At 52.8% G+C, this 56059-nt stretch overlaps 6 protein-coding genes across 9 annotated transcripts; all 6 read right to left on the bottom strand.

Annotated features, from left to right (window-relative positions):
• Positions 1–4818: 4818 nt before the first annotated feature.
• Positions 4819–7065, bottom strand: HOXA4 (homeobox A4). Its single transcript, XM_081080235.1, has 2 exons — positions 6429–7065; positions 4819–5881 (listed from the first exon to the last, which is right to left on the bottom strand). Exons 1-2 carry the CDS (start codon positions 7054–7056, stop codon positions 5535–5537), a joined length of 975 nt encoding a protein of 324 aa, XP_080936361.1. The 5' UTR covers positions 7057–7065; the 3' UTR covers positions 4819–5534.
• A 9378-nt stretch (positions 7066–16443) lies between these two features.
• On the bottom strand, positions 16444–22155 carry HOXA5 (homeobox A5). Of its 2 annotated transcripts, XR_013995389.1 has the most exons (3): positions 19457–20543; positions 18162–18473; positions 16444–16545 (listed from the first exon to the last, which is right to left on the bottom strand). XR_013995389.1 is itself a non-coding variant. In XM_081080233.1 (2 exons), exons 1-2 carry the CDS (start codon positions 20349–20351, stop codon positions 18223–18225), a joined length of 1146 nt encoding a protein of 381 aa, XP_080936359.1. In that variant the 5' UTR covers positions 20352–22155; the 3' UTR covers positions 17190–18222. The 2 variants fall into 2 exon arrangements, 1 of the variants encoding a protein (XP_080936359.1); XM_081080233.1 differs by lacking the exon at positions 16444–16545 and having other exon boundaries at positions 17190–18473; positions 19457–22155.
• Positions 21919–26575, bottom strand: HOXA6 (homeobox A6). The gene is made up of 2 exons (XM_081080234.1): positions 23741–26575; positions 21919–22341 (listed from the first exon to the last, which is right to left on the bottom strand). The coding sequence occupies exons 1-2, from the start codon at positions 24180–24182 to the stop codon at positions 22082–22084; spliced, it is 702 nt and encodes a 233-aa protein (XP_080936360.1). The 5' UTR covers positions 24183–26575; the 3' UTR covers positions 21919–22081.
• A 3682-nt stretch (positions 26576–30257) lies between these two features.
• HOXA7 (homeobox A7) lies at positions 30258–34577 on the bottom strand. Its single transcript, XM_081079763.1, has 4 exons — positions 34384–34577; positions 33662–33800; positions 32716–33303; positions 30258–31729 (listed from the first exon to the last, which is right to left on the bottom strand). Exons 3-4 carry the CDS (start codon positions 33092–33094, stop codon positions 31410–31412), a joined length of 699 nt encoding a protein of 232 aa, XP_080935889.1. The 5' UTR covers positions 33095–33303; positions 33662–33800; positions 34384–34577; the 3' UTR covers positions 30258–31409.
• A 4320-nt stretch (positions 34578–38897) lies between these two features.
• On the bottom strand, positions 38898–46806 carry HOXA9 (homeobox A9). 3 transcript variants are annotated; one of them, XM_081080127.1, is made up of 5 exons: positions 46728–46806; positions 46145–46228; positions 45770–45985; positions 41335–43048; positions 38898–40302 (listed from the first exon to the last, which is right to left on the bottom strand). In XM_081080127.1, exons 4-5 carry the CDS (start codon positions 41912–41914, stop codon positions 40064–40066), a joined length of 819 nt encoding a protein of 272 aa, XP_080936253.1. In that variant the 5' UTR covers positions 41915–43048; positions 45770–45985; positions 46145–46228; positions 46728–46806; the 3' UTR covers positions 38898–40063. The 3 variants fall into 3 exon arrangements, with proteins under 3 accessions (XP_080936253.1, XP_080936254.1, XP_080936252.1); XM_081080128.1 differs by lacking the exon at positions 46728–46806 and having other exon boundaries at positions 45770–45824; positions 45945–45985; positions 46145–46459; XM_081080126.1 differs by lacking the exon at positions 46728–46806 and having other exon boundaries at positions 46145–46465.
• Positions 46807–47042: 236 nt separating this feature from the next.
• HOXA10 (homeobox A10) lies at positions 47043–50841 on the bottom strand. Its single transcript, XM_081080125.1, has 2 exons — positions 49824–50841; positions 47043–48633 (listed from the first exon to the last, which is right to left on the bottom strand). The coding sequence occupies exons 1-2, from the start codon at positions 50788–50790 to the stop codon at positions 48359–48361; spliced, it is 1242 nt and encodes a 413-aa protein (XP_080936251.1). The 5' UTR covers positions 50791–50841; the 3' UTR covers positions 47043–48358.
• Between the last annotated feature and the right edge of the window lie 5218 nt (positions 50842–56059).

The following is a 56059-nucleotide window of genomic DNA, read 5'->3' as shown; positions in this document are numbered from 1 at the left end:
CTACCAAATAGCTGACAAGTCCCCTGACCCTCAGGCTTCAGGGCCCCCGGCACATTGAACAAGTGGCCGCAAACCAGCAGCTAGCTGCCCTCCGCCACCACCTCGACCTGCAGCCCCCACCCTCCATCAGGCGCTTGGGACTCAGAATCCATGCTGGTCCCCGTTCTCTTGTTCAAACTCGCCCTCTCTGTCCCCAAGTATGAGTGCCCCCTGGCCTTGGGGCTCCTGGCTGTGACCCTGAGCAAGGTGGGGCTTAGCTACTCTGCACGTTGCCACTCAACTTCGCCCCAAAAAGATCTGCTATGCCACCATCCGCCACGCCCCCCCCCGCGATGCTTAGGAATATTATAATTATTATGGTTATTATTATTGCTGTATTTCCTTATCCCCAAGTCAAATATTCACGGATGCTATTCCCCATAAATCGCTCAGAATCATGAGTCACAAAGAGATGTTGCCCAGGTTTCTCCCTCTGCAATGGCCGCTGCCTCCAAAGTGGCCTCTCTCTCCGCGTTTTTGGCGCTCGCTTGCTCCCTCGCTCGCCCGGCGCGGGTGATTTATGAACACCGGGAAAATTGAACAAAGCCGCGCTCCCGTCCTGTGGTATCTCCGCAGCCTTCCCCAGTGTGAATCAGGACATTATCAACTGTCTGCGCGTCCGTCCCACTTCATCACCACAGCCAGGATGTGACCGCAGAAATCCCGAGCCCCAACTCACGTTTCCCCGGACGCTGCGCGCTCCCCGGACTCGCAGAGCTCCCCGGACTCGCAGAAGCCCTGCACGTGGGCCCGCCAGCTCGGTGCCTCCCCGCTCCAGGGCTCTTTTCAACCCTCCTGAAGGAGTTAAAAGCTTTCGGAGATAAATCTGAGGGTGTGTGTTTTTAAAAATCAAATAGGAAGTTGGGGTCTCACTTCTGAGAGATTCATTCCTAGTGAGGCCCTGACGACTCCGATCCATTCCTGATGATCCGCATTAATTATTTAATGAGTCACGTGGCCTCAAAGATTACAATTTCAATATCTCCCTCCAACAGGCGCTACACCTTTATCTGCTGCAACCAGGGCCCTTGGTTGGCTTTTTTAGTTCCCAGGCCTCCTGAACGCAGACGTCCTTGCCCTACTCTGGGGCAAGCGAACGCCATTGAAATCCCAGGGTGAGAATAGTAGAATTAGTCATTCTGGGACAATGACAGTTGTCGACGGTGGGGTGTCCACTGCTCTCCCAGGCACCTTGACGCCTGTCCCCTCCTGAGCCCAGAGGTCAGCCTACCTATCTCAGCACCCAGGCTAAGGAGGTTTAGTTACATATTCTCCCTTGGTGCTTTGATGGTTCATCAGGCAAGAACCCACCCTTCTAACCTGGCCAAGCACACCTGTGGCCATCCACATCAAGTGTAAATCCAGAGTTAGTCCACTGCAGGCAGAAAAGCCTTCCACCGAGGAAAGATGCCTGTGCACTTACCCCTATCCACCGTGAGACTAAAGGTTCTGTTCAATCTACACACTCATTAACATAAAGAACATGGAGGGGGGAGCATTCAGCTGCCTCAGTTTCCTCATTGGTAAACTGAGAAGACTGAACTAAAATGGCCTCCAAATCTCTCTCACCTAGGACATTCTTTCAATCAGGGGATCTCTTTTAGCCCCAGGAATGAATTCCAGAGAGACTGGGGCTGGCTTGAAAGGGGGTGGAGGTTATTCCATGGGCTTGGGGCCTTGAGAAGACATGACAGAGTTCCAAGACAAAAGTTTCAGAACAGAATATTTCACAACAGCCCCCGCAGCCTCCTTGATTCTATCAAACAGAGCACACGTCTCTTCTTCCTCCTATTTTCCCCAGCCCATATTCTTTGAGAGAAGAAGCAGAGTTATTCTTGGGTTCCTATGTAACATAGAGAAGGGCAACCGGAGCAGCCGTTAGGAAGGGTGAGCCTGTGTTCTTCAATACAGGACTTCAGCTAGCGATGCAGAGACCAAGGGAATGCAAAGAACAGCCTATTGCCTGCACAGAACCCATGCACTCACACGGGAAGACCAGGGTTTCTGTTTGCTACATTGATTCTTTGGGTTTCTTTCTTTCTTTTCATTCTAAAGAGTCGTTGATCTGTTTGATGTTGAAACTGCTGGAAGGGCAGCAGTGGTGAGAAGAGCAGCACAGTTTGGAAGCTTAGGAGAGCAGGAGGACAGAAGAGAGATGGTGATACCTACCCCATGGAGAGGAGGCTTCGAGGTGAGAGGAATGAGGGCACCCTGGGACAGCTGACTATAAAGTCAGAGACACTGTGCAGAGGGCCAACTCCCCATATAGCTAGTAATCTTCCCATGAGCTCCATCTTGGGTATTAAGTACTCTACTATGCCTGTCACAGTTGAATTCCTGCTGTAATAAAACACCGGGTATATCGTAGATTTCAGCAAAACTAGGAAAGAGAGCCTGCAAAGTGCCATTTTTCTTCAGGGGGGAGAGTGTTAAGTACTTAATTCAAACTGTGACCATTAAAGTGTCTCCTATCCGATTTAGGTTGATTTCAGATGTTGACAAAACTTTTATCTCCGGAGTCATGCACAGCTTGGCTCTGTGACTAAAGCAGATGAGTGTGTATTAGAGAGAAGAGGGAGAAAGAAAGAAGAGGAGAGCATGTATAACGGTCATTTTGGTAGGAGAATTATAGAGCTTACACAAAATACTGTCTTTAAAGGTCAAGGGTTTGAGGGGCCAGTAGGATTTGCTTTAAAAAAAAAACAATTAATGAGATAGAAAATTTGTCCTCTGGATGAACTCTAATGGTTGCCCTAGCAAAGGGCAGACAATGCATGATTTTGAAGCACAAAGTGGGACATTCTAAGCTGTTATAACAAGCTTCCTTAAAGACCAAATCTGAAACCGGCAAAACACTGAAGAAATGACACAATCATTTGGATTGGATCATTTTGGACCATTTTGACTTGGTAACGCTTACCAGCAATTTAATAATAAAGACAGTTTGGGTAAAAATGCCATTTTGTCCTGGAATATTAGAAAAACAATCTCGATCCTCTCTTCCTTTCCTGGATAGACTATAAGAGTAAGTGAAAGAAACTTACCCTTTTTACCCCCATATAGCTGCCTCCAGTATGAAGCTAATGACTGCCCCATCCCCCTCCTTCCCTACAAAGGAGAAATATAAGAATTTACCTTAAATGATGATAATCTGCCATTTGAGGTTTTGCAGCTCGACACTCAGTTTCCACCAAGAGTCTAGGCATTTTTTGAGCAGACAGCCAAGATGCTGCATCTTTGCCCGGGACCACATTATTTGCAAGAAGATCCCTCGCTTCTCCACAGACTTTTCCCAGAGAATGCCTTTCAGAATTGCTGTTGAATTACAAAGAAGTATTTATTGTATGAGGTGATTAATGATTCCTGGGAAAATTGCTATTTTCAGCGTGATTTAATTTCGTTTTACAAGTGCATGTAGTAGGGGGAGGGTTAATAAGTTTCAGCAGCAGTTTCAATGCCTCCAGAAATCCCTGGCTCCCGTCCACACCTTATAAAATGCACTTTATGCCAGGTTTGGCCTGACTTGAGAAGGCGGGTACTTGTTTCACCCCTAATTTTCTTCGGGAGAGGTGGAGGCCCCTCTGAGACTGGTGTCCACCACTTTCCTCTCAGATCTGGTTTGTTCACAGTTAGAGAGCTGCTGCCCCTTGTATCACACACAGGGCAGCAGAGGTGGAAGCAGTAACAGCACTGACCACTGGCTAAGGGTTCGCCACTGATGGAAAAATGTGTTTAAAACAATTCTCTTATTGCAGAGGTAGGTGAGTTCCCCCTCCCATCTCTGCTAAAATCATTACATGAACTAAAAATTGCCCTCATTCAAGGCCAAGTGACAGTCCTAATATTCTGGGGCTAGTGTGTATTGTTTTCTGTATCTTGTTGTCCCTTCACTGACAACCAAGTTTAAGTTCTCTTAATTGATTTGTAAATCAGTAAATAAATACTAGGGTTATGGAGATTAAGAAGTGGGTTTTGATTTTCAACCTTTTGAATCTAGGTTTCTAGGTTGGGCAGAAAGATCCAGGAGCATTTGACAGAAGTGATCCTAGTTCAGATTTTGGCTTTCTTCCAGCACTGAATACTGCCAGGACTATCCTGCTCGGGGTGCATTTTGGGGTATCATTAAACTTTTCTTTCCTCAGGAGAAAATTGGGAGGGTGTACTGGGAAACTTCAGTTTATTTTGAAAGGTCTTGCTTCCAAAAAATAAAGACAGACAGAAAGAAGGAAACAAGCAAATAAACAAAAATTCCTAAGCTGTAGTTAGTGAAGAGAACCTTAAAAACAGCCAAGAAACAAAAAGCAATCTCAACCCTTTGCACAAACTATTTTTTATCTCCAGGGAAACAGGCAGATTAAGTGTGAAGGTGCAATAAATACCAAAGGGACCACTTCTTTCCAAGTGTGCTCAGAGTTCAGCATGTAGAACAGCTGCAGAAACTCCTGGGCCCGCAGCACTGCTCGGTTTCACCTTTCATTGCAGGGAAGGACACGTTTCTATGCCTTACAGAGACTCGAAGCCTGAAAGCCTGGCCAAGTTTGGGAAGAAGAGGAGCCCTCTCAGAGCTCAAGAGCCTTCATGCTCTTTGGAACTTTTCCCACAGTGGGTCAAACTTGACATGAGTTCATCTCAAGTTGAACACACTCACACAAATTATGTGAGCATTCAGTATGCAAGTGAACACAACTCATGCCATCTACAAAATTATCACATGCAAGGTCAAGCATCTCAATCCAGTTAACTTTTGTTTTTTTAATTAAAAGTAGGAAACACACAAATGTGTCTTAGAACTTTAATTTTTTTTAACACAGTTTATTCTTAGCACATGGCTTTCTATATAGCCACACCACACTTTGTACAGTTGCACATGGGTCTAAATGTACTCCCCTCTCCCCCAAGATTTTGCCTCAGAATAAGACAACAATATCTCTACAACAATATTTTAAATAAATGCAAGGAAGGGAAACTATTATGTGTCACATCTACCATCAAAGTCTATACATTTTGAGAATTAAATAATCTTGTGAGGTCCACAATGTCTACTCATTTATTCAGTTCAAGACAAGCTTGTATGAGCTGCCTTAATGAGGGAGGGGAGGTAAGGAAGGTGGGAAAGCGGTCTGTTTTCTTCTGCTTGCAACGCATAGACATGGACATGTCCTCAATCAGCATGGGGGGGGGGTCCAGCTGAATTTAGCCATCTCAAAAGTATTTCATGCCAAGTGGTCCTTCTCAGGTACCCAAACCTGGCAGCCTTGTTCAGACCAGCAGGTTGTTCCACAAGCCAACATCCTGGCCATTGTCCTCTCTTGGGTGGCAACCAGCACAAGCTCTTACCGGGATAATGTCCTCTTCCTTTTTATTATCCTTTTCACCAAGTTGAGTTTTGTTTGGGGGTCTGTTATGGTCCAGACGGATAGATGTTGATGGGGGAAGGAGCAGAAGAGAGAAGAAAAGCAGGTGAGGGAAATAAACTGGTCTAGACCCCTAAAAGGTTATATGGAAGAAGGAATGGGTGTGGAGGCGCCCTGGTGGGGGCGGAGATGCGGGTGCGGGCTCTGAGTTTGTGCTTTCCCTGGAGGGCCTGCTGGGGCTGAGGCCGAGTTGGAGGATCGCATCTTAGTGTTGGGCAGTTTGTGATCTTTCTTCCACTTCATCCTCCGGTTCTGAAACCAGATCTTGACCTGGCGCTCGGACAAGCAGAGCGTGTGGGCGATCTCAATGCGGCGCCGCCGGGTCAGGTAGCGGTTAAAGTGGAATTCCTTCTCCAGCTCCAAGACCTGCTGCCGGGTGTAGGCGGTTCGAGAGCGCTTGGGTTCCCCTCCGTTATAACTGGGGTTGACTGAAAGCCCATAACCCCAAGGAGGAAGCCAAAGAGGAGGGAGTGAAGAGAGGGAAAAGAGGAGGAGAGAGAAGGTGGGGTGGGGAAGAGCAATTGGACATCATCATTATATAATAACCTGACACCAAGTTCACGCAAGATACATAAAAAGGCAAAGAAAATGTTTCACAGGCTATTGACAACGGGAAACACCCGAGAGCCATAAAGAATGGTGCTGGGCATCGGGGCTGAAGAAAAGCTTCAAAGACACATGGCCTGAAGCCTCTGCCAGGGCAATTAAATTTATGGGGGCTATAATTACTGCCCTAACAGTTTGGCGTCTCGTAAATCTCCCGATAAAGGGACCCTGGGTACAAAAGGGTTCTCACATTGGGATCAGGCGGCTGGCTGGCGCGTACACACCCCATCCCACTGTAGCTTGGGCCAGATGGGGGCTCCCCTCCCGAGGCCCCCTTCCCCTCGGCCTTTCCTCCTGACCCCCGCCCCGACCCGCAAACCCGGGCCGGGCCAGCTCACCCTCCCGCGTCTCCCCATCGGCGCCACGTACCGGCGCTGACATGGATCTTCTTCATCCAGGGGTACACCACAGGCTCCTTGCCCTTCAGGCCTGGCGGGCTCTTGTCGGCCAGGAGAAGCGGGCACGCGGGGGCGCTGCCCCCTGTCGGGACGCCCGGGGTAGCAGGAGCCGCCTCGCAGCGCCGCGGGGGCGCCGGGGGCGCCGCGCGATGCTGCGGGGGAGGCGGTGGCGGGGGCTGCCGCCCGGGTGGCAGGACATGGCTCGCGTGCAGGCCGTGCGCGGGACCCTTGGAGTGCGCTGGGGGCTGCTCGCGCTGCGGTGGCCGCCCGGGGCTGGCACCGCCGCCGTAGCCATAGGGGTAGGCGGCGTCGGCGGCACCGTGCGCCGGGTAGAGCGCGGCCGCGGGATAGGAGGGCTCGCGGGCGGCCCGCGGCGCATAGTAGGAGGCGGGGGGTTCGCGGCTGCCGCCCGGGTGGGGGAGCTGGGGCTGCAGCGGCGGCAGGTGCTGGGCCGTGGGCGCTGGGGGCTGCTGGTAGCTGGGGCCCCCGCCCGGGCCGCCGTCTCCGCCGCCCGGGCCGCTGTGCTGCGCGTACTCCTCGAAGGGAGGGAACTTGGGCTCGATGTAGTTGGAGTTTATCAAAAACGAGCTCATGGTCATTAATTTGTGAAGTGCAAAAATACTAATTTTTCTCGCGTTGTCGTTTTTCTGGGCTCGCCGAGGCCCCTCCCCCTCCTGCCTCGCTTCCCATCCCCCCCCTTTCCTCCGCTCCCTTCCCTTCCCCCGCTGTCAAGCGCCCACCCCTCCCCCTCCCGCCGCCGCCAATGCCACCAAAGTTCGCGCCGCTCTTTCCCCGCCCGCGCCCGCGCGCGGGCGCTTTCCGTCTCGGCCTCGCGCGTGCCCCGCCCCGTACCCCCACGTGACCCACAACCGCCAATGGGCTTGCCGCGCGCGCGGACCCGGATCAGGAAGCGCGCGGGAGATGATGGATACTGCTGTCCAGCCCCAGGCGGAAGGAGGGAGCTAGCTCTTTGGCCCCCAACCCCCCAACTTTGGATCCCGCTGGGAATTCCTGGCCCGTCAGGCGTCAGGTCCTCTCGGATGCCCTAGCCGTGCCCTGTGCGTGCCCTGCTCTTGGCCTAGGCCTCAGGGCAGCCGGGAGTCCGCGGCCCAGCGCTGACCTCCGGCCCAGTCTAGCTGGGCATGGCGTCCTCCAAGATTCGAGGCCGGCTGGGGGAAGGAATGGTGTCAGGGCCAAGGGGGGATCTTGGTTTTAATTCTGGCCCCGGAGTAAAACGAATGAGGCCGACAGACCCATTTTCTCACCAGCTGATCCCCTTCCCCACAACGTGCTCGCCGCGTCCGCCCCGAGATCCCCGGCTTTGGAAGCGGGTCGGGAGCTGCCGAGGGCGGTGGGGTGAGCAGCCGGGGGATGTAAAGCGAGGCGATTCCAGTACAACTAGATGGACACTTTTCATTTTTTCTTACTTTTAGAGACATTATCTATTTGGGGTGTTTTTCCCTAAGAAAAATCTGAACCTTACAATAGCATCTCATTGGATGAAGGTGTCGATGTGAGAGTTAAACATGCTCGCCATTTACTGTGTGCGATTGTGAGAGAGAAGGTGGGCCAAGGGTGGGAATGAATGGAAGCGACGCCTCCACAAAATCAAGCTTTGAGACCAACAACTTCGTATTTCAGAACAATTCCCAAACAAAAACAAGCCAAGGATATAATAGGCACTGTGCCCAGTATGATCGCTGACGGGTCTTTTCGCGCTAAGAATTTTTTGGTTTGTCTTTTGAATGCTGCTCTATCGGGCGAAATCTGAAGCTAAAGTTGTATTTACAGGACAGTCTATAATTTTTGAATTGCTGAATATTAGCATATTAACGATAATAGTAGCTCTGGAAAGGGGGAGAGCGGACTGTTACCTGCCATTTGGTAATTGAAATTTGATGGGTAAACTAATTACACTATTATTAGCAAATAAATTACTTATTAATTCTACCCCGTGTTGATCCTTGAAGTACATACTGATGCCTTACTTGAATTGTGTACTTTTCTGAGTAACACACACCTAGATCCTCTAGTTTTCAGCCTAGATTAAAGCAGTGCAAACTAGCATAGTCACCATTCTAAAAATACATTCATATTGGCATGCAAAGCAAGGATTTTTCAGCTGGTGCACCTTATTTGATTTTTCAAAGAACAGTATAAACAGCCTTCTCACAACTGAGTCTGGAAAGCAGACAAGGAAAGTTATAGCCTAAGCCTGGAGACACTTCAAAAGGAATGTCAATTCTATCTTCATTTATATCGGTTACTCATATGAGTTACTAAATACTGGAATATCCATTTGATGGATAGTCATTTAATGCTTAGCCACATAATGCCTATTATATGGGACTAATCTTTAAACTAATTTAGGAAAAGAGGTTAAAAAAGGGATCATGTTAGCTTTCTAACTGGAATCACCCTGAAGTGGTACAAAGAGGTTTTCTACATTGGTTGTGTGTCTGTGAAGAGTGCTGTCCATCGACGTGGAGCACCCTGAAAAAATTTTTTTAATGAAATCTGAGCCACAGACAAAAACCAACGCTGAGTGTAATCTTTAGACATCCTCTGTAGACTCGGGGGAAATCTGGCTTGTGATACAGCTGCCTAAACCAATATCTCTCTACAGCAAGAAAAAATAATATATACATACATATACTGAATATATATAATATGAATAATACACATACACAATGTAATTTACAAAACTGGGCTCTCTGACCTTCAGGGGGAGAAAAAAAACATGACAAGGAAATTTTGCCGTTCTCATGCCATGAATACTAGGGTCTTAACCATGTCTGCTTAATATTATTTACAGACACTAAAACACAAAATTCATGTTGTTTAGCCTCAGACTCTTCTACTGGGTTTCTATTTTAAAGTATTAACAAGGCATGGACACTGTTTTGTATATGGTTAACCTAAACGCGTTAACTGTGCCTGTGTTTCATGTGGTTCTATTACTTTAGGAAGATGGGCTTACACAGAATCCCCCAAGGCCTGTAACTTGTCTTTGTGGTTCCTATCATAAACACAAACGGAGCCAGGACCACCAAGTGTTATCTCACACACGGACATTTTGACATTTTACTGCAAGATTTATGGCTGTAATAAACAATCTCAGTACCTTTTCTGATCCTTCCACAATCTCTCTGTGCAAACCATAGCATCATTCCATTGAATCAAATAATATTTTGGAAAGAAAACATTAAAAAAAAACAACCTCTTGCCTTTACATAAGATCCAAGACACCAAAGTAAAGCCAGGAAGAAACTAACTCAATTAATAAATAAACTGAAGTTTACCAGCAGCATTTCGCCCAAGAAAAAGATGGGATGCTCTGAAATGGAGCAGAGAGGGAGCATGCTAATCTTCACACACCAACTGGCTCTAGTCCCAAGCAGGGTGAAAGCGTTATCCTTTTCTTGGGAAACTGGTAAGCGCATTTGCTCATTTCCACGTGCAGTGATAACGTATATTCCCAACAAAAGCTTTCTTAAAATCCCATTAAGTAAAATAACTTTTCATCATGTCCTCGAATCCCAGATGAAGAAGGAGAGCGAAGAGAGTCCAAGGGAGAGGGAGGGCGAGAGGAAGGCAGTGTTTGCAGTCTAGTTTGAATCTGATTTGAATCATTTTGAATATATTTGGAACAGCCTTTCCTCTTGAATGCAACCCTGTCCCAAGTTTCAAAGTGACCGAACAGTGACACCGTGTGCATTTTGTTTCTTATTAATCTTACACATTGACAGTCTTTGTTAAATCACAAGGCGCGCCCTTCACCAGCCGACATTTTCATATTTGTTAGACGCGCTGACCTGAAGTTCACCTCGGCCTTGGACTTTGCGCTTCTAAAAGGTCTATACAGTGTCTTTTAGAGAGCAGGGTGCTTTGCCCAGGTCACTCCTTCTCAGGGAAAACCAACTTGGGGAAAGCAAAGGAAATGTAAACGTTATGGAATGTATTGACTGTATTTGTCCTTTGTTCTTTAGAGTGAGAGTCCCCCAGACTGATTGTTCTCTATCTGAAACACATCTCTGGAGCGCACACGGGAATGGCTGAATTTCAAAATGCCTGATAATGGTATTTGATGGCTTCTCCCCACCTATACTAGGCGTATGATTTTAGAGAAGCAATATTTTATCAGCCATTTGACCAATTAATTGTTTGGGGGTAATTTCCTTGTAGTAGTTTATAATTATGTACAGGACCCAGGCATAAGGATTGAAATTTATATTCGGATTACACGTGAATTTTAACTAGGCTTGTATGAGAGGCCTAAAGATCAAAATCTTCCAAATAAAAAAGTAAGTACTAAAAGTAGTAACTTCTGCAGGTACCTTTTACTGTAAACACTAGCTAAGAGGTGTCTGTGATTTTTGAAGCTAACATGTTTCTAAGGCGTGGAACATTTTTAACCAATAATACAATAACAAATTTTTCTCTGAGAGAGAGACACATAATTGTCTTGGTAAGCAATAGAGGGGGTTTCAGTTTTCTTCATTTTGCTAGCCCAGATGTGGTGAAGTGTTCACTGCTGTAACTGTAATCAACACAGTTGTTCCCTTTCTTCTATTTTCATCTGGCACACCCCCATTTGGCTTCAAGCTCTTGGCCAGAGTGAAAACTTTACACATCGCACAGTGGAAGCAATCTGATTACTTCCATGAAGGCAGTGTTTAGGAAATATTTACCACTGAACGGACCTGGCACCAGCAAATCCAATCAACCAGAATATATTGGGATGATCTTAAATATCCCTGCAAGAGTCAACATTCTGAGTAGTTGAATTAGCTTATCTCTGAAGTTAAACAGAAAAACCTAGAAACAAGTTTTCATCTTTCTCTTCTCTGCTTTCCTACAATGATTACTTAAAGATCAATACATAGAAAAGGGAACTGTGTTCTCCAGAAAATAGATTCTAATGGCACCAACACTTAACAGCTAATTATACACACACACACACACACACACACACACACACTCACACGCTCTCCAGTTGCAACTCACACAGGAGGCATGGTTCCAGTCGGCTTCCTTAACATACTGTTTCCTTTCTTTTCTACTCTCCCACCCTTCCTCCTTAGCTTGCTTCCCCTTTCCTTAGCTTTTATTCCAAATATATTTTTAAATAATACTTTCTGGAGAATAGAAATCTGTCACAGTGGTCTGGCATTTGTGGATTCCACCTTCCTAGTCAAATGGCATATTCTTTCCAGTTTATTCACTTATAGATTATAGCATTTCTCTTACATTCAGTGTAGGGTTAACAATTAACATAATGAAAAATTTCCAACTTCAGGAAATTTTCAGGGTACCAAAAAGCATTTTCTCACTGGTGGAGAGGTGGAAGAATCCTGTCCCTTGGAGGGGGGCAGGTTTCCACTTCCTCCTTCCCCTTCCCAGCTCTAAAAACTCTGGATGTAAGTGGATGGCAATTTCAGAAAAAAACATTCTGTGTTTGAAAATTGCAAAGAATACATTTTGCAAGAAGTGCCTGTGTTTACCCTTGTTCTAACATACTTTAGAGATTATTATATGTACTAAAAAGAAAACAACTGGCCAATTAAAATCACCATTTTCAAATAAAGGAAGTTTCCTACCCATGCTCTTGCCTTTGAAGGGATGACAAACATTGGAAACTTGCTACATTATTTCTTAAAGGTCAACTGATGAGTTTTGAGCTTTTTAATTTTGTGACAAACCCACTGACTCCTGGTTCTCCAACATCTAAGGGGCTGGTGTTTCCGTAATCTATGCCTATTTACCTGCTGCTATTCCCTCAGAGCGGGAGCGATAATTCAAGATGAAATACAACATGTATTACTCTTGAAAAGAGGAATTTTCTATCCTTTTCTCCGTAATTGAGGTCATTCAACCACTAGGGTTCACCTGGAGTCCATACCGTGATACACGCGTCACTCCGAGCCATTTTATCTTTTGTGCTGATAGTCAAGATCGCAGCTCTAACATTGACATCAAACTCTGTCTGGGCAGATGACTAAGAGTGCTGCACAACGTAAACTTTTGACCCTCAACTTTTTGACCTGCAGTTGCAACTCACTAACCACAAAGATATACAAAGCTCTGCCTCTTCTTTCAGGGGAAGGGCCCCCTCACAGGATTTCAGGGACACCCTACTTCTGCCATTGCCTTTTGGAATAAGAGTGTGCATTAGATATTTTTGCGTGTTCGTGACTATTTCCTGTCAAATCAGCCTCCTACCTCTTTTTGTCAACACTTAAATTAGGAATAAGATTATTTTGAAATAACTCGTCATTACATTTACAAGGAAAATGTGGCGTAGTATGGGGAACCTCACAAAAAGTGAAAGAAAGAAGAAGATGGGGAGAAAGGAGGTAACGGAAGTTGGAGACATTTTTTTCTTTATTTAAAAATAAAGACGCAGCCCTAATTGTGGGGCAAGCTGGCCCAGGCAGGCGGGTTGACTGTGAACTTGTACTAAAGCGTGCTCTGCTGGCGATTCCTAGGGTGTGCAGATTTATCTTCTCTGCATTTACTTAACCCGGCAGTGAACTGCGCGGGCGTCATTTGTTAGGCGATGACAGACTTCACCTCCAGCAAGGGCTGCTTCACAAAATCGCAATAATTACCCAATAACCTTCATAACAAATATTATTATTGAAAAGACTGGTTTGTGGGGAGGGGACCTGGTAGGAGAAGGACAGCTTTCTTTGTGAAAAACACCAAACAAAACAAACCGAGGCAGATCTTCCAGTTCTGGGGTTTAGAATGGAAAGGACTGTGGTTCCCCACTCCTATATAGGCGGGAGCCTAGGTTGACCCCCTTAGCCCTGTCTGGAAGCCCCATTTATAGTTTTGTCATTGACTAGAAAGAAATTCAGCCTTAGAAGCCAGAGGGATGGAGCCCACACTGGTCTGCACTCTCCATGGTGGGCAAACCTCGGACAGACTCTCAAGCTTCAGCAGGGGAGAGGCTTTGAAGGGCATCTTTTAAGTTAAAAGGATTGTTTTCCTCTGTAATAGCCCATCTTTCAGGATGTAATTTGCTCTCCCCCTACTAATTGTTTGGGTATAATACTCTTCACGTCTCAACAAATGAACGTGACTCTGTTTCTGGTAGAAAATTCTGTCTTGCTCTCCCAGAGCCGCCAACAATGAAGCAGGGGAAAGAGCAGGAGAAAAGGAATCTTGGCATAATGTTGTGAAATTAGACCATGGAAACCCTAACAAACCCCTAAGTGAGTGTGACCAGAAGCTTCCTATTATATTTATAGTTCAGGAAATATTGTCTCTTCAGCTTGTAGAAACAAACCGGGCCCTGCACATTTCGGACACCTTCTCCTTTTACAAGCCGAGGAGCACAGACAGACACTACTGCCACCGGCTGAGGCTGGATGTCTTCATAAAGCCCTCAATGACAGAGATTTTTTTTCTAAGTAAGTTCCTCTGCATAAACAACCCAAAAGAACGCAGGAGAAGAAATAACTTACCTACAATATGAGCAGAGAACCAGTCATGCTCTTGACTACGCTTCCTATGAAAATAGGAACCAAGAAAAAAATCCCTCCAATAATTCTCACATAGGTCTGACTGAATGCTGTATTTTTTTTAAAGTCATTTAACTCCATGTGAGTTGGCCTACTCTTTAAACTCTAAAGTTTTATGAAGATTACAAGAGCCAGAAATAAGCAAGCTGACAATATTTATAGACTTTAGTTCTCCTAAATCATGGGAAGGATTCTCTATATTGTGATGCTGGATATGGGTCCAACAGCCTTTCTGTTCATTTCCACACCCCAGGGTGGGATGTGGCCACCGAGCTAGGATGGCTGCTTCTTCCAGGCAAGTTACTCAAGTGAACCTGCTAGCAGCCCAATCACTCTTTTTTCTGCTACTAATGTTAGTCACCAAGAGATCACTCAAGCAAGATCACCAAATGAGCAACTAAAACAAAATCCTTCACCCAGTACTTTCCAATAAAGAACTCAAAACTCTTAGCAGCAAAACAAAGACTCCAAGGTTTCTCACAGACGCATAAAATCATAAAAGAGCACCCAAAGAGAGTTCCTATTCTGGCTCCCACTAAAATACAGACACATTCTCCTGAGTGTTGAAGTAGCAATGCTCACTTTAACAGGTTACACAAAATGAGTTCGGGGATTCGCCTTGCCACTCATTATTCAAGAGAAGTGGGACTTGTGGGAGGGTTTCGATTTTTCAAAAACTTCCCAGGTTTTGCTTTTTGGACCTCTGACTTTGGGGACATCTGTTGGACTTATGTTGAGTGGAAGTGGTCGCTGCACAATACAGTTGGTTGAAATTCCAAATTAATACTTTAAAGTTTTTCAATTTAAGCAGTTAAGTATATATCTTAACCAATTAGCACTTGCAGACAACTACCCAATTCCTAAGGAGAAAAAACATTGAGACCCAAGATCCCATTTTTTTGTTTCATTTCTGAGTTGGAGAATCCAACTTAATTCCTCAGATGGGATAGGGGGAACTCTGGTGGGTCCCTTGTGGATGCCCATCCAGAGAAAGACCCCAGGAAAGGCTACAGCATTCCCAGCCACAGCTTTGCCACTGAAGAACGTGGGGGGTTGGGGCCAGAGGGGGTGACTGAGGCCAAGCTGGAATTGCACCCAGGAAAAATTCATTTCACCTTACCTCACCCGCTGGTGCAATATTGGGGACTGTTTTGGAAATCATAGATTATGTAAATTTCCTGGGATCAAACAGAAAGAGCAGCTAACAAAAGATAGGCGGAAATCTCCTAATGACAAACGACCGATTTCTTCCCTAAACTACCCTTTATGACGTGTCAGGGAAAACAATCTAATGGCTCTGGGGACTTTTAAGTTGGGCATTGAAGACACCTCGATTTCCCCCCAAACTTTAGGGCACGGTTTGGAAGAATTTCCCCTGCATGTTAAGGGGAAGTAAAATTCTCTCATCTTTAGTGTTATCTAGGGGGATGTCTGTGTTGCCTTTTGAGGGTCCTGTAGGTAGATGGTTTAATTCTACAAAGGAGGAGAGGAAAAGGAAAGAAGAGAGGGAGAAGAAAGGCAAGGCGGAAGAAAAGAAAGCGCTTTAACTCCTTTCATTTAGCCTGGGGATTCAAACACTAAAGTTAAATCCGGCCATAAAGTTTATTGCTTCAGACTCACAGGCGGGTGAGAACAGTCCCATCGAAATAAAACGAACGTGCAGGCCTGCAAGGTTCAGGGCCTGGTCCCGGGTGCGGGGGAGGGGGTGGTGAACCCTACCCCCAGGTGGGGACCCGAGGTCCCCAGCGTCCTTTGGGCGCTAGCGTCCTGGCCTCGGCCTAGCAACCTAGGGGCCCAGCCTGGAGGTGCGGCCCACGCCTCGCGGGCCTCTGCCACCCTCAAGTTCTCACCAGCCAGCCTGAAACCCTGCCCCGAAGGCAGCCGCCTCAATTCAGTGCTGCCAAAAGACCTAGGCCTGCGAAGACATATTGCCACAGCCCCGTAAGGAATCCCGCCAGAGTCCGCCTCGGCCCTGCCCGGGCCTTTCTTTCAAACTCCAAGCACTCCCAAACGCTGCGCGGTCCTCGGCGCCCGCGCCCCCGCGCCCCACCGTCTCCCAGCCCCCACCCCAGGGCTCCGCGACCCCGGAAGACCCGGGACCCGCCAGCCCGGGAATGGGAGGCGGCCCTGCCAAGTTTCCACACACTGCCTCATTCGCACACAAAATCATCTATTTGCACGCCGGCGAGAGCAGCGGAAGTCATTAACATCCGCGGTGGTGCAACAATTAAAGTTAGGCCTGGGGATGCAGCGCGGTTGCAGGCGCCGTTCCCCGTGAGGTCTCGGCAGAGAAGTCTCCTGGCCCTGATCAGGGAGGCAGAGGAAAAGTTTGCTCTCCCCTTTTGAATGCAGAGGCAACCTCTGAGGTACTGCACCAGAGAAATAGAAAAAGAAAGATGGAGGAAGAAAGTTCCCAGAGTACAAATAAACTTGCAAGCGCTCAGGAGGTGAACTTACCTTAACTCGAAGGGAGCCATTTTTCAGAGTTTTGAGAACTTGTGGTTTGGACACTTCTGGACCTAAAACTGACAATTTGAATGACCAGGCGGCACACGTAGCCTGCAAAAGAGTCAAATGGAGTCCAGCGTCAGTGAGATTATATGTTATGTGGTATATAATGTTGGATGTCAACTCCCCAAAACCATAAAACTTACTTTAATGGCCCCACGTGACTTTTATAGCCAGTGAGCCGATCTGTCTGTGCTATGGATGATTTTACGATCTAATTCATAGACAAAACCCTATTCATTTGGCACCCAAATGTCATATAGCCGGAACTGGGGCTTATAAAGTTTACTGGTTTATAACTTTTAAAAGGAAAGACGGCATCAGTGTAAGCAGTCGGTAAATGTGCAAATCTCTAGTTGCGCTTTAGCTGCTCTGAGGAGTTTCCCAATCGAGCTAAGATGGGGTAAGTACCTTCCATTTGTAGCAAATTAATTGTAGCAAAAGAAGCCAACTGGGTTCAGGGTGAGGAGTGGGAAGGGGTGCCTGTGTCGGTTGGGGAAGAAGGTTTGGGGACCACAACTTGGCATAGCAACCTCTTCAAGTGGAGGCCCAGGATGGCCTTAGGAGAGAGGCAGCATCTGTGTGGGCCCTGAGGGCCGCTAACAAAGCCCTGGGCTTTTCTTTCTTTCTCTCTCTTCCTTTTCTTTCTTTCTTTCTTTTCCTTTCTTTTTTTCTTTTTTTTTTTTTTTGTACCTAGCAAGTTAACTTGGTTTCCTCAGGGATGGGCAGGTTGGACGCAGGCTTTGGAACCACCTAGATAGCTTTTCCACCTTCTGCACTGAACTTTCTGATGGGTCAGAGGTAGTTAGGGAGGCGGTGGGTCAGAGTGTTGGTCTGAGGTCTCCTTGCACAGGCAGGCTGCTCAGGTGGCCTCAGACTCACCCACTCCCAGGACTGGACAAACAGACAGAAGAGCAGAAAGAGCAGCGCACTATTGGGCACAAACCAGACTAAGAGAACTTACAATAGAAAGTTTATTTTTTGTTTCCAGTCAGTATTTTTTTCCTTAAAAACAAATACAAAAAAAAAAAAGCTGATCACAGTTTGCTTAAACAGCCAGACTTGGACAATATTTGTAACTTTGTTCACAAAAACATACATCACTGAAGCTGCGCTTATAAGAGCCACTTCCAGAGTTCGTGCAAAGGGTCCTACAAAGGCACGCAGGGACACACCGCTCGGAGTCACAGTTTTCGTCACAGAGTCACTAGTCACTACACGTCAAACAAGTTGTGTCTCATCAAGTCACCTCTACAACAGCATTAATTACACAAGGAATATAGGTAGTTTGAATAAAAATATCTTTAACAGCTTGGAGCTATTGAGACAGGAACACTTCCACTCACATGCAGTTAAACAACTGGAGTGCAACACACAACATTGGCACTAAACGAGGTCGAAGGGGGACTTTTTTGTGTGTTTTTTTCTCTTTTCTTTTTTGTTATAGTTACTTCAAGTAACACAGCTTGCTTCATATAAATAAGTTAAAACATCTATTTTTTTTTTTTCAAGACAAAGCCATTCAGGACAAAGAGATGAACAGAAAGCAGACCTACTGATACAGGCGCTATAATGGCAATAAACAGGCTCATGATTAAAAGATGAATTAGGGCAACGAGAACAGGGCTTCTTCACAGAAGGAACACAAGGGAGTTTCAGAAAGTCACCTTAGTACTGACACTACGCGGGATCCGCTAATACTGCTCAGTACTTTAAACGCTCAAATACTCAGGGGCGGAAGGCCCCTCCCGCCGCCGCCATGCTCATGCTTTTCAGCTTATTATCTTTTTTCCACTTCATTCTCCGGTTTTGGAACCAGATTTTAATTTGTCTTTCGGAGAGGCAAAGAGCATGTGCTATTTCAATCCTTCTTCGGCGGGTCAGGTAGCGGTTGAAGTGGAATTCCTTCTCCAGCTCCAGGGTCTGGTAGCGCGTGTAGGCCGTCCGGGCCCTTTTGCCTTCTGGGCCACCTATGTTGTCTGCAACAGAAAAGTCAGCGGTTTAGCCACCAACTCCTCAACCCCTGAATACCAAAAGTCCGCCAGCTGGACGAGCCAGGGTCCTGAGCAAGGAAGAGGGGAGAGAAGCTCAACAAGTCGTCCCTCCTCGCCTGCCCACCCCTCCCGAATTTCCTTCCCTCTTCCTTTCTAGAGAGAAAACAATACGATTTGGACTCTGGGAACAATCGGCCCATCCGAGGCTGGAGCCGCGTCCCGGAGAATCGCCTGGTTTTCCCTCACCCTTCTCTTGCCCTCTGGCCCTGCCCTAGGCTCCCCGAGGCGGGGTGCACAGCCCCCCGAGGCTGCCTACCGCTCAGAAACCCACCACAGCAAGGCCCTTTTCTGAGCGTCCCAGTGGCCTCCAGGTCACCCTCCCTTAAAGTTCCAGCCTTGCGAGCCGCCTCCTGTTCCAGCCTGCACGCTTGGGGCGCCTGCTTTCTTTTTCTTCCCTTTCCTTTCCTGCTTTCCCTCCTGCCCCAAACTTCAGGATCCCGCCGGCTGTCGCCTGGATTATTCCCCCCCAAGCCCCTTTTTGGGGACTCTAATTAGTAACGCTGTTTCCCCAGCGTAGCCCTCCTCATAAATTATCCGCCCTGACAAGCCCGATTCACGGCCCCTACTGCCATCCTCTACCTCTCTGCGCCCTGCTCGGCTGGCCTGACCCGGGAGCGCGTTCCGAGGCGCTGGGGTTCGACATGTTTTGTTTTGTTTTTTCCTTTTCCCCCCTTTCAACGTCTAAACTTGCCTGGCTATCTGCCCTTTCCCCCCACCCCCACTTGCGAGCGCTGGGCGCCGCAGAGAAGAGAAGGAGGAAGGAGGAAGGCAGGGAAGGAGACCCGCGGGGAGAGGCTCCAGAGGGCTGGAAGAGGCGAGGCCAGGAGGGAGAGAGGGCGGTAAAGGAGAGCGGGGGACCGAGAGCCGCGCCCCGCGGCCGCGTGGGTTTAGGGAAAGGCTGGCGTTACCATGACTTATGTGCAGCTTGCGCATCCAAGGGTAGATCTGGGGCTGAGCGGGCGGCGCCGGGCTCGGCTCGCTCTGCGCGCTCGCCTGCTCGCTGCTGGCGGGGGCGTCCTCCTCGGCTCCGGACGCTGTGCCAACCCCCTCTCTGCTGTTGATGTGGGTGCTGCCGGCGTTGGCCGAGGCGCCGCTGGAGTTGCCCAGGGAGTTTTTCCCGCCGTGGTGGCTGTCGCTGCCGGGCGAGGGGGCCACCGCGGAGCAGGGCAGCGGGTCAGGCGGAGGCGAGTGCGTGGACGTGGCCGGCTGGCTGTACCTGGGCTCGGCGGGCGCCGTGCTGGCGCCGGCCGCGTAGCTGCGGGCGCGCTCCCCGGAGCCAAAGTGGCCGGAGCCCGAGCGGCCGACGCTGAGATCCATGCCATTGTAGCCGTAGCCGTACCTGCCGGAGTGCATGCTCGCCGAGTCCCTGAATTGCTCGCTCACGGAACTATGATCTCCATAATTATGCAACTGGTAGTCCGGGCCATTTGGATAGCGACCGCAAAATGAGTTTACAAAATAAGAGCTCATTTGTTTTTTGATATGTGTGCTTGATTTGTGGCTCGCGGTCGTTTGTGCGTCTATAGCACCCTTGCACAATTTATGATGAATTATGGAAATGACTGGGACATGTACTTGGTTCCCTCCTACGTAGGCACCCAAATATGGGGTACGACTTCGAATCACGTGCTTTTGTTGTCCAGTCGTAAATCCTGCCTGATGACCTCTAGAGGTAAACTCGTGCACTAATGGGGGAGTTGGGTGGAGGCAAGAGGGGTGGCGCGCGCGCCCCCGGCGCGTGCCCGCCGCCCGCCGCCGCCGTTCAGTCGGACTCGAGCGCCACCCGCTGGAGGCAGGGCGCATCGCTCCGCTTCCGACCCGGGGCTGCAAGGGCCGGGGTCGAATTGAGGTTACAGCCCATTATGGCAAAATTATTGCATTTCCCTCGCAGTTCCATTAGGATGTACCAATTGTGAGGCCGTCAGCTGCCGATCGCGTGCCCGGCGAGGATGCAGAGGACTGGGGGGAGATGGTGACTTGGATTTTATTTACAACAACTTTATTTCCCCGCTGTGTAGCCCCTCTTATTTTTGTGTCGAGTTTGGGGTCGGTTCTGCCCGTGGTGCCGGCAGCTCTGAAATTTGAAAATACAGATATCACCTTCGGGGAAGAAGGGGGGAGGCCATTTAGCCAATTGGAGAAATAAATCCTGCCCACAGCAGCAGCTACAATTATGGCTCTGTTTTTGCGAGCGCATGAGGGGCAGTGTCCCTGCCGCTCTTAAATGACAGGCGTCTATTAAAGATAGCTTTTGTGTAGTGCTTCTCCGAGGCGAGGTCAAATTCCATACACTTTTATAACCAGGTTCGATTTTTCTTTCGTGTAAATATGGTTCTCATGTCGTTAGTTTGCTATTTGATTTGTTTTAAGTATCCAGCCTGGAGAATCTTCACCACTGGGTCCTTTTCCTCTGGCCACCCGGGCCCCAAGTCGGAGGGTTCTCTGTGAACCCAGCGAGTGGGCCAGGCTCCCTGCAGCCACAGAAGCCGCTTGGGGGCTGGGGATCCGTGGGCCGAGTTATTAGGGTCTTGCTTAAACCTCCAGGAGTAAAATGAGGGCGCTAATGGAAGCATTGCGTGGCAGTGCCTAGTATCTCCGTAGTTATTTTCCTGGGATCTGAAAGACGAAAGTAAACCACGAATATAGCCGAAAGGCATGGGGAGATCTTCTCGCTGGAGGCCCAGCGTCGCAGGCGCCCCTGGCACGTTTGGAAACCAGAACTCTTGCCGCTCCCATGGCCCTGGTCCCCTCCTGAGGTCCTGAAAGCTGCTGTGGTGGCAGCACCGGCACTGTCGGAGGCAAGGAGCGGGGATCCGGAGCCCGGATCCTTCGGGAGCCCAGTCGCTCCCGGGGATGTAAACTTCCACCCGCGCCCAGGTTGGCTGGGCTCGGCTGAGGCTGCTTCTCTTCCACGGACGGTTGCGCGCAGGGCCGAAAGACTTAAGGCTCTCTCAGGGCCCCCTTTGTTCCTCGCGCTTCTTCCTGTCTGGGGGCTGCCTCGGAGGCCAGCGCAGTGCTGGGGCCCCAGCCTTTAGGCCCCCTCTTTGCAGTGGCCGCAGTCGATTCGGTGGTGCCCTCCGGGACTTGATGGCTAGGAACCGAGGCCAAAACGCCCAGGCACCAAAAGGGGCTCGGTCCCGGGGCTCTTTCCTCTTCAGCAACCCCGCGGCCCGAACTCAGGGGCGCGTAGAGGCGCTTGTACAAGAGGCGGAGACGAATTTGGGGCGCGCCTTGGGATCCGGAGAGGGCTTGGGCAGCCTTGGAGAGCGGGACTGTGGATGCAGTGCGACTTGCTCCACCGCTGGGATTGGCTGTGTGTGTGGTTTTTTTCTTTCTTTTCTTTTTTTCTTTCTTTCATTTTTTTTTTTTTGGTAAGAAATAAATGCTCAGGCGTTTGCAAAGCTCCGGGCTCCCCTGAAGCTGCGTGGGCCCCACGGAGGGGAGCAAGTGGGGAGAAAAGTTGGGGAGCAGGCAAAGGCAAGGGGGCGAAGCCAAGGGGGGTTGCAGCGCTGGCCTGGTCCCTGCCCAGGCGTCTACTCGCCCGCCTTTGCCTCGGCTTCCTCCCCGCTGGGCTGTGTGGAATTGATGAGTTTATTTTCCTTTTTCCACTTCATGCGGCGGTTCTGGAACCAGATCTTGATCTGGCGCTCGGTGAGGCAGAGCGCATTGGCGATCTCGATGCGGCGGCGCCGGGTCAGGTAGCGGTTGAAGTGGAATTCCTTCTCCAGCTCCAGCGTCTGGTAGCGCGTGTAGGTCTGGCGGCCTCGGCGCCCGTGACTCCCGTACACAGCACCTGCGGGCAGAAATGGCCAGGCGCCAGTCCACCAGGATCGGGTAGCCGAACCAGTCAGCCCCGCACCCAGCGCCCCGGGGCCTCTGGACTGGAAACAACCCGCCTCCACTCCATCCTCTCCCACTACGTCTTGGGCCAAAAGTCGGCTGGATGGGAGAAGATGATTTCATACCACGCGAGATGTTTTCCACCTAAAACAACTTGGGGTGGGAAGTTACTGTTTTTGAAAAATCTGCTCTGTGAGAAAGCATTCCAAGCAAAAGAATATAATAAGCATTCTTAATTCGGGGTTCTTAGGTCGTGTTTTTGTGGGAGTGTAGTGTGTGTGTGTGTGTGTGTGTGTGTGGGAGTGGTGGGTGTGGGACACTGTGTGAGCAGGCTAGACACTTTGAATTCACACACAGATCTCTGGGAAGATACCACTGTGGCCAGCCAGTCAAGGCTCAACAACACGCTTTTTGGAAAATTAAAATGGTCAGCCTTCTCAAATCTTTGTAAATCCCCCCCAATTGTATGGCCCTTTTGAGAAACGCAGAGCTCCCTTGAAAAAACAAGTGGATTTTAAAGCAAAATACAATAAGTTTTAAAATCCGAATTAGGTTCTGTCCTGCTCCAAGGAGTCCCTGTGGAGGTTTTTGAAACGGGAGGCAAAGAGATGGAGCTATGGGCCATATGGGGTTCCTGGAAATGTAGGATGGTGATGGGCTATCTGCTTTGGTGCCAAAGGGGCCCATGGGTGGGGGGATCCCCCAAGCTAGGTGTATGAGACTCAGGCAGGGCCTCAGAAGGAGGCAGAAGTTGGCTGTAGGTGAGCAGTTGAGTGGAAGGGGGAGGAGGGGTGGGAGAAAAGAGAAAAAATACCGAGCCTTAGGATGTGGCCCTCCAAGGCTTTCGAGAGACCCTGGAAGAGGTCATGTGAGGGCCTCTATCTATGGGGGTCTCTGAAGGGCAGAAAGGAGAAGGGGTTGCAGGTGAAGGGGTGTTATCAGTGATGGGTGAGAAAGCCATCTCCGCTTGGGAACCTGAGCAGGGTGTTACCAGGGAGCAGTGTGGGCAGGTGCTCTGTCCCCATCCATCCTAGCTCTCTCTTCAGGTTGCCCCTGTCACGGGGTCTCACATAGTATGGCAGTGACCCCCACACACTCCCCTAAGGTGTCACCTTACATGGACACTAGTGGCATGCCTTCACTCTGCCACAGCTTGATTGCCCCATTGGGAATGGGTTGGGTTTTTTATTTTTTTAAATATCTCTTTTAAAAGCCAAACAAACTTTGTTCATTATTTCCTCCTGTGTTCCTATTTCCTCTGTCGACTTTCTCTGTCTCCTCCTTCCTTCTTTCCCTGCCTCCTTCCCCCTCTCCTTCCACTCTCTTTGGGGGGCGACAGGGAAATGCCTTACCCGCGCAGGAGTTCATCCGCTGCATCCAGGGGTAAACAGGACTCGTGTACTTCCGGTCGGTGCCTTCGTCATGCAGGGCTTTGCCCGGCACACTGCTGCTGTCGGGTTTGTACTGCTGCTCGGGAGAAAAGTGCAGGTAGTCCCCGGGGCCCCTCTGTTTGCCACTGCCCGAGGGCGAGGCGCCACTGAGGTCCTTATCAGAATAGAAACACGAGGCCCCGTACTCGTAGGACGCCCGATTGCAGGCCAGGACCGAGTTGGACTGTTGGTAGAAACAAGGTGAGGTGTACGTCTTGTCCGGGAGGCTCGACGCCCCGTACGAGGCCGGGAAGGGCCTCAGCGCGTCATAGCCGGCCGGGTAGAGGGGCAGCTGGCCCAAGAAGGAGTCCTGGCCGCTGGGCAGGCTCCCGGGGAAAGTGGGATTCACAAAATAGGAACTCATTTGCGCGCCCCACTGCAGGACTGTGATTTGTTGTGTATTAGTACATCTGGCTATAACTATTAGTAGTCATCGAACTGGTTTGTTTCTGGATGGCCGAACGCCAAAAGCGACAGCAGCAAATCGCACCAGCTGACGCGGCGGCGGCCAATGGGAGCGAGCGCCGGAGCCCGCTCCCCGGGGACCGCGGCGACCGAGGCAGCAAAGTTACAAACAGCCCCCAGCCCGCCTGCCCGCCGCCCGCCCGGCAGATTAATGGGCGCGCACAGCCGGGCCGCCCGGCTGCCCTTTGCGAACGCCCCCCGCGGGCACCGCCGGGTCAGAGGCGCGCGGACCAGGCCCGGGTAGGGGTGCTCGTGCCGCCGCCAGGCCCGCCAGGCCCGCCAGGCCCGCTGATTCCTCCTCCCCTATTTGCCTTACTAGATTTTGCTGGTTTTCACCTCCAAACAGGAAACCTGACAGCCGCACGCCTGGCGGGTGGGGGGGGGGCGGTGACAAGAATGGCTTTCCTCGGTGCGGCCTGTCCTCCCGGCAAGGCCCTTAGTTTGCCCCTCCCCCTGCACGCCCCTACCCGTGGGTGCGGGTTCCGGAGCCAGAGAAGGGCTCTGAGAAACCAGGCCTGAGCTTCCTTCTCCGTATCCCTGCGCCTTAGGAATCCGTGCATCCCCTCCTGTCCTCCTTCCCCACTCCCACCAGGGGCCTGGGCCTGCCAGCCACTGAGGGCGGCAGGCTCACCTGAAGCTGACCAGAACGCGGCCAAACGTATCTCTTCCCCCGCGGGTCCCCTCCTCCCACAAACAACACGTCTCCTTTGAGTCCCCACTCGCTCCCCTCCAATGGCCAGCGACTGCCTAGCCTCAAAGCCGCCCCCCAAGCTGTGCGCCCCGGTCCCGCGTTTGAACCCAGGAACCGAGAGGCCAGAAATCAATGGTTTTAACAAGAAAGGGACCTGCAGAAGAGTGGCCGTGAGAATGAGCACCGAAGGCAGCGGTGCGACATGCTCCCCTTGCCCAGCGCCCCTGGAATCTCCCTCTGCCACCTGGACTGCTCAGAACTGAAAGATCCAGATGTGGAATCTCAGTTCTCATTCCAGAGGTGCAGGCGACCCAGGGTCCCTGGCCCAGCCGGGCACAGAGGGCAGCTCCGTTGGGCCCAAGGCTGAGGGATAATTGATGTGCTTGATTTTGGGGATCCCCACGCCCCACAGTGTCCTGGGGTGTGTCTTCTTTCCTGCCTTTCCTGGGACTGATCCAGGGCCTGCCTCCCGCAGTCGCTCCAGAATGGGGACCAGTTGTCTCGCTGGCTCCAGGAAATCGTCTGAATTGCTTTTACCGCAGTCCCAGGCCTGGCCTTTCCCAGACTGGACATGAAAAGCCTGTCCTGGGCTCCCCTCTCTTGGATGAGAGGTGTGCCTTCCAGAGAGTTGACTTTTACAGCGCATGGATCAATCTCATTTTGTAAAATGTGATATCTTTCCAATGGCATTTTTATGACTGTATTTGTTGGGCTTGTAAAACCCCTTGAATTAGTAGTTCTGTGGAGGTTGAAGAAAGACTATTTATACGATTTGGTTGCATTTCTGGAGGGTGTTTATAAGATCTGTAAAACTCTGGCAAATACAGAGAATGGAGTTCAAGATTTGGGGGGTGGCAATGCCCCCCTAGGAATCCAGCAACAACTTCCTTAATTTCTTGCTTGCTTTTCGATTTTTTTCTCCTGTCCTCACTTCCCCCAAAGAGAAAAAAAAAAATGGGAAAGCACTGGGCTAAGGCCGGCCTCCTCACAGGCTAGTGTGCACCCTTGAAAGCGGCTGTTGCCAACCTCCTGGGGACTGTGCCCAGAAACCTTGTGGTTGCACCCAATAAAACTAAGCCGGGAAAGTTTCTCCTTTGCATATATAATGAAGGACCTGGCAGGAGACGATAGAATTTAACATTTCCCTTGTATTTCTTCACGGAAAGGATCTGATAGGTGAAAATGAAACCTCAAGAGTCAAAAATTAAAAACGGAATTATTTTTTAAAGCTACGTTCCAAGAATATCATGTTTGAGTCATTGTTTCTTAAACAAGACCATCAGATGACAGTGATTTCAAGCAAGTTATTATTATGTAAGATGAAAAAACATTTGGAGAGATTGATAAATGTTTACATTGATAATTTCTGCTTCATTCCTCCATATCCCATAGTTTTGGGGCTGGTGGCAGTTTACTACTGTTACTATTATTTGTTATGTTTTGACCTGGATTCTCGATCTAATAATGGTCCCAGCCAACAAGAGAATTTGATTTCTCAGCTAACAGCCAAAAACCATTATATTTCTAGCTTCTATAGGCACTAAGATGGAAAAAAATTGATTAAATTGAAATCTCTATGTTAGCCAAGACTGGTACATATCATGTTGGCAGCCGCCCAAATTTATTTCTCATCATATACATATATATATATATATATATATATATATATATATATAGAGAGAGAGAGAGAGAGAGAGAGAGAGAGAGAGAGAGAAACAGAGAAACAGAGAGACAGAGAGACAGACAGAGACTGACTCAGGCAAGAAAAGAAGCCCCAGACTGTGGAGAGAGCCTTTCCTGGGACGGTGAGAATGGCCACCAGGGCTCTCTCCGTTAAAGACACGCAGAAAGCACTTACCTTTCAGTTGCTCTTCAAGGGGGATGGGATGGCAAGCAGGGCCCCACAATCCGACTTTTCCCTGGGCTGCCCACTGAGCTCCTCGACTTTCGCCAGACTGAGTGGTGGCCTGCCGGTGTGGGGGAACCTTGAAGGCCATCTCAGCCGCCCGGATCTCTAGACCAGGCCAGAGCCCACAGCACACAGGTGCGGCCTCTGCCTGTCACAGGCCCTCGCCTGGGACCAAAGCCCACCTTCCTTGCCATAGCCAATCCTCCTCAGAGCCAGACAGGCCTGCAGGCCTCAGGACTAGGAGTGGTCTCTCTGATTTCAAAATCCCCAAAGCGGCGCGTTCCTCGAACCAGCGTGCGCCCCCAGGGCGCCTGGGGACACGCAGTTTGGATAGAAGCCACCATGACGTGCCAGGCGGCCTGTGCAACCAGTCTCCATGGTGCTGGGGGGAAAAGGGGACCCGAGCCTAGTCGGGCGTCCAGCTTCTGTCAGGTGGCCAAGGCGCGGGAGGTTCCGGGCCAGTCCGGCCCTGGGAGACCGCCCCTCAGGTCCTCCCTCGCCCCCCTCTCCTCGGCCTCCTCGGGAATCTCTGAGGGGCCCGCGCAGCAGTCGCGCCTGGCTGCACGACGCGGGGCTGCGGCTGGCGTCGGTCCCGGCGACGGCCACAGCGTGGCAGCAGCGAGCGCCCGGCGCGGTCGCAATAAATAATCTGCCCGCGGCAGCCGCAGTCAGGCCGCCCGCGGCCCTTCGCTGCAAATACGCCGCTTTATCCGCCCTGAGCGCACCCACAGCACCCGCGGGCGTCCCGAACCTTCACAGCCCCATCTTAAATATCCAATTCACACCAAGGTATTGTCTTAACGTGGGAAAACAACAACCAAAACCAAACCACAAACAAAAACAACTCGAGCCCAGAACCTCAGGGCGGTTTCTGGTCGCTATCCCAGGAAGCTCCCGGGGCAAATCTGACCGAGAGACACCCGGGACAAACCGCGGTCTGTGCCACCGCGCGACATAAAGCCACCGTTCGCGGCCCCCTCGGCCCAGGCGGCGCCACAGTCCTCTTGCCGCTCCCGGAAGGTGGGCGCACGGTCGCCACCCCGCTGCGCCAAGGCGGGTGGGGGGGTCCCCCTATCGCCCAGACTTGGCTTGCGTCCCCCTTCAACCTTAGCTTCGGGCCCCGGCCCCTCGCAATAATACCACTCCATCCTTTGCACCGAAACTTCCCGCCAAGCATCACCCAGCCAATTAACCCCATCCTCTCCTCCAACACAGAATTCCACCCGAGCACCTCTTCCCTCTCCTCCGCGCTTCTGACACCCTTCTCATCGGAAAATCGCGTGGAGGGAAGCAGGCGATCAGCAGAAGACTCTGGCTGACTTAGTAAGTTTCGGGTTTCTTCCCCTCGTTCTACCTTCCTCTCCGGAAACCAGTTCCCACGGAATAGAAGGTGCTATGTTGATGCTATAAACGCCTGTCGATTAATTAATTACTTCACTTTGCCCTCACCTCTTCCCACCTTCCCAGGTAGGAAACTGTCCCCAATTCAGTCGCACCAATTGGGTCATGAATGAAAAAAAGAAAACAAATCCAAACCCGAGAGGCTGGCGGGAACGCAGGGTGCAGGGGCACTTCCTTTGGGGCTCAGACAGGTCGCTGGAGAAGGGGAGAGAGCCCTCGGTGCTCCTGCCCCGTGCCAGGGCGCTGTGCCACAGGAAGGCGGGTATTCTATGCCACGGGGAGGAGGGGAGTGTGTATGTGTATGTGTGTGTGTGTGTGTGCGTGTGCGTGTGTGTGTGTGTGTGTGTGGTGGCTGTAGTGTGTGATGGGGGGGCGAATGTGAACGGGTGAGTGTGGGTGATGGGGAGTATACCCCTCTTCAAAGCCTCCCTGGGTGCCCTCTCCCATCGCCGCCGGCGCCGGCTGCCATCTCACCACCTTTGCTCCTGTCTCCCCACATGTCTCACCTTCAGATGGCGGCTCCCAGAAGCTCCTGCCCCTCTGACAGCTGTCGCTTGGGCAGCCCGGAGAGACGAATCGTCCTCCTTCCTGATGCCAGAGGACGCAGGAAATTAGCCAGGTTGCGAGTTGCAAAGCGGCCGCCGCGGCGCCGGGAACTGAGCGCGCCCCACCTCCAGCGGGAGCGGCTGGGCCGGGCCGGCCCCGGGCCTCTTCTCGCTCGTCATCGCCGGACAAAGCGCAGCAGAGCCGGGCTGGAAGGCAGAGCTCCGAAGCAGGCAGGACCGAGCGGAGCAAAAGAATGCGGCTCTATTCTCGCAAGGGAAATTATAAAAAAGTTCATGTTCACGGTTTCCATCCACATGACCGACAGCGGCCAATGGAAGGGCCGAACAACTCATAAAGTTGTATTGCAAAGTTGTAAATTTTCATAAACAACAACGGATTTATGACCCTTTCCCCATCTCTAAGAGGAGGCAGCTCTTACACAGGCGCCATCTTACCACGGAGGCCGCCCCGACTTGGGGCCGCAGGTTTTACAGACCCAGTTGGGCCGGGTTTTATTAAAAGAGCAATAAGAACAGGGCCCAGCCCAGGCAGGAGACTGGAGTCGAGGTCCTCGCCCGCCGAGCTCACGCTGTTCTGCGCTGTCCCCACCGCCCCTGGCCCCTTCCTCAGCCCCTCATCTTTCCCGGCCCCCAGACGCCCCTGCCGAGGCTTGCAGCCCCGGTCTGAGGCCCCTGCCCCTTCTCATACCCTTCAGCTGCAGTGGGGCGCCCTTGCTTGGCCTGAATGCGGGGTGAAGCGGCTGCGTCAGAGGCCCCGAAAAGCACCTCCTAGCCTGAAGCCAGGTTCAGGGCTCATGGAGAATTCGGGATCAGTCGCAGAGTGATACCCCTTTGCAAGCCCACCCCACAACCTTCGAGGAAAGAGCGGATTTTGGATTCGGTCATGGAATTTATGGAGGGTTTTAGGGAGGTTCATAGAATACAATGTATCCATCGAAGATTCCGTTTTCAAGGGATTTGGAAGATGTTTGTCCGCACACACAAAAACCAGACAAAAAATTTCACACAGAGAAATACACACAATTACGGACACACAGAAACGCATACACTCAAGTATGGACACAGAAATACATGCAATTGTTTACACACAGAAACACGGTCACTCAATTACGGACACAGAAATACATACAATTATGGACTCGTGTAAAAATACACACAGACATACACAGAAATACACGTACAAAAAGATGTACACAGATACCTATACAAATCCACACATAAAAAATCTACACAGGACGGGACTCAACACACATATACACGCAATTCAACACCCAACACTTGGACTCTATTTGTCCTTCCACTTTTGCTTGTCTAAAGCCTCTTTGGGTACACACACAGAGCCGGGGCTTGCTCTCCAGCCATGCTCACCTTCTACCGCAGCCCCCCCAAAGCAGTCCACGTTTCTTTGTCACCAAGCATCTTTATTTTTCTGTTACATAAAACACAGTTAGCTGGGCAAGACTGGAAGCATACCTTCCTTTTCCTGGAACCCCAGGAGCTGAGAGGGACGAGGGGGACGCAGGACGACAGAGGAGATGAAGGGCATTGTGGAGGGCATTAGCACTCCCCACCTGCTATAGAGTTAGCTCAAGACAACACACCATGCTACAAAGTCACCCCATTAACACATTCTTCCCAAGTCAAGACATTGCCCTACAAATGAGCTCCAAGACTATATAAATGACAAAAAAATCTTATTCAAATATACATTATTTGCTATTGTAGGAAAAGTCATTCAACATGGCTGGGCAGTAGGACACAGGGGCCAGGAAGGGGTAGGGAGGCTGGGAGCATCTCTGCAGTCCTACTAAACAGAAGCTAACTCAGAGTTCTGCAGCTAGCTTAGGAATGCTCCCCTCCAGAAGTGGGGGATAGGCCTGAACTTGGGGTACCCAGGCCAGAGAAGGAGAGATTCTAGGTTGTAGCACTTAGAATGCTTTGGAATAAATAAATTATTCTTCAATTTAAATAGAAGCCAATGCCCTGGTCCCCAGACCCCAGCACCTTCTCAGTGCAGCCTCAGGAACCCCAAAGGCTGCCAGCCGCAAGCAGCAGGGGCCTGGCCTGGGAGGGGCCGGCACTAGGTAGCAGGTGAGCCAGTGAGCACAAAATAGGTAGTTTGGGACAAGTAGGTAGTACTGAGAGAGTCAGGTCCTTGACAGTATGGGGGAGGTGCTAGGTGCCTGCCAGTGTTGGGACACTTCTGGGCTTCCTGGGAGTGGAGGCCCGCTGGGGCTGGGCCCATAGGTAGTTTGGGAGTGCCTCTCCGAGGCCTGTGCTAGGTAGTATTTTAGCCTTGCCAGCACAGAGCCAGCCGGCCTTGGGTTGAGGAGGGTGTCTGCAGGGGGTCCTCGGAGGCAGAGGGGATCCCCAAGGGGATCCGATCTAGGTGGCTGCTCAGTCCAGAAAAGTTGGGAGCTGGAGTGGGTAATGGGGTACAGGTTGGGGACTTTTTTTTTACACATTTTATTTTTCCCACTTTTGTAAATAAAATCGGTGAGTCTCTAAAGACGCTTTCCCGAGTGTCTGGTGCAGCCAAGGGCCTGGCTAGGCGGCCCCTCATTCCTCTTCCTCGTCGTCCTCTTCTTCCTCGTCGTCCTCCTCGTCGGCCTTCTCCGCAGCGGCGGCAGTGGCTGCAGCAGCCGGCACAGAGCCCTCGGGGGCTGCTGCGGCGGCCGGACCCTCGTCCTTATGCTCTTTCTTCCACTTCATGCGGCGGTTCTGGAACCAGATCTTGATCTGGCGCTCGGTGAGGCAGAGCGCGTGGGCGATCTCGATGCGGCGGCGCCGGGTCAGGTAGCGGTTGAAGTGGAATTCCTTCTCCAGCTCCAGCGTCTGGTAGCGCGTGTAGGTCTGGCGGCCTCGCTTCCTGTCGGGCCCTGCAAGCAGACATATGGACACATGGACACAGGGACAGACAAGCCAACAAGGACACGACAGGACAGTGTATTAGCTAGGCCGCTGTCCCAGAGCTCGCACCTTCATCCCGGCCCTGACCCGGGATCGAGTCCCCCCTCCGCACCGCGCCCCGGACCTGAGCTGGGGGAGGAGCGGGAGTGGCAGGGGAAGACCCCAACTGCGGTGCCAGACGCGCAGGCAGCTCCATGAGGAGGGAAGGCGCAGAATCCCAACTTTACAACCGCCCTTTCCAGCCGGATAGGCTTTCACAATGTCCTGCTTCCCTCTAACAAAGAGAAATTGTAAATATAGAGTGTGGGCAAGTGGGAGACGCTGCGCTTTTGCCATTCAAAGACGAGCCGGGCCGCTTCTCCGCCTGGTTAGGCAAGTGGGAGACCCTAGGGCGGCCAGCGCTCCAGGGGCGCCTTCTCTCCCCAGCAGCCCGTGTCCCCACCCCCGGACCTTCCTAGGGCACTCCGACTCCCCGTTCCCGCTCCTGACACCCCCCACACACACACCTACCCCAGCCTTTAAATGGCCCCTGGCACAGGGGCGTGTGAGGGGCCCTGAAGGGTTAGGCTTTCCTTGCTTTTGAGAAAGAAAAGCCAGGCTGAAATGAAAAGGAGGAGGGAGGGAGGGAGAAGAAAGGGAGGGAGAAAAAGAGGGGGAATAGCGAACAAACAAACTTAATGTTAAAATTCCAAGGCAAATGGAGTTAAATAAATTTACGAGGATTGAACCCATTAATTGGGCCATAAAAAGTTTTATGAGCCTCATTTACATACAATGCTATGGGCTCTCCACGCTATGGCGCCTCGGCTCTAATTAAAAGCAGAAAGGCAGCGCCGCCAGGAGTCCGGGGGCCGCCGGCGTGCAGCCGCCTGGCTCCCAGCTCCGCGCTCCCCAGCCCGGTTCTCCCCGCTCCCACTCGGCCGGCTCACCCGGCCCGCCTAGCGGTTGCGCCTACCTGAAGACCGCATCCAGGGATAGATGCGGAAATTGGCCTCGGCCGGACCGTGCAGCGCGCCTTCGTCCGCCTTGTCGCAGGCGCCTTTGGCGAGGTCACTGCAGAGCCCGGGGATGTTTTGGTCGTAGGAGGCGCAGGGCAGGTTGCCGTAGGCGTCGGCGCCTAGGCCGTAGCCCGACGCGAATGGGCTCTGATAGAGGGGGCTGTTGACATTGTACAAGCCCGGTACGGTGGAAGCGAAGGCACCGGCTCCCGCCCCGTAGCCGCTTCTCTGCGAGTTGGGCGCAAAGGAGCAAGAAGTCGGCTCGGCATTTTGGAACAGAGAAGCCCCCGCCGTATATTTGCTAAAAAGCGCGTTCACATAATACGAAGAACTCATAATTTTGACCTGTGATTTGTTGTCCGGCAGCTTTCAGTGTCGGTTTTACGAGGTAGCGTGATATATGATAACATTACACCCCCAGATTTACACCAAACCCCATTTTCTTTTGGACGGAGCTCGCCGCAGCACGTGACCGGCCACATGACCGCCTCCGCCAATCTCCGCAGCCCTCACAGGTGGTCTCTCTCCGCGGGGCCCGCGGCAGCCTAGAATGGAAGGGGAAGAGGCTCAAATATGTAGCCCACGAATCTGCCCGCGCCCAGCCGGCGTGGCGTCCTGAGGGGGAAAAAGCACCCCAGGCTCCGTGGGAGCGCTTAGTCGGCTGCCAACCTGGACGCCCAGCCTGCAGAGGCCACCCGGGGGCGGCCGGGCGCAGCCCGTTCTTGCTTATTATTGAACCCTGGACCAAGCCTGCGGGTCCCCCCTGCCCCTCTTCTGCCCACTGACGCAGCCCCGCGAGGGGCTCTACTCCCCCACGCAAGCCCCATGGTGACCGAGTGGGCAAGTCTCTGCTCTGGGTAAATCTCCTCCCACCCAAGTCCAGCGGGCGATAGGCCGACTTACTCCCATCCAGGAGGGAACCGGCGCAGCTTCGCTTCCAGCTGCAACGAGAACGCCACGGCAAACTGGAACCATGTGGTTCGAATAAAGTCAAGGTCTCCTGGCTTCCTTTCCTTAATCAGTCGCGCACTGTTTATCTGCCCTAAAGGAAGCAGTGAAATATTTATCTATTAATGAGCCTCATTTGCCAACAGATTTATTAACGTGGGATTCCCCTTCCTCCTGGACCCCGCTGCCTCCTCAGGCTCTGTACTTTCGCTCCTGGGCACCTGACTGGCCTCCGGCAGCCTGAGAAATGGCTGGACACTCTTTTGTCCTTTCCACAACCCTTGCTTTTCCCTGGCTGAAGGGGAACCAAGTCTCTTTTCCCCAGCTTGAAGGAACCTCAGGCCCTGCACCTCTCCAGGTATCCCTGGCACCCTGAGGTTTCTAGTAGCTTCCGCTTGGACCACCTCTGGGCCTCTGCAGCAACTCATGGGACTGAGTGCAGGGGAGCAAACTGGCTTTAGAGCCAATTGGGTGGGGAGGGGGGCCCAGGTGCCTGGGGACTGCAGCCCACCATAGATCTCCATTTCTTTTGGAGACCCCAAGGACAAATAGGGAGACCCCTCTCAAAACGCCACCCAGTTCTTGCGGCTTCACCTTTCCAAAGAAGATCTCGCAGAGAGTGGAGCGCACTGTGGTCTCACTCCCTCCTGTCCAGGCCTCCAACTGGTGGAGCTTACCTTCCTAAGCCTCCAAACACTGCGCAGGGTTGGAACAGCCAAAGCCCCTGGCGCCCACCGCTCCCTGGAAGGTGGTGGGGCAAAGCTTTCCCCTAAACGCCTCATAAACTGCCCAGGCCACTCTAGAAAGCCCGGCTGCCAGGTCAGTACGACTTTTACTGCTCGGCTCGATTGCACACCATAAACCCGACCTCACAATGGAATTGCCCCGGAAATTCTCCTCTAAATTATAGAGTTTGGTTCCTCCTGTACAAAGCGCTTCCCATCACTTTCAGAGGGTCCAGGCCGCCCTGTTCACCGCACCCTCTCAGGGGGTCTTAGGAGCACAAAGGGCGGCAGGAGGGCTCAGACCCGGGTGCAATGGAGCCAGCCCCGGCTATGGCTTAGTGGACAGCCCGAGGGCGTGGATGGGAAATCGGGGGCTGTCGGGGCAGGTGGGGCCAGGGTGGTGTCCCCTGGAGGTACAGGGGCCATGGTGGGGGGGGGGTGGCTACATCCGGGATGTGCTTTATGGCGCGTCAGGATGCTAGCGGATCTTGGCTAGGGAATGGAGGGGGTAAGACGGGAAGAGAATAAAATAAAAACAAATATTCTAAATAGCATCGCTTTCTGGCAGGAAACAATCACCTAAGAACGTTAAAGGAAGACGAAACAAACAAGAAGAGGGCGAGGAGATCAAAGAGGAGGAATTAGACAGCTTTAGACCAATAAATTGTTCCTCGAGTGACAGGGAGCAAGACGCAAAGAAAAAGACCCCGGACCGCTGTTGCCGCCGTCTGTCTAGACTTGGCTAGCTGGAGCAACCGACCGCGATGGCGTTTAAAGGAGAACCTTCCCTGAGCGACGCGGCCTGGCAGACCGAGTGGGGAGTGATGGGGGCAGCACAGGCAGGAGCACAGGCCCGTCCAACGGTGCTGAGAGCCGGCGCCACGGGCTCGTCTCGGCCGGCTGTGCCTCGCGCAGGTCGGAGCTGTCCTGACAGGACGCGCTGACCCTCCACCTGGGCCAAGGAGGGTCCGGAGACCGCCTGCAAGGCCTCGGCCTCTCTGGGCCCAAGTCAGCCAACTGGTCCGAGTCCCGCAGGCGCCGAAACCTCGCTTTCGTTTCTAGGCTTCTCTCTCCCCGCGTGCCTTCTGCGGCAGGGTTTTAAAACGAAAAGGCCAACGTCAGGCTTTCACTGAGGCCTCTTTCGCCTCGTGTTCTTGAGCCACTGCTTTCCTACTTATTTGGCTGAAAAGACACAAATGCCCTAGGTGATATGTGATAATATTCACAGAAACATTCGTTGACGCTTGGCCTGGAACAGGCACGTGTAGGCGGGGTTCTCATCTGCTTGGCTGTCTTTAGATAAAGACGGTGTCCACGGCTCTCCTTGGGGCTGAGTTCCCACCTCCTAAGCAGAAGTGTGTTTCCCCTGCTGCTTGGTACCAACTAGTCCTCAACATTTCCAGGCATCTAAGAATGTAGACCCAGCTTTGGCGCAGCGGATGGAGCCGGCTGGGAGTGGGGGGCTGGCGCTGCGCTTCTCTAACGGTTCCACCCGCGCCCCTTGCGCGACCTGCGCATCGGCTCTCCATCCAGTGAACGGTCCCCGGTGGCGGCGCGGGACACATCCGTCCCTGACGAATGCAAAGGAGCTCCGGCTGGCGCGGGGTCCTGTCTGGGAGGAAGACAGGGAAGCGGGTCCTAGGCTGCGGTGCAGGGAGAACCGCCTCCCAGCCGCTGGCGGGCCAAGGGCAAGAGAGGCCCCGCCTGGCCGTGCGTGAGGCCTCTGAAATCCCCGCCGGCCTGCACCTACCTGGGGCCTCCGCGACCTGGGGGGAGAAGCGGTGACCACCGAACTGCTCCTTGGCCATTTATTTGTAGTTACATAAACCGAGCTTTCTATCTGCCGCTTGAATACAGGGCCACGGACGGCTCTCGGGAAGCTATAAAACCCTTCTTACAATCAGATGCTGTGCAATACTATGTATTATGTAAGGAAATATAATGAATGCGTGTGTCTGTAATACTAACGTATGTACATAAACAGAAAAAGGGGAGAGAGGGAGATGGAGGGAGAGAGGGAGGAGGGAGGGAGGGAGGAAGAGAGAGAGAGAGAGAGAGAAGGAGAAGAAACGCTCGAGGAGATGTCAGCCTAAATCCAGTCCCCAGTTTTATAGCGTGTACAGCGCGGAGATGCAGGTTGTAAACATTTTGTGGGCTTGGCAGAGACTATTACAACCCAAATAAATACACCGCGTGGAGTGTTCACAGGGCTCCGGGGTGCTTCGAAGGGTTCTGTTTGCTTTTGCGTTTTCCCTCTGAAACCATTCTGCATCTGAGGCTGAGCCTCACACCCTCACTCGAGGCGTGTTCCCCGTCCAGGGTCGGGCACAGACTGTGCCTGGAGTAGGGTCCCTTCCCTCCTTCCAGCCTCCTGAGCTGGTGACGCCAGGGTAACCTCAGGATCTCCACTGCCGAGGAAATGCCGCGGCAGGAGAAAGCAGGAGCAGCTTTCACGATGTGACCTCCTATCCTGGAGCTAGGATGTTACAATTATTTTAAATATCACATTTATTTTAGAATAACCAAAGCAGTTCCCGGTCTGTCCCCAAAGAGTCCCCATCCCTAGCAACTCAGCCGCCAGACCCACACTAGACAGTCACCAAGAATGCCTTTCCGCCCAATTTTCAGCTGCCTAATTTTCTCGTCACATATCTAAGGTGGTCGAGTCCTGGGGTTCTGGCTTGCCGGCGGGCGCTGGTTCGTCGGACCCTGTACTGGGGTGCAGCCTTCGGGGGTCTCCCGGGCGCCCGCAGGGCCTTTAGCCACGGTGTGCAACCCTCTGGTCCCGGGGCTGTCGGCGTTAGTCCTGTGTGTCTGTCCGCGGGTCAGCCGAGTTCTCCAAGCGTCGCTCTGCCCCGAAGCTTGTCCGGGGCTAGACACGGTGACAGTCCCCGCGCCTGGAGCGGCAGTCCCGCAGGGTGAAGGGGACCGGAGGGTACAGGTCAGCCGAAACCCCTTCGCTTCCTTGTTTCCCAGCGAGGTTTCCATCCCGGCGTGAGCAGCACGGAAATAATACCACCGCTGTTCCCTCAAATCTGGGGCTCCCATTCCAGAAAGGCTTGCGTCAAGTCGACATCTTAGGAACTTCCCAGGGTCGCGGCGGCGGGAGATGGCGGCGCGGCCGGCTCTTGCGTGGAGCCATACTGCCATCTGCTGGCCGAACCTTGGCACTGCGGCCCAGCGCCCCGGCCTGAACTTCGTCCGCAGCCGCCGCGGGCCCAGCGCCCCTTTCCCGAAGGCCCGCGAGGGCCCTGTCCACGGGGGGCGGGGGGGGGCCTGTGTGGAGCCCGGAATCTATGCTGCCGAGAGGGTAGTCCCATAAAAGAGAGCTGTTTCCGCGCCGCATTATCGGCGGCAGACAGAGCAAACAAATGAAAGGGCTTTGGTGGAAAATCTTAATTGGGGCTGGACAGTTGTAAACTCATTAAGGGCCGAATTCCAGACAGTTTGCAGACCCGGCCTTTATGGCACACCCTTACTGCCTATTCTTTGAAGTTCCTTCTGTCTGCAACAACAGAGGGCGTCTCAACCTGGCGGCGGGGTGGGGGTGGGGGTGTGAATGGACGCCTCATCCTTTCCGCGCCCCGGTTTCCCTTTTACGCGTCGGAATACAGATACTTTTGCAGAAGTCGCAGGGGGTAGGGGATGGAGACAAGGGCGAAAAAAGAAAAGGGGGACATGAGGCCGAACCCTCTAGCCACATCTTGAAGGCGCTCTGGCCTCCGAGGTTGTGGCCGTTCCGCCGCAGCCCTTTACACCCCATAAACGGTAACAGCCCTCATTTTCTTTTATGGCGCTTCGGGCTGGTCAGTTGCCTGGGCCCTGCCTCTGCCAGGACTTGTGCTCAGGGAGGGGCGTGCAGAGCAGGGCCCAGAACATCCCGGGCCAGCCAGGACGTGGGGTTGCGGGGGGCGCAGATCTTCAGTCCCCTGAGAGCCCCAAAATGTCAGTCCCGGCATCCACGTTGGGGCGCTCAGACTCCTGTTTCCCTCCTCGGAGACGCCTTAGGAGTCATGCCCTCAAATGTCGGTACGCTGTCCCCCCATTCGCCCCCCCACACACCACTGCCAGAGAAGGCCTAGCAGTCTCCTTGGACTCGGGTTTGGGAAATTTCTTGGGGCGCCAAGATGAAAGAGGGGCCTTTCATTGCTACTGGCTAGCGATCCCCGAGACTCCAGCCCAGCTCCTCAGAGGCCTCCCGGCTGTCCCACAAATGAACACAAAGCGGGGAGCCTAGCCTCGCTGCCCGGTGTTCCCCAGCCTTCCTCTGCTGCTCGCGCCAAGCAGCCGGCCTGGTGGGGAGCGCAGAGGCCCGCCTGCGCTGGCTGTGGTAGGTTCCAGCTCCCCAAAGCCCGCCAGAGCAAAATCAAGATTCTGTCCTCTTCCACCTCTACCCGGCCCCCACCCAGAGACTACTCAGGCTCCCCTGCCCCAGGAGAAGAAGGTGCAACGAGCTGACCCAGAAAAAAATAGAAAAGAATCAATATATTTTATTTGGCAAAAAGTTAAATATCATCTCAACACAACAATTTGGTCAGTAGGCCTTGAGGTAACTATTGCAAAATATACAGTGTATGTTCAGCCCAATGGAAACCCCAGATTCATCAAGAATACAAATCTACAGTAGCCCAATGGCAGTTTCATAGTGTATAATTTATTATCAATAAAATTAACTCCATTACAATAAGCATTCATTTCCCCCAGTTAAAATTAAACGTAAACCATAGGTAGTAACCTTCTGCACATATGTATAGCTCCGAATAGCCTCACTGTTTGGTGCAAAAACAATATTCAAGCTGGTCTGATTTTGTTTTCTTTAATATGTGGTTTATATATACAATGGACAAGACAGGTCAATAGAGCATGTATAGACTAAAATGCCTGATTTTCAAAAGTGAAGAAAACCATGAATCTACGCATCCGGAGAACACTTTCTTTAAAAAAAAAATATTTCGTTGGAAAATCCTTACAGCTAATTTACAATCAAAAGTTAACAGCCTAGTTATACAGAAGACATACTCCACTACAGAGCTATACGCTATGCAACTGTTTTTCCCCCTCATAAACAACCTGAGTTCAAATTGAATTCTAGCTTTCACAATCACAACGGGTGCTTCACCCAGCACAGAAGTTTGAGTCACAAAACATAATTACCACAATAAAACAGTGTTCAAGTATCTGGGCAGATAGCTCTGCCACACAAAAAGAAAATTAAATTAACTACACAGACTAAAAACTACACAGCCCGCAGTCAACAGTTGTGCATTATAAAAAGGTAGTTTTTTTTGTTTGTTTGTTTAAGTCAGGAACAGGTAGATTTTATAAAATATATACAAGCTAGCACACACAGCCATCAGCCCTAATGTCCCCTTTTCTTCTTCTTCTTCATCTTCTTTTTCTTCTTTTTTTGTCTTACAGCAAATGGAAAGCTTACAATACCTCCTCCATCAAAGCGGCAGGCCAAGGAGCCAGCCTGAGAAGGGTTTGCCAGGGGGGGTGAGGCCTGGAGTTTAGAGCTGCTTTGTGCGGGGTGCTGGAAGCTTGGGTGGAATGGGGGTGGGAGAAGGGGATGGGCAGTCCTGTCTCTTTCTCTCTAGCTCCGTCTCTTTTTTCTAAATGAACTCCAGTGGCATCACTCGTCTTTTGCTCGGTCTTTGTTGATTTTCTTCATTTTCATCCTGCGGTTCTGGAACCAGATCTTGACCTGCCTTTCGGTGAGGTTGAGCAGTCGGGCTACCTCGTACCTGCGGTCCCTGGTGAGGTACATGTTGAACAGAAACTCTTTCTCTAGTTCCAGCGTTTGGTGTTTAGTATAGGGGCAGCGCTTCTTCCGTGTGGAGCGCGCGTGGAGCCAGTTGGCAGCCGGGTTGCCTGCGGGGGAGAGAAAAGGGATTTAATAGGAGAGGCACACCCCCTGGGGGCTAGGTAACCTCCTGGGATCTTCCGCCAAAGTGCACGACGCTGCTGAATTGGTTAGAGAAGGCGGCAGAGCCTCAGACACAATGGACCCCTCGCAGACAGACGCAGGGACGGTCACTTACAATTGCACGCAGTAAAACCTCGGCTCCCCCTCCCCTCGGAGGCCCTCCTTTCTCCTATCCTCCTGTCCTTTCCTCTCCCCTCCCACTCTCCACACTTTGGGTGATGAGTGAAATTTGAAAACATATCATTTTGCCAGCCAGGGGGAAACCACGCTGTGTTTGTGTAGCAAGATTAATATTCCTTTCTCCCTCGCATTAACTTTCTCTGGGTGTCTTCCTTTCCCCACCTTTCCTTCTACTCTCCCCACTTCTTATTTAACCTCCCTGGAAGGCCGTGGGAGCGGGGCAGGCCGGCACTGCGCTCCTAGGTTCCCTAAAGCCGTTGATCACTTCTCCAGTTTATTTGAATAATCTGGCAAGGGGACCCTCGTGGCCGGGTCGCCGGCAGCCTCATCTTGGGCAGGATTTACGCCGCCACTGGCTGAAGACAAGAAGTGGAGGAAATCAGCTGTCTTCCCCAGCGTCCCGGCTGCAGTTGCTGCCGCTGCTCCCAGACAATCTAGCCGCACAAAAGACTCTGCCGCGCTGCTTTCGAAGAACAACCCAAAGTATCTCTGTCCCGGTTCCGGGCAGCCAGGGAGATGGGTGGCTGGTCTTGGCTCGGCCCGCAGCGCCTGCCCCGCCCCCTCTCTCGGTAGTAGCCGCCTCCCCTCCCCCTGAGCCCCGCGGACCCGGTTGTCACAGCTCTGTGGTCTTGAGGCCCCATCCCAGGCGTCCCAAACAGCAACTTCTGGCTCGCGGCCCCTGCACAGGAGGCTCCCAGCGCGGGCTCCAAGACAGGCTGGAGAGAAAGCTGGCGGGCCGGCAGATCCGGGTGGCCGGCTTGGAGGCAGCGGCCGGTCTGGAGGGAGGAGACACTTACTGGGATCGATGGGGGGCTTGTCTCCGCTGCTCTCATTCTCAGCATTGTTTTCGGGGAAGGCGCCTTCGCTGGGCTGTTTTTCTCTATCAACTGGAGGAGAACCACAAGCATAGTCAGTCAGGGACAAAGTGTGAGTGTCAAGCGTGGGACAGTCACCCCTTCTGGCCGACAGCGGTTCAGGTTTAATGCCATAAGGCCGGCTGGAGGGCAAGCCCGCGAAGGAGAGCGCGCCGGGCGTGGGCTCCAGCCAGGAGCGCATGTACCTGCCGTCCGGCGCCGCCGCCGCCACGGGCGCCTGGGGGTGCACATAGGGGTGGTGGTGATGGTGGTGGTACACCGCCGCGGGCACCGCGTTGGCGCCTGCCGCGTGCACCGGGTTCCACGAGGCGCCGAACACCGCCGCCTTCGACTGGAAACTGCACGGGCTGAAGTCAGGGTGCTCAGTGAGCGCCGCCGCCTGCCTGGGGGGCTGACCCAGGGCTCCCGGAGCGTAGCGGCCCGCCCCCAGCTCGTCCGCGGCGTCGGCGCCCAGCAGGAACGAGTCCACGTAGTAGTTGCCCAGGGCCCCGGTGGTGGCCATCGCAGTGTCCCGCGCCCGGCCAGCCGGCCCGACCCGCGGAAATTATGAAACTGCAGATTTCATGTAACAACTTGGTGGCACCAGGGGGGGAAGTACAGTCACCTAATAAGTTGCCGGCGCTCGCGCCCCTATTGGCCGCGCGCGTCACGTGTCCGCCTGGCAGAACAATAACGCGTAAATCACTCCGCACGCTATTAATGGCCCGGTGTTTTGCAGTCATAATTTTTATAGCAAAAGCCATATGTTTTTATGCAAAGGGATCGCGGCGCTCCGCGATCGGGTTTGTTTTAATTGTGGCCAACGAAGATTAAAAGATCAAATCTGGCCGTGCCTCTGGACTCCCTCCCCTCCCACCGCTACCACCAGACACACACTTCTTAAGCGGACTATTTTATATCACAATTAATCACGCCATCAGCAAGGCGCAGGTCCCGCGTGTGAGTGCGGCCAGCGTAGCCCCTCACATAAAATTAGACAATAATTGAAGCTATAAAAAATCAGCCAAATCGCATTCTCGCTCTACTGTATTTAAATCTATATTTATGATATTTCATAAGGAGTTATTGTTTCAGAAGCCACACAGGCTGGTGGGAAGTTGGGAACGACCAACAGATTCGTTTACCTCGTCGTGGCTCCCAGCTGTAAAAATTTACGAGGATTTGGAAAGGTTAAATTAGACTGTTGTGTTTAGTTGGCGAGCTCCCTGTAAATAATCCCCGCAGTCCCCGGAGATGTGAGTTGACTCCCGGCCGGCCGCGAAAAGTCAAATTCAACGCATTAGCCATCCCAAACTGAGCCACCATCGTCCCAGAGGACACAGCCTCGAGACTCTGCCCGACCGGATTGCAGGGTGCCGGGGGAGCTCCCACATTCGCTGCTGCGTCTCCAGTGAGCGCCCCACCGAGGAGCGGCCAGGGAGGGAGCGGTCAGCCACCCCTGAATGATGGGTTTGGGGGCCTGGTTGTGCTGCGAGTCCGGCCCCGACAGCGCACACGCGCGCCCAGCGCTCCCGGCTCAGCGTCAGCGGGAATCACGACCCCCTCGCGGACGCAGCAGGCGCCCCAGTCCTGTGCTCCGACCTCGAAGGCCCTAACGCTGAGCTCTGCAAGCCTCGTCGCACTCCCCAAACCCGACCTGCAAAAAACAAAACAAAACAAACAAAAAATAAAAAATAAAAAAAAAGCAAGGCAGCATCAATGGGAGGAGAATTCGGCCTAAGAGACCTGGCGGCTCCAGTCGCTGGGAGGCCCGCACAGGAGCAGCTGGCCTCGGGGCCCAGTCTGAGTCCTCCCTTCCTTCCTGGCCGCTGCTCCCGGCGGGTCTGCCGCGGTTATCCAAGCGGCCAGGCGGCTCAGCGGAGTTACAAGGCCCAACGTGAGGCTGCCGCTGTTCAAGTCCAGGGCCAGAAATTAAAATGGGGAGGGGCACGGGGCATTGACTTGACTCCCATCCTCAGCTTGGCCAAATTGAAGAGGGTGTTTCTCACCTCTTAGAGTCTTTCAGGGGTAAATTAAAAGGCCTCGGCCTCTGTTAATTAGAAGGAAAAACCCACCCCAAATCCAAACGGAAAGCAGCGACTCCTAAAGAAAAACAGGTAATTAAATTCACGTGTGAACACTGTGCCTGCAAGAGTGTGTTTCTCATTAGCCCACTTCCCTGGCGGCCCGGGCGGGCGGCCTCCGGCGCTTCCAAGTCCTTTTTTGCCTCCATCCTTCCCAACAGTTTCAGTAACGGCACCCCCCCCCCAAAAAAAAAAACCCCTGACACATCCGTATCCCGCACTGGGACCCTCAAATGCCAGGCTCTCCCTGAGAGCGAGGCCGAGAAGCCCCGCGGATACCAACCGGGTGCCCCTTGTCTGCCGGCGCCGGAAGGGGGAAGTGGCCGACACAATGAACTCCGACGTGGCCAGTCCAGGCGCCTCAGCCCCCTGCCCCCTAATATGTTTCCTTTCCCAGTGAATTCCTCCAGCCCCACCGCAGTCCAAGGTGTCCCAAATATTGGGCAGTTCGCGGGGCCTCCGAGATTTTCATTAAGAAAAATTAATTTTAGAGGAAACTTGACTCCTAACTGTAATTGTCTGCAAACGGGCTGGAAACTCCTGGTTGCCTGTCCCACTTCTCGTACCCAGAGAAGACACGAAATATTAATAGTAATATTTTAAATAAAAGACCGTTCCTTTAAATAGCCTTAGCCCTCCAAATAGGACGGTTATTAAATAATTAGCAGGACTTGAGCATGAAGCAGTCCTCACTGGTGCCTAGAAGGGGGGAAAAAATCACAAAACCAAAAATTATCCCTCTTTAGCCCAGAGGTTTGGGGAGAGACTATTCAGGCTTTTCTGTCTGCTTTTATTTTGGAAGTAAAAGGGTTTTCGTGTGCATAAAGAAATAATAGATGGGTGTGATTACAAACTGCCTCTTCTCTCCTGAGAGTTCTAAAACCTTGGCTTCCAAAAGAAATCCAATACTCAGGTCCTGAAAATGGCAGAGAAGAGTTGAGGAGAACGTGGTGTGCCTGCCTTTCAGATAACAAGACCAGGGGCTGAGCAATGAAAACAGTTCCCGGGCCCAAAGCCGAGCAGGGAAGGGAAGCACTGCTCCGTGGGAATGAGTCTGAAGGCCCGCATGTTTGTGTGTTGGGGGCAGGGAGGGATGAAGATTGTTTTCAGTTCCCGGCAATAACGAGAATAGTCCCGCTGGCTTCCAACGGTGGACTACAAGTTGGAACAAGGACTCAAGTTTGTATTCCAATGGTTCTGGAATATAGAATTCCTTTTCCCTATTATTAAAAACAAGCTGGCGCTGCAAGTGTCCCCTTTTCGAGCAGTCGTCTGCGCGAGAAAGCCATATCTAACATACTCTGAACCTGATAGAAGCTACCAGCAAGCAAGCAGCCCATCTTTGCCCTAGCGGGGCTACGTGATCGCGGTTAAAGCCAGAGCTGAGAACGGCAGGACCCAGAGAGCCGAAGAAGCTTCCTGGAGAGTTCCCTGCGTAACCGGGCTCCACCGAGCCTGGCTGAGTCTCAGCCCGGATCCCAGCCTTACGTAGCTTCCTTGTGAGGTGGGCGAGGGCCTCCTTGCCTTCGGTGTGGGCACACAAAAAGGCCGGGAATGCCCCGTAATCTAATCTCCTAGGTGGCTGTTGCTAACCCGCGGAGTAGAAACGCAAGGCCGCCGCCATCCGGTCGTGATCGTAACCGAGGCCTTGTCTGCTCAGCGGCACACCAGGCCCAGATCCACAGACCTCGAGACGCCCCACACGAGCCCTTCCTTGGCAGATTCCGACCTCTACTTGAGCGCGTAGAAAAAAATAAGACACCTCCTCCAGGCTCTCCCCAAGCCAGCCCTGCGTCCCTCAAGAAGGAAGACTTGAGGAAGAGAGGAGGTGGAGAGAGAAAACGACACAGACTGAAGACGAAACAAAAAAGAAGGAGGGGGGAGAGAGAAATAAGGAGTAAAGAAAATAAAAAGGAAACAGAAAAACGAAGAAGGAAGGAGGGAAGGAAACAAAAGGAGGGAAGAAAAGAGTCAAAGGCGACTCCTGGGAGCAGAGAGCGCTTACAAGGAGAAGGGTAAGTGACAAGGCCAGGATCCCAGCTCCTGTCTGCCTCGTCCCTTCTAGTTGGGCCTGAGTCTCCTCTGACAAAGGGATCGTCCCTTATCTCCTACCCTGGATTGGGGCCGAAGGTGTTGCCCCCTTGCAGGAGAATGGCGGGGTCCCTGAGGAGGCACAGGCCTGGAGCGGGGGAGGCACAGGATGGAAGCGTGCGCCCCTGACCTTGAATGGCCCGGGGCCCAGAATTCCTACCACGCCCCCGGCGTCCGCTAAGGAGCAGCTAACCTGATCCTACCTGTTCGGGGCCCGGTGAAAATGAGGGTGGGTGAGGCCAGCAGCCCGGCAAAGCGCTGAGAAGGAGACAGGGACGAGACTCCTGAGCCGGGGGGAAAGCCGAGGTTGCCACCGCAGGCGCCGCACGACCGGAGCCAGGATGCCCCGCCCGGCCCGGCCCCCGCGCGCACAGGTACCTGGAGACGATTTCAACTGAAGTAATGAAGGCAGTGTCGTGCTGTCGAGAGAAAGGTGGATCCCAACAACAGGAAACTACCTAAATCACCGACCAGTTCTGGTGCTGCCCGCGCGGGGCTGCCTCGCCCGCCGCCACCGCCGCCACTGCCGCCGCCAAGGGAGAGCCCTGCGATCGCACCCGGCCCGGCCCCTCGCCAACCTGCGCCCGCCGCTCCTACTGCGTGTCCCGGGCTGCCGCTAAGGCATCTCGCAGGAAGAAGCCACCAGCCCCGGTAAGGTAAACCTGGGAGAGGGAGGGAAGGAAGGTAAAGGAGAGAGAAGAACGAAAGGAGAAAGAGAGAAGAGGGAACAAGCCGTGTGCGTGCTGGTTTCCCAAATCTTGCAGCTCAGCACGCCGGCGCCGAGCAGCGGCAGCCATGGGGGACTCGAAAACGTCAGGGACAGCCCCGAGCCTGGCTCCCTGTCTGGTCTCGGCCTCCCGCGCTTGCTCCCCGCCGCTCGCGCTCTCCCTCTCACCCTCCCCGCCAGGCAGCCAGCCGGGGCGCGCGCTCCCGCGCCCCCTCCCCCATGCCGCCCCCCCCACCTCCCGCGAGCAGGAAACGCGTGGCCCAGCGGAGGGCGACCAGGTGGGGGAGGTTGTGCTGGGGGAGGGGGGGCTCAGGCAGCCCGGCCGCTGCCTACCTAACCGCTGCCGCGGACGCTAGTGACGTGCTGTGGGCCCGGCCTGCTCCCGGGATTCCTAGGCTGGGGGTCATCTAGGACCAGGGGACCCACAAACTAACCAGCCTCTGTGAGCCTCCCTGGGGCTCCCGAAAGAAATCCTGTTCGGCTTCCTCTGTCTATGCAGCTCCCCTCTCAACTGAAACCACCGGTCCAAGACAGCCACAATCCAGATATACTAGCAAGTCATAAAACTGAACAAAAGCCGACAAACCTTACGGCACCAGGGCTATAGGGCCCAGACAAATTACGACTGTCTAGGTAATATTTAAATAGATGCCTAAAGTAATTGCAGGGGGCGAGGGCTAGTCCTCCTGTTGTAAAAGTGGTTGACGGGATAAAGTGGAAGGTGAAGATAAGAAGTCAAAAAAAGAGGTAAAATTAAAAAGCTTCATTCCACAGCTTTTATTCTTCTATAAGAACATAAACATCGTCTTTTTTCCACGCACAGCAGCATTACAATATTAATTTATTCTGATTTAAGATTAGAAGTAAATAGAGCTAGAACTAACATTTATAATAACGATAGAATGCATTTGCATAAAACAAGATTGGCAATTTTTCATAATAATAGACATTTATACAGATTTGCATTTATAGGTTTTTTTTCTTTTTCTGCACCTACAGGTTTGACCCTTTTATGCATGTAACTTCACAGTATAAAGGAAACCCAAACAATGTCTCCCTTTTCTAGTCTATTCCGCTTGCCCCAGCCCTCCTCGGCTTCCATGAATTTTGAAAAGAAAAAAGAAGAGAAAAAAGTGAGGAAAAAACCCTCCGCAAGATAGGGAGAATTGTGGTGTGCTTGTCGTGTGTTACCAGTGGTAACAATTATTTAATGACAAAAAAATCCACTAAATCTGCATGTATAAACAAAACGACATTAGATTATTTATCCACAGCCAGAGGATATAGAAATTCAGAGGTAAGGGAAATAATTCAGTCCCGCAATGCAAGACCTTACTCAAACTGGAAGAGAAGTTTCCTTGTCCTGGTCATTGTTTTATTCTTATATAGCTGGGATATCTTACAGAGGAAGGAAAAATTCATCTTTCTGACTCTTTCTCGATTTTCCAATCAGCCAAACTCAAGCCCTTTTGCCAACCTGTATGCCCATGCCCATAAGCCCTTCTCTTTGCCAAGGAAGAAAGGAAGGAAGAAAAAAGAAACCCAGCGGCCTGTATCCCCTGATTAAACACAGCCCAACACTCCAGGCCCGCGAGGCGGGTGGCAGCTCCTTGCACCATTGACCTCAGGCCAGACACCTCAGCGCCTACAATGGGACCTCGGGCTTCCGGCTAGGTTTGCCCAGGGGCCCCCGCAGGAAACCAGCTCCACCGGGACGACAGGGGCCATCTTGAGCAGTGGAATCCAGAAACAGCAAACCACCCCAGTCACCACTTGACACTTAGGACAATATTTATCTATATAGAATTTTAGAGCGATATGGCTTTTTCCCCCAGAAAACAACAAATAAACCGGCATCTAGCAAACAGACAAAGAAACAAAAAGTCAGAACAAACCAGCCCTGCACAGATGTAACCCAGCGAGATGGCTAGTGTGGGAGGGAGGAATGGGGCTCCCGCACAGGTGCGAGTTCCTGGGCAGAGGCTGAAGACAGAGGGAGAAGAATGGCTCTCTGGAAGCGCAAAAACAAAAAGTAAAAATAAAAACAGCGTTGCCTGGAGCTTCATCAGGAAAAATTAAAGTTGGCTGTGAGTTCTCGAATCCGGTTTTCTCGGTTCATTTTCTTCAGTTTCATCCTACGGTTCTGAAACCAGATTTTAACTTGTCTGTCCGTGAGGTGGACGCTACGGCTGATCTCTAGGCGCCGCTCTCGAGTAAGGTACATGTTGAACAGAAATTCCTTCTCTAGCTCCAGCGTCTGGTGCTTCGTGTAGGGGCAACGCTTCTTCCGGCCACTCTTTGCAGTGAGCCAGTTGGCTGCGTTTTCACCTTTGGAATTGCCTGGCATTTAAGGGAATAAAGAGGGGAAGGTTAAATAGAGGCTATGTGGGCTGTCTGCAGGGGTGAATTTGGGCCGCCTCTGCCACAAGAGAGATGCCCTAAGTCACACACACAGAGAGTTAACGCCTCCCTTTAGCTTGCCCAGCAAGAGCAGGTCCTCCAAAAGGCATGTACAAAATCCAGTGGGCCTCCAATTTACATCTACCCTCCCAATTTAAATTTTCCTCCACTTTTTCCCAAACACCTGTTTTAACACAAAGCTGCCATTTGCTTGCATAATGAACGGCCTGGGAGGGCAGTCTGTATATCTTGAACTTAACGCCTTACTTTTTCTTTGCTTCTCCCCCCCAAGGCAGACATGCATTTCCTGAAGACCCCCAGGCTGGAGGCCGGGGTGCTTACTTGGCAGCACCGCTGTGTCTCACTCCAGCCCCCTCGTTGCCCAAGGGCGGGTGAGGAGAGGGAGAAGGACATAGCTGGGACCTGGGCAAGGCATGAAAAGCTGATTCGGGGTCAAGGGCCCGCCCTCACATCTCTCCGGGAGCCAGGGACATACAAGCAATCTGGGCGATTCTGAGTTGCAGGGGAAGCGAAATGGCCCTTTTCTGACTCCCAGCTCAGGGCCCCGGCGTCCGGGCCGGATTTGCCTTTTCTTCTACCCGCAACGAGGATTCCCGCCCCTCCAGCAACTTTGAAAAAAGCTTGGGGGATCGTAAACTCGAACTTCGCCAGTTAATGGGCTTATTTATTGGTGCTGGCGGCTGCTTATTTTGGATGCCTTACAAACATCCGCGCTATCTGCGGGCGAGCCACTTTCCCTCCCTCCTCCTCCCCCCGCGTGGGCCGCGCCTCGCAGGCTGGGCCCAGACCACGGCTGAGGGTGCTCCGGGCCACGAAGAGGGGCAGGTACACGAGGGGGCTGCTCGCCGGTGTCCTTGCCCGGAGTCGGGGTGAGCTGAGGCCAGCGCGGAGGACGTCTTGGTGTGGGGCTCTAAGCTGGACATGAATTTTTACTGCGTCCCCACGCCCAAATATTAAAAAGCAAGTTCACAAGGTCAGCCTCCCTGCAGCTCGGGCCAAGGCCCGCGGCTGCTGCACGGACTCCCGGCTCTCTGCTTCTTCCCTTCGCTGGGTCGGTCGGCCTGCCTTTCTGCCCGCCTGACTGCGGCCCTTCAGCGCGCCCTGCTTACCCAGGGAGTCCTTCTCCGGCGAGGCTTTGCTGCTCTCGGAAGGGGCCGGGGAGAGCTCCTCGGCGGCCGAGGACGACGCGTGCGCCTCCTCGTCGCCCTGCGAGCCCCCGCCGCCGCCACTGCAAGCCAGCGCAGGGGGCGGCGGCGAATCGAGGGCTCGCTCCTTCCGGGCTGCATCCGCCGAGCCGGAGGCGAGCACGGGTGGCGGGTCGAAGCCGCGCCCGGGGGGCTGAGCGGGGAACGGGCCGGCGCCGAGCTGCTGCGCGCCGCCGCCGCCGCTGCCATAGCCCTTGGCCGTGCCGTAGGCCTGGGAGAGGCGGAAGTAGCCGGGCACGGGCACCCCGCTGGAGGCGCCCAGGGCGCAGCCGTCGGGTGGCGGGCCCCGCGGGAAGGGCACCAGCTCGGCAGCGGCTGCCGAGCCTTTGGGGCATTTGTCCGCCGAGTCGTAGAGGCAGTAGGAGCTCTCCTCTTTGATGTTCTGCGCGAAAGAGCACGAGGTGGCCTGCGGCGGGGGCTGGGGTGGTTGCGGCGGCGGCGGCGGCTGCTGCTGGGGCGGTGGCGGTGGCGGCGGCCCCTCGGACGGCTCCATCCGACACGACCGGGGCGCGTCCAGCCACAGGTCTAACGGCGCGGGAGCGTAGCCGTGCGCCCCGGCCCCCAGGCCCCCGTTGCCACCGCCGCCACCAGCGCCCGGCGACGCCGCGTCATTGCGCTTGCCTCCCAGAGCCGGGAAGATGCCGCAGCTCTGCAGCCCGTAGGGCAGGTCGGCGGCCGGCGGCAGGTAGACCCCGCCGTGGGCGTAGTAGCCGCCTCCGCCCCCGGCGCCACCGCCGCCGCCGCCAGCCTCGCCTCTGCCGGAGCTGATGAGCGAGTCGACCAAAAAAGAGTTCGCGGCGGGGCTCTCCGAGCATGACATTGTTGTGGGATAATTTGGCGAAGGGAGCAGATAGCCCTTTCTGGCTGACATTTCTTGTGCAAAACATGCTGAATACGATTAGCAATCCCCCCGCACCGCGACAGGCGCCCGCAGCCAATCCTGAGCTAGAGTTTCCGTGCGACCACTCCCAGTTTGATTTCGTAGGCGCGGGGCCGCTCTCGGAGGGCGCCCTCCGAGCCCGCGATTGATATAAATATGTAATCTGTATTGATGGGCCGCGAGACGCACACTCGATACCTCAGCCCAAAGGCCAGAAACTGCGGGGGCTGCCCCAACGTGGCTGGCGGGGGACCTGGCCCTTGGGCTCGCCCGACCCATGCCCGGAGGTGAGCCCTCTCTCGGGTCTGTTTGATGGGCCTCTGGGCCCTGCATAGTTAATGAGTGGGGTGTTCATGGTGCGAACCCCAACCCGTCTTGCATGCTCCCCATCCTTATTTCAGAATCTGCCACTAGCCCTCGGTACCCTATAAACACTAAGTGGTTCTGTGAGGGCCCCAAGCTCTTCTCATTCAGCTGTAGACCTGGAGCTGTCTCCCAAAAGTGGCGGAGCTGGTCCTAAGGCCACCAGGACCCTCAGAGTGTCGGAAATCTAGAGTGGAATAGACTGACAATTGCAACGTTTTTCTTGCATCCACACACACTTTTTCCCCAAATGCAATGCCGGGCCTCTCAGCCCCCCTATACTCTCTTCTGCTAGTCTGTTGATCCAGTTAAAATCTTTGTCTCTGGTGTGCTCACCATGCTTGCCTATTGGTGGGCCTTGGTGGCTTGGCATGAGTGGGGGTAGTCGAAGCAACTGGCAACCTTGGCTGAAAGACTCAACCACCCTTACACTGAGGCCAGGGCCAGTTTCAGGTACCCCACAGCCCCATCACCCAAGCAGCCTCCAAGCTCCAGGGTCTTTCGGAAAAGTGAAAGAAACATTGATCTGCAGGGTCTTTGGCTTGCCCTAAGGTAAAGACCTGGAGGGGGAACCCTGGAGGGGGCTGGCCAACGGACACCCCTGCCACACTATTCTGCAATTCTCCCTTTAGCTTTGGCATTCATAAGCTCCCTGAGGCTATGACAAGAACCAGTGTCACCACACTCCTGCCTCTCCATCCCCTCCCTTTTTCCCCCTCCCCTCCAAACCCGTGGCTGTGGGGCAGCCCTCACTCCCGCCGTGTGCTCATTTTAACGAGGCCCGCGGTGAGGAAATCCGTTCTCTTCGAGGCCGAGCTGGGCTCGCGGCCCAGTTATAGGAACGTTCGGAGGCCAGGCTATTTGCTCAGCGGACCCCGGGGCCTCTTCCTTCCCTGGCGGTAGGGACGGGGTGCGCTCTTCGTCAACTGGAAATGGCCGGCCAGGGCACTAGCCCCCAAGCGTGGGCCTCATACATGTCTCAGGAAATGCGACCTTTTCCGGCCGGATCCAGTGGAGCCCAGGAGGTCGCGGCCTTGCCCCTGGCCTGCAGGCTACAGCTCTCCAGGATGCCCCAGGATGCCCCAGGCCTGCCTGCCTCACCAGCTCTAGCCCCTGCAGAGGCCTTGACTAGAACTGCTGCAGGCCAGGATCCCAGGAAGCAGACAGACCGCTCAGGCCTCTGCAGCCGGGAAGACTCTTGCACGCCAGGGGATGTGCCAGGCCCTTGGCCTTGTTCCTCCCAGTATGAATCCAGTCTGACGAGGAAGCGAAGCCTGAGAGAACCCAGAGAGAGTACATGGGAGAGCCGGCGGGCGACTGAGCCCTGGGGCTGAGTTCTGAGATGCAAGCAGTTGCAGTCTCTGCCAGCTGCAGCTGCTCAGAGTGCGGAGCCCGGGAGGCCACAGCACCGCTTGCACTGCGCTCCAGACACTTCTACCTCTGCACCGGGAGGTTACTGATCTGTGGACCGGGCATCTGGGGTGGAGAAAAGGGGACTAGGGAGAGAAAGAGGGAGAGAGACAGGAGGGAAGAACAGAGCGAGAGGAAAGAGAGAGGGTGAGAGAAAAGGCGAGACTATGAGAAAGCCATTTCTCTCCAGTCTGACAGGGTCTTGAGGCAGCAGCAGCAGCAAGGCAGCCTAATCAAGTCAGGAGTCTGTGCACAGATTAGGAACTGCCCTTTGCTCTCCACATCACTCTTATGCACCAGTGCCAAGGCAAATGGTAACCTGGCCAGGCCCACAAGGCCAAGGAACTTAAGTACAGAAAAGTTTTAGAGTACCACAGCCTAGGAGCCTTCCGGGGTGGGCCTGGTCCTTACCCAGCTCGCCTTGCCAGGAGGATGGAATTGACTGGGCCTGTTGTGCTCAGCAGTGCTACTGGGAAATGCCACAAAGCCGAGGACTACCTGAGAAAGGGACTTTGCCCCTCAGCACTGTCTATGACTCTCAGGAAAGCTCTGCCAAATGGGAAGTAGGTCCCAAGAATAGGAGAGGGTTCCTTGAAGAGCCCCAGCAGGCCAGTGGCCGGGCACTTGGTGCCTCTGTGGACTAAAGACAGAAAGCAACTTCCCAGACCACAGGTTGGGAAGGACCAGTGGCCATAAGACAGCATGCTTGAGATGATGGAGGCTGGGAAAATACAGTGAAAGACAATGATCTAAACTAAACCCATTTTTCTTAACCCTTTTGGAAGTTAGGGCCCCTTTGGAAAATCTAAAGCCAAGTTCTGCCTCTTAACCTGTGAAAAAATGCGTGTCTGTGTATTCCCATAATTTGACCCATCATTTTCACGGAGATCACAGACCCCTCAAAGCTGAGAAGCCCTCCAGAATGTTCCAGGGCTGCCAGGGAATTCGGTGCCCCTGTCAGTTTGACTGGTAAGAAAGCCTGGTGCCCGGCTGTAGGCAGCTCGGGCCCTCTGATTAGGGCCCTGTAGGGTGGCCAAATGGGCTTCTAGGCTGGATGGAATCCAAGAGCGTGCACGTGCCAAACAAAGTTACAGAAATCAGCTTGGTACTGCATCTGCTACAAGAAGGCCCCTCGGCTGCGGAGTAGAGGAGGTGGAAGGCTCGCAGCTGCGAGTCCCAGACCGTGGCATTGGCACTTGGGTCTTCACCGACCTTTGAGGAGAGCCGGATGTTTTTCTCAGCGTCTTTCTCCCCACCCCCCACCCCTTGAAATAAACCAAACGGGGATATTGGATTTGTACTGTTTCTTAATTTTTTTAAAAAAAGAAAAAGAGTGTGTCAACCCGTGTGGGAACCCGTCTCTGGCCCAGGACCGCCGCCCAACCCCCACCCGGGCTTGCTGCGCGGAGAGCGAATGGAGAGCCTGTGGCTTTGCCTGGGGCGGATCGGCCTGCTGCTGGTGGTGCGGACCAGAAGGTATCAACCCAACAGAAGCGCAAGTTAAACCCTCATCCTGTCTCGGAGCTCTCAGCATCCCCGACCGCCCCCAAGGCGCCACAGTCCCCACAATGCAACACCGAGATGTTAGCTTTCTCGATAGAATATTCCGTTTATCGATCGCCTTGGCTTTCCCGAGGTTCCTCCCTCCCCACCCCGAAAGATTAAGAAAAGAGATTCAATTGCGGCAAGGGTCGGCTTCCTGACACACACTGTCCCTCTCGCCCATTTACCTTCTTGCCCTCTCTCCCTTTCGTCCTGCCTCCCAGCTGCTGAATTTCTCTCTCGCCCTCAGGATGCCTTTGACCTAAAAGTCTCGGTGCCCGCTTGTTTCAACCAGGCCTGTGCACTTATGTGAAAGCCGCCAGGGCCCACGTATTATTTAGGAGTAAATATAGCCCATTTCTACCTGGGTAATAACACGCCCTCCCCCATCACTGTGGAGCCGAAGTAAACGCCAGGCCGGTGGAATAAGCCTTTTGGCGAGGATTACGATGCAGTTCACCGGATAGCGGATTCCTCCTCCGGGGAAGGCCCTTGCAAACGACGAGAAATAATACACTGTTATTACAAAAAAAAAAAATCTTTGAAAAAATATACTAGGTACTGTATAGTACCTAGTTGAGATTGAGATAGCCAGTAAACAATTTATATGTGGAGGAAACTATCAATGCTTTCGGGGTTCAGAATTATCTGACCCGCTGCGGAGTTGGGCTTCGGCCTCGCTGAGGAAAAAATAAACGCTACTTCCACATATCCGGCTTTAACAAAAATTCTGGACTTCTCAGATTCGTGCATTTAACTGCAGTTAAAATTTTTTTTTAAGCAATGACGTTCTTTTCCTGATCATCTTTAAGAAGGTCAACATTTCCGGGATATTTGATGTGTTTGCTTTGAATCAATTAGGTGCAATCTGTCCTTAAACAACCCGCTTTAAGTATTTTTTTCTAAATCCAACCACTGAACTGGTCCTTCTCTCCTGATGTGGGAAGTGTTGGGGCCTTTTCACACACACCCTAAATTGCAATATCCTTAGTTTTGTCCATAATAAACTGCCCCTGGCTTTGAAATTTGAGGAGACTCTGGGATTTTAGGGAAGGCTCACGCTGCAAAGAGCGCCGTGTGCGCACCCACTCCTTCGTTGCCTTATTCTGGCAGAGTTTGGGAACTTGTGCTCAACAAAGACTAATGATTTTGATAGATAAAATTTATACACACATGCACGCACATGCATCACCTACTTTCTGTGAGATTCCCCCTGCTCACCCATGCACTGTATATTTGTAGGGAGAAAAATGACCATTTTAAGAAACCAATGAAAACATATTGGAATAAAGATTTAAATATAGGAAAAGAGGGAATTTGAACCTGGCCTCCAAAATTAAGTGAAATTATTTTTTAAAACTTGTTTTATGACAACCTGGATGGAGCGATGGGTCCATCAGAGTTTATCCTCAGTGCCAGCTTTTGAAAATTATAGGTATTTACCGGTATAATTTTTGCATTATTTGCAAAACATGCAAAGGATCTCACTTTTCCATCTAAGAAATTGATGCAAAACCCCAGTCAGGTTTATAGCGGTACATTCCAAATAAGCAATACAGACTTCTCTGGAAGCCTTGAAAATCGAATGACTTTTCTGAATTGGCCTTTTTCAGAACAAAGGTTTCCCCCAGGCTGCTGGATAGACCTAGAGAATACACCTAGTTGGAACCCAGTGACAAGCCCAATGTCTGCCCCAGGGAATAAGCCTGCCCTGGTGGCCACGGTTGCTGACCACCCCATTGTTTTGAGTAGGAACTTTCCGTTTTCTCCAGTCCCGCCAACTCCCCCCCCCACCCCCCGCCACAATCCCCTATCCCAGCACAGCTGGGACCCTTTTGCTCAGATTCCACTCCCCCATCCATGGTTCATCCCATTCTGAATATTTTTACAAAATCGAAAGATCGCTTTGGGTTTCTAGCTTGCGCGGGGAGCTAAAATCGTCAAC

Source organism: Rhinolophus hipposideros (genome assembly GCF_964194185.1).
Source record: "Rhinolophus hipposideros genome assembly, chromosome: 18".
Lineage (NCBI taxonomy): Eukaryota > Metazoa > Chordata > Mammalia > Chiroptera > Rhinolophidae > Rhinolophus > Rhinolophus hipposideros.
This window is presented reverse-complemented; position numbering and strand designations above follow the sequence as displayed.

What these genes read in the sequence shown, in the direction of transcription:
- HOXA4 (XM_081080235.1), bottom strand. Translation starts at nt 7,056, where the DNA reads ATGACCATGAGCTCGTTTTTGATAAACTCCAACTACATCGAGCCCAAG. An exon ending in GAAGATCCATGTCAGCGCCG is followed by an intron (nt 5,882 to 6,428) that starts GTACGTGGCGCC and finishes ATGGGCTTTCAG; the next exon opens with TCAACCCCAGTTATAACGGA.
- HOXA9 (XM_081080127.1), bottom strand. Translation starts at nt 41,914, where the DNA reads ATGGCCACCACCGGGGCCCTGGGCAACTACTACGTGGACTCGTTCCTG. An exon ending in CAAGCCCCCCATCGATCCCA is followed by an intron (nt 40,303 to 41,334) that starts GTAAGTGTCTCC and finishes TCTCCCCCGCAG; the next exon opens with GCAACCCGGCTGCCAACTGG.
- HOXA6 (XM_081080234.1), bottom strand. Translation starts at nt 24,182, where the DNA reads ATGAGTTCCTATTTTGTGAATCCCACTTTCCCCGGGAGCCTGCCCAGC. An exon ending in GCGGATGAACTCCTGCGCGG is followed by an intron (nt 22,342 to 23,740) that starts GTAAGGCATTTC and finishes TTCTGCCCGCAG; the next exon opens with GTGCTGTGTACGGGAGTCAC.
- HOXA7 (XM_081079763.1), bottom strand. Translation starts at nt 33,094, where the DNA reads ATGAGTTCTTCGTATTATGTGAACGCGCTTTTTAGCAAATATACGGCG. An exon ending in TCCCTGGATGCGGTCTTCAG is followed by an intron (nt 31,730 to 32,715) that starts GTAGGCGCAACC and finishes GTCTGCTTGCAG; the next exon opens with GGCCCGACAGGAAGCGAGGC.
- HOXA10 (XM_081080125.1), bottom strand. Translation starts at nt 50,790, where the DNA reads ATGTCAGCCAGAAAGGGCTATCTGCTCCCTTCGCCAAATTATCCCACA. An exon ending in GCCGGAGAAGGACTCCCTGG is followed by an intron (nt 48,634 to 49,823) that starts GTAAGCAGGGCG and finishes CTTAAATGCCAG; the next exon opens with GCAATTCCAAAGGTGAAAAC.
- HOXA5 (XM_081080233.1), bottom strand. Translation starts at nt 20,351, where the DNA reads ATGCGCCCTGCCTCCAGCGGGTGGCGCTCGAGTCCGACTGAACGGCGG. An exon ending in CAAGCTGCACATAAGTCATG is followed by an intron (nt 18,474 to 19,456) that starts GTAACGCCAGCC and finishes TTTCTGTTGCAG; the next exon opens with ACAACATAGGTGGCCCAGAA.